The 70,730-nt window shown below is 51.5% G+C and overlaps 2 protein-coding genes, 1 non-coding gene and 2 pseudogenes across 3 annotated transcripts in view; 2 read left to right on the forward strand and 3 right to left on the reverse strand.

The window, feature by feature from the left end:
• The first annotated feature begins 3,617 nt into the window (after positions 1-3,617).
• LOC138993447 (THO complex subunit 1-like) lies at positions 3,618-6,723 on the forward strand. The gene is given in 6 exon segments (XM_070392705.1): positions 3,618-3,673; positions 3,785-3,988; positions 4,118-4,634; positions 4,809-5,328; positions 5,331-5,377; positions 6,631-6,723. Coding segments are annotated over 6 exon segments (1,437 nt in total).
• Positions 6,724-8,338: 1,615 nt separating this feature from the next.
• Positions 8,339-10,119, reverse strand: LOC138993450 (transcription initiation factor IIE subunit beta pseudogene; annotated as a pseudogene).
• An 18,064-nt stretch (positions 10,120-28,183) lies between these two features.
• Positions 28,184-28,336, reverse strand: LOC138993614 (5.8S ribosomal RNA). Its single transcript, XR_011468325.1, has one exon. It is a non-coding gene; the product is annotated as a 5.8S ribosomal RNA (ribosomal RNA).
• Positions 28,337-37,868: 9,532 nt separating this feature from the next.
• On the reverse strand, positions 37,869-42,659 carry LOC138993451 (E3 ubiquitin-protein ligase RBBP6 pseudogene; annotated as a pseudogene).
• A 24,533-nt stretch (positions 42,660-67,192) lies between these two features.
• The window catches only part of LOC138993452 (F-box only protein 31-like), a 3,570-nt gene continuing 32 nt past the window's right edge, over positions 67,193-70,730 (forward strand). Inside the window, exons 1-3 of the mRNA XM_070392706.1 lie at positions 67,193-68,073; positions 68,157-68,373; positions 70,670-70,730. The exon at positions 70,670-70,730 is cut by the window's right edge and continues 32 nt beyond it. Coding sequence (XP_070248807.1) covers positions 67,193-68,073; positions 68,157-68,373; positions 70,670-70,730 — 1,159 coding nt within the window. The remainder of the gene's footprint in view (positions 68,074-68,156; positions 68,374-70,669) is intronic.

Consider the following 70,730-nt stretch of genomic DNA (forward strand, 5'->3'; position numbering starts at 1 on the left):
TCCCCCTTCCGCGAGGGGGACAGACATGCCTTCCCCTTATCCAGCCAGGCTCCCCCGGGACTCCCCTCCAGAGCACCCCCGACAGCAGCAGCCTGGCTGTGCACTCCCGGGGAGCGGGAAAGGACACCACCAGCTCAGCCTCGGGCACCTGCAGGACATCCAGGAGAGCTCCAGGGGCACCCACCAAGGGCCAAGGCGAAACAGCGACAACACGCCCAATGGGGAGGCGCGTGCGAAGCGATGATGGATGGCCCCTTCCCGCCGTGGGCCAGGAAAGGCGAGCGGAGGGTGTCCACTGCGTAAGAGAGACCACCAGCGTGACACCAAGGTCGGGCAGGTTCCTTACCCCTTCCCTTCCACGCACCGCCGACTATCAGGGAGGAGAGGAGAGGGGCCAGCGGGGTAGAACGAGAAGAGTGGTCCCATTCACCAAGGAATGTCTGTCTCTCAGCTGGCGCAGCTTAGGCCCACCCGGGAGAGTGCGACGTCACCACATCAATCGATCTGCTACAAAAACGGGGCAGGGAGCTAGACAGACCCCCAGCGAGCAGAAGGGAAATGGGGCGGGGAAAACCATCCAGAACACGAGACTGCACTTCAGCCTCGCCATGTAAAGCCCTTCATTCTCTTATCGCGAGGAGGGGGAGAGCACAGTCCTCGGGGACGGGGTCTGAGACGTACAGCAGCAGCCAGCGCTTGCAGGCCCTATGCTTACGGCTTTTGCTCGTGCAGCAGGGACGGGGTAGTCATGCTTCTGGTCGCTGCTGAGAAGCTCCCGGGCATACCCCTTGTTGTCCAATCACCCGAGGACAGCGTGTCCACAGTCATCTCGTGGTACAAAATGCCAACTTTAGGCAAAACATGGATGGTGCCAGTGATGGGGACCATGTGTGCGCTCGGACCAACCTGCCTCGTCCTCCGCCATCCTCCACACACCGCCCATGCCGGCCCCCACCTACGGAGCTCTGCGACTCAGATAACGGCCACAAAGTAGAGCCCGGTGACCGAGGCTCACTCGGCACTCACCTGCCCGGTGCAGCACGGTCGACCACTTAATGATGCGCACGCTCCGGCCTCCAAAACGGGATTTTGAAAAATTTCGTGGAGGGCGCCTCTGATGGACAGAGGGACGAACTCACAGGAGCGACGTGGACACATGGCCAGGCCGGCCTGCACCTCGCGCAGGCATGTGCCTGTGTCAAAATCAATAGAAGCCGGAGGTGGGGGGGGGGGGCGCCTCGGGCAGAACGGCCTCCCGGTGCAAGCCAACCTCTCCAGCTACCCCCGCAGCGCCATAGTCAGTCCCATGGAGGGGCGAGAGCGAGTGCCGAGCCACCCTATCCCGCAGGCGTCATGCACTCACTCCTTCAATGGCCCCGCCGCAGGTCCAATCTCCAGATAACTGAACAGGCACCAACAGAGCGGCGCAAGCCAACCTCTGCGGCTAAGCCCGAGGAGGCCAAGGCGGCTGCAGCGGCCCTGGTCAGTCCCCACGGAGGGGTAAGAGAGTGCTGGTCAACCTGTCCTAGTGGTCCACCACCGCATCGGCGGCAGCAGCTCACGCCTTCAGCATTGCTGCAGGTCCAATCTCTGGAGAATGGGCCGGGCACCTATGGACCTGCACTGCTGGGACGATCCCGACAGCGCCACTGGCACCATGGAAGTAGGCCTCGGGCATTGCAGCCGCTTCCCCACCCTAGATGCTCCTCAAGGAAGAAACGATATAAAAGTGGCCGCCAGGTGGCTCCCGACAAGGAGCGCAAACCTCAGCGGAACAGATCTGGAGCTCAGGACAGCAAGGGCATTCTGCCGCCCGCCCCCAGGGCCGATCAGGTCCCGGGCCCCCAACACCAACCCCGTCCAGGACAGCACGGCATCACCGAACGCGGGGGTGGGGGGGTGGTGCCTAGGATAATCTTTTTCAGAGGATGGCCGGAACAAACACGGGGGTGGGCCAGGCCATTCAAAAGTGAAAGACTTCCTCGAAGTCACACACCACCACCACCACCACCCACCCACCCCTCCCACACACACCCCGCAGGCCCAAGACGTCCCGGCGCCTGCCTCCCTCTCCCTCTCTCCCTTCCCGGAAGACATAACAAAAACTTTTTATTAAATATTTTATTGATGTTTTACAGAGAGGAAGGGAGAGGGATAGAGAGAAATATCCACGAGAGAAACATTGATCTGCTAGCTGCCTCCTACACACCTCCTACTGGGGATGTGCCCGAAACCAAGGTACATGCCCTTGACCGGAATCAAATCTGGGACACTCACACACACACACACACACACACACCCTCCCCCGCTCTTCCCCCACCCCCCCCGGAATCCGCAGGCCAACGCTCCATCAACTGAGCCAAGCCAGTTAGGGCACAAAAACATTTTTGCTGCCTGGGAGCTGAAAAATAAATGAGGCAGTACTCACGGATCGGATCATCTCATCCTCTCTCTCTCTCTCTCTCTCTCTCTCGTTGAAATTATTGGGGAGACACCGGTTCATAAAACCATATGGGTTTTAAAATAAAATAAAAAATGAATAAATCAGATATGAATAAATAGGAATCTTTGTATGGAACTAAACAAAAAACAGCAACAACAAAAACATTCAGGTTATTCAAGTGGACAACTCAAGAAAATATCATCTGAATACATACATACATACATACATACATTCATACCACATCCAGTATTCAAGCGGCAAGCGTCATCGGAGCGCATTCCGCCCATGGAGCCCAGTGCATCAAGTCCCTCTGTCCTCGTAGATTTTTTTCTCCGTCCGCCCGCCCTCCTCTTTTCTTTCTTCTCTTTTGCGGCCCACAACTTCCACACACCACCCAACATCCATGGATTTCAGCACAGGTAGGAGTGAAAGGGTGAGGGCTATGCCTTCCATCTTAAACCATATCCTCCATGTTAGGGCAGTAGCCATGTGCTCAGACCTCCTTCTTCCCGGAAGCCCAGGCCTCTGCTGGCAATGCTCGGGATATCTTTAAACTAACCAATGTCAGTCAAGGGATGTGGGGGCCATAAAAATTACCGCATCCTATGTAACAAGACCCAGCTTGTGCCTGCCCAATCGGCAGGGCTCATAGTCCCCTCACTCCACCCCCTTTTAAAACCCTGTTTTTTCTCATGGAGGCCTCTTCCCCTTCTTGCCATTGCATAGGAAGAAGCTTGGAGCCACACCAAGGTCTGTAATAATAATAATAAAGGACTCTCTGCTTTTGCATCGGAATTGGCTGGATCCGTGTTTGTCTGTTGGGGATCTTGAAATCTGGGCATAATATTTGGGGGTTCGCCAGGATCCGAAACACCATTGAGGGACCCCCAGTCCGGATGGCCTGACTGACCACGGTAGGTGTCTCTGACCTTGTGTGTTTTGTATCTGTCCTGTGTGAGCTCACTTCTGAAATCTGTAATCACCTCCAATGATCTAAATGGACGCACAGGGGGACCAAGGGCAAGAGGAGTCAGGGGACTCGACACACACACACACACACACACACACACACACACTGTCTCCATGTCATTTCTTCTTCGCCGACTCCGTACGCACGTTTGGGAACCCCTGCACCTACTGGGCTTTGGCCCCCACAACATGCGCTGCTGCGAAGATGTCTCCTACACAGCCATGCTTCAGTGTAGCTGAAGCGCAGACGCGGTTTACCAAGTCTACCAGAGAAGCCCTGAACAACAAAAATATCAAGCCATTGTTGAATACCTTCAGCCAGTTACCTGGAACTGAAGACGAAAAGAAATGTACCCTTGACCAAGCTTTCAGAGGTGTCCTGCAAGAAGAAATGATCAATCACTCGTCGTGTGAAAATGTTTTAGCTATTATTTCTCTTGCTATTGGGGGAGTCACTGAAGGGATTTGCACTGCGGCGACACCTGCTGTCTTGTTGGCAGATGCTTTGGAATGTCTGCCTTTGGATCAGTGTGACACAATATTCTCGTTTGTGAGAAAAAATGTTGCTACTTGGAAGTCTGCTGGGAAAACTTATTTACTATGTATGTGCAATGACCTCTTAAGGAGATTATCCAAAGCCCCGCACACACTTTTCCATGCACGGATTCAACTCTTTTTGGCCAGGCTTTTCCCTTTACCTGAGAGATCCGGTCGTAACTTGCAGGGTCAGTTTAATCTGGAAAATGTCACTGTTTTCAATACCAATGAGCAGGAAAGCACCTTGGGTCAGAAGCACGCTGAAGACGGAGAAGAAGGAATGGACCTAGACGAAGGTGACATGGGTGATGATGAAGCTCCAACAACTTGCTCCATCCCAATGGATTACAGCCTGTACCGCAAATTCTGGTCCCTTCAGGATTACTTCAGGAACCCTGGGCAATGCTGTGAGAAGATGACATGGAAAACTTTCCGCAGGTACTCAGAAGAAGTCCTGGCTGTTTTCAAGAATTACAAGTTAGATGATACTCAGGACTCAAGAAAAAAGATGGGAGAATTAAGGGCAGGAGGAGAGCATGTATATGCTGCAAAATTTTTAACAAGTGAAAAGTTGCTGCTGGGTTTACAGCTGAGTGACAGTAACTTTCGCCGACAGATTCTCCTGCAGTATCTCATTTTATTCCAATATCTCAAGGGACAGGTGAAATCCAAAAGTTCAAACCATGTTTTAACTGATGAGCAGTCACTCTGGATTGAAGGCACCACAAAATCAGTTTATCAACTGCTCTCTGAAAACCCACCCGATGGAGAGAGGTTTTCAAAAATGGTAGAGCATATATTATCCACGGAAGAAAACTGGAACAAGTGGAAAAACGAAGGCTGCCCAAGTTTTGTGAAGGAAAGAACATCAGATACTAAGCCGACGAGAGCAGTACGAAAGAGAACCGCACCAGAGGACTTCCTGGACTTCCTGTGGAAAGGGCCCAGCACAAAGATTCTGAAGAGAAACGAGGCGATAACAAGCCTTTGGGATCTCTGCCTGGATAATATGGAAGCTTGTAAATCAGCCCCCAGAGGCTATATGCCAACTTTGGAGGAATTCTTTGCAGAAGCCATTGAACAGGCAGACCCGGAAAGCATGATTGAAAACGAATATAAGGTGGTGAACCATCCAAATTATGGTTGGAGAGCCCTGAGACTGTTAGCAGGGAGAAGCCCTCACTTCTTCCAGTCAAACAAACAACAGTTCAAAAGTTTGCCAGAATATCTTGAACACATGGTACGAAAGCTAGCAAAGGAATCACCACCTCCTTCTGAAGACAGAAAAACGGGTGAGGGTGAAGATGACGAAGATCATGATGCTGTACCAAAGGGAAATGAAGGCCCTGATGCTTGCTGAGACAAACCTGTGACAGGGCAAAAATAGAGATGTTTGCCAACAAATTGGGTGAACAATGGAACATTCTGGCTCCTTCCACATCATCCCATATATAAAAGTAGAAGAAAAAACAAACAAACCAAAAAATTGACAAAAACAAAAAAGTGTACCAAAACAAAAAACCCTCCTAAAAAGAAGAAATCCCCCCCAAAAAACAAAATAATAATAATAATAATAAACCAATAAAAAAAACCAAACAAACAAACGAACAGAAAAACCCCACAGGAAAACCTCCTTAGAAATGACATTGATCCAGCCTTTCAAGGGGCGGAGGCTTCTGCAGGCCCATGTGGCCTGGTGCGGACTTGGTCTCTGAGCCAGGCCTAACCATCCATCCTGAGAGGGAGTGGGGTAAGGCTGGGATGGGGGCGGGGGGCGGGTGATTGGAAGTCAACCAGCTGGCCCAGCCCAGGCGGGGCCAGAGAGCCAGCCCTGCCCTCTGCTGGTCGAGAAGCGCCAATGCAAGCCCCCTTCCTGCAGCCTCCTCTAGGGAGGGCAGAGCCAGGTGACTGGACTTCCCCAATTCTGGCTGGACAAGAGGGGGGGAAGGACAAGCAGGGGACGCTGTCTGGGACAAGGTAGGGGCTGAAGGGTGCTCATGGATGCTGAAGGACCATTCAGATCAAGAAGTGTCTATGTGTGACTGCGGATTTACACACACAGACGCGCAGGCGCCACCGGGCACGCGCGCGCGCGCACACACACACACGCACCCCCAAAACAACACAAAGGTATTAATCCACTTTGTGTAGTAAAAAGTATACTTGTACAATGTTTTGGACTTGCATTTTGTGCTATCCAAACGGGGAAGTAAACATGCCGGATTTGGGGCGGCGGGGAGAGGATAAAAGAGAGGGATTGACATTTGCCGTTTCAAAATGGCGGCTGCCGCCCTAACTGGTTTGGCTCAGTGGACAGAGCATCGGCCTGCGGACTAAAGGGTCCCAGGTTCGATTCCGGTCAAGGGCATATACCTTGGTTGTGGGCACATCCCCAGTAGGAGGTGTGCGGGAGGCAGCTGATTGAGGTTTCTCTATCTTTGAGGTTTCTAAATCTCTATCCCTCTCCATTCCACTCTGTTAAAAAATCAATGAAATATATTTAAAAAACAAAGTGGCGGCTGCCAAGTGACTGGAGCCCAAAGAGCTGGAAGTATGCCACGGTCACCCACATCACGGGACAGTGCATGAACTCTAAGGTAGAGATCCACCTCATGCGCCGCATCCACCTGCCAGATGGCGAGATCTTCCGCAACTTCAAAGAGCTCTCCCGTGTTGTCCAGGAGATTGACAAGCAGGTGATCCGGGAGCAGCAAGAGCAGCAAGAACGTGGGACCGAGGAAAGCCAGGGCCACCCCTGGCAGAAGTCTGGTTGACTGGGGCAGGGAGCGGCCTAGGTCCCAGCCTCGGTCCCTGCCCCCGCCTCTGCCCCCGCCACGGCCTCGGCCGCCACCTTGGCCGTCTCGCTCGCTCCGGTCCAGCCTAATGATATCGTCCAGTGACATGTGGATTTTGTCGGCCATGGCGGGCCCTGAATCAGCCTCGGATCGAGCCCGTATGGAGGCAGGCTGGCCCTTCAATCCCCGCGCGGCGCCGGGGCTGTCCCAGATGTTGGGGTCCAGGCCCAGGGGTTACCAAGGGTGTGGACGAGTCGGTGAAGAAGAAATGACACCGAGACAGCGTTCAGTGGGTCAGCAGCCCAGCCAGGCTCTAGCCAGGTGCTCTAGCGGCTTCTAAAGCACCCTTGAAGAACGAGGACGACGATCATGACCAAGACAAGCCAGGGCTGAGAAGCTCTGCAAAGAAGGCCCTGCGTTCTTTTATAGCCCCAGAGCTGGTGGGAGGAGCCAAATCAGCTGCCTGCTTGACCAATCAGCCGCCCCCAGGACCAAAGTCACTGGTTGGGCCTCAAGTTGAGGGGAGGAGGCTTGCATTGGCGCTCCAGAACCAGGAGAGGGCGCCACTGGACCGCCCAAGCGATTCACGGGGCTTGGGAGAGGACTTGGGAGACATGGCAAGTGCCCAAGGAGGCCTGCAGGGCTCGGTCTCCACGTCTTGCAGGACGGCATAGCTGTTGTTTCTCTGTGGAAGAAGGGACAATACATACATAGACAGGCTCTGGTGGGCCCAGGAATGGCCATTGGAAACAAAGCCACGGAAAATCTCCTAGGCGTGCCTTACTAGGCAGATATCTTGTGCTCCCGTGTGTGTGTGTGTGTGTGTGTGTGTGTGTGCCAGGGGGACGCAGGGGGCAGGAGGGTTAGAGGCGGGAGGGATAGGTGTGTGGGTGTGGGTGTGGGAGTTTGTGTGTGTGCGCAAGTATGTGTGTCTGTGCGTGTATATCCGCAGTCACGCACGGACACTCCTTGCTTTGAATGGTACTTCGCCATCCATGAACACCCTTCAGCCCCTGCCTTCTCAATGACAACGCCCCTTGCATGTCCTTCCCACCTCGGGTCTAGCCAGAAATGGGGAAGTCTAGTCACCTGTCTGTGCTTTCCCCACAGGAGGTTGCAGGAGGGGGGCTTGCATTGACGCTTCTCGATCAGCAGAGGGCTGGACGGGATCTTTGGCGCAGGCCAAGGCCCCAGTCAACCCAATCTCTGTAATCCACAGCCAAAGACTATATCTGGCTCAGGCAATCTTGTGGGCCATCCCCACCCCTCACCCCCACCCTGCTCACTCTCTGGATGGATGGATGGTCAGGCCCCCGCCCACAGACCAAGTCCGGGCCTGACCATCTGGGCTTGCCGAAGCCTGAGAAAGTTGAAAGGCCCGATCAAGAGTTTTTCATGGAGGTTTTTTTTATTTTTATTTTTTTAAGGAGTGTTTTTTTGTTTTTTTTTTTCATCTGGCATGACATGGAAGGTGTCATTCCTGGCCCCCAAATCCAAGAATGTGGGGGAGGAAGCTGACCTGAATCCAGTTCCTCAAGCTGGTTTGCCTCCTCTGTTGGTGTGTGGTGACCTCTTCACACTACAAAACTGTTCACTATTTACTAGGAGCAATGTCAGAGTCATCCTTCAGCACTCCAGCCATGTGTTCGCTATGAGTCTTAAATCGTTGCTTTTTGTATAGTGGGCAGGCTTTTTCCTTCTCTGGATAGGGGCCACTTTCTTTGGTCTGGATTCCTGCATGGAAGAAATACCCTGTCGCTTCAGATATTCTTCTGAATATCTCCGCTGCCTTCTCCAGTTTTCTCCTCACCCATTGAATCCAAAGTGACACTCCTCCACAGTTTCTGAAACCCTTCGTCCACAGAAAATTGACAGCTTTTATCATTGAAGAAAAGAATTTTCTTCTTTTCTGGACGATTTACAAAGAATATCTGGTCCCCTGAAGCCTTGACAGCTTTCTGGGAATTGGGCAGTACTTCCTCTATGTCTTCTAGAAGAATTCCTCCTAAGCCTCACTGGTTATGCTTATCTATGAGCAGAAGCAGAGCCTTCTTATCTTGTACTCAATGGAATACTACCTTGCGGTGAAAAATAAAAAGAAGAAGAAGAAGGAATTCTTGCCATTTTACAACAGCATGGGTGGAACTGGAGAGCATTATGCAAAGTGAAATCAGCCAGTCAGAGAAAAATGAATACCATGTGATCTCACTCATTTGTGGAATATAGAGAACAACATGGACTGATGAACAGGGACAGGTCCATAGACATCTGTACCACCACTCTGTGCTGGGGCCTCGGCAGCATGGCCACCACCAGGCAGTTCAGGGCTATCCCAGTATCTTTATATTTCTATCTACCTATCTACCTATCTGTCTATCTATCTATCTATCTATCTATCCCAAATCATGTTCATGTTCAATTTGTAACAAGGAAATTGGGGCTTCGCGCAACATGAGGAGCTGTATTAAAGGGTCGCAGCATTAGGACAGTTGAGACCCCTGGTCTAAGGTTTACTTCTACCTCAATTTCTGGCCTCTACCCAGCCTGGCCCTGGTTTGGGCTTGGGCAGGGGGCAAACTACTGATGTGTTTCTCTCACATGGATTATGTCTCTTTTCCCCTCTCTCCCCCACTCTCTCTAAACATCAAGGGGAATATTTCCTCAGGTGAGGTTTAAAAAAAAAATCAAACAAAAGTCGGTCACGAGGTCAGAAGGTCCAGTATTCAAAGTGCATGCAAGCTGCTCCTCCTGGGGTGTCCGGGCTGAATGTTTCAGAGCATCTCCAGGAAGGCCTGCGGGTATGGTGCCTCCACATGCTGGAAGATGTTCTGTACTCTGCCTAACAGGATGAAGTATTTCATCTCCAGCCAGATGAACCGGAAGTGGTTCTCACCGAACAGGATGAAGACTCCCCAGTTCCCGTCCTCCCCTAAGCCGCATTGGTGAATCCCGTCGGAGGTCTCTCTGGATCCACCGGATGCTGAACCTGTCCTTCTGAATCTGCATGTGGCAGCTGTGGGAAAAGCTGTACAAGTCGTCCATGTAGTCCACCGTGGCTGATTTCCTCTGCGTCAGGTGAATTCGAAACGAAGGCTCGAATTGCATTGGGCTGTCCACATGTGTGTTAAGGCGAGGCCCGTACATCCAACCAGTAATGCATAAGCCATCATCCACCACTACATTCAGCAGTCTTCTATAGCCATAATCTAGCTGTCACAAACCCAAAAGGTTTCTGTATGGGAACATCTTGGCGTAGACTTCTCTATAAGACATACCACTGATCTTCTCCGGTTTCTGCAAGTTTCCAGGAATGCCAAGGTCCTGATGACAGCGCTGTCTCCAGATGCTGTCGGTGTGCAGGATGTCCCGGAACATCTTGGCATAGACTTCTCTATAAGACATACCACCTGATTCATCTGGATGTGGTAATTCTCTACCAAACTTCTATTTGGGAAGGCATGAATGGGAAATAACCCAGAATCCTAGATGTTTAAGACTGGAAGGAACTCATCTAGGCTAACTCCCTCCCTTTATAGATAGAGAAACCAAGGCTCAGGGAGAGGAGAGGACATGATGAAACCCAGATTGCACAGCTTGTCTCTGAGGTAGGATAGAAGCCGAGTCACCTGCCTCCCATGCAAGGCCCATTCCTCCCCCCAGAGCTGCCAGGAGCCAGGTGTGCACCTGTAGGCAACCCTGCAGCACACCCTGGGGTGCCCCCACAGGGACACCGCCTATCTGGCTTCTCCCCTTGCTTCCTCCTTGCATGTCTCTGCTGTGCTTAAAGTAAAACACACAGACCTCTGGAGCTCTGAGACCTCTGTGAAAATGGGCAAGCCTGCTATTATTCTGTGAAATGGGATTATTTTCTGTCTTTTCTACTGAAGATCAATGAGCTGCTAGCCATCAAGGGATTCTTTTGTTTTTGAAGAAAACTTGGAGTAGGGTTCTGAGAGAGTAGTTGCATCACAATTAATTACTACCAATGTTAAACCCAAGAATTAGATCCCAGAATTTTATAAAGAGTGGCAATGCTTTTGCTCTTTCTACTTCTAAACATTTTTTTAAAAAAATAGCATACACACTTGCATGCAATGCAAATAACCATACACTTGACACTTGGTCTTCATAGTGACTCTGGTAGGAGACAGTAGAGTAGGGGTCATTATCCCCAACTTACAGAAGAGGAGCTTGGTTCAGGGAAGCTACCTGTCTGCTTAAAGTCAAACAGGTAATAAAATGCAATGCCAAAACAATGACCTTGTCTAAGGCTTTCTTCTTTCTTACTGTGAAATTTGGCTTTAGAATTTTCTGCTCAAATTTTTCACATCAACACCAAAGAGCAACCTTTTCTGTTACATTTGAGACATTTCAGACACGTGAGTCCCTTAAAAAGGATAACAGCTTGACCCTTTGACTCAGGCAGCAGCCCCACAGCAGGCACTTCTCTCTGCTGGACACTAAATGACACAGGTGGGTTATGGGGGTGGGGGGTGAACTTTGGGGGTGCAGAAATGAGATTAACCTTTATGATGCTTTCAATTCTTCATAATGCTCTGAATCCTTTCAAAAGCAATCTGAGGTAGTTCTTAGCTTTGACAATAATTCAATCAAAAGTAAGACATTCATTTGTTCATTTCAAAAAATATTTACTCACTCACTGGTGCAGAGAAAAAGACTCGAAAGGCTATATCATGAGTCTAGGTGTAATGATTATTAGCATTTTATGAATGCTAAAGTATCTTATCTTTTGTACAATGAATATATATAGCATTGGAAATGAGAAAACAAACAACAATGATCGCACTTACATGTAGAATTTATAAAGAGCTGAATTCATGAAAACATGGAGCAGAATGGTGGTTGCCAGAAATTGGGCCTGGAGGAAATGGGGGCAATGCTGGTCAAGAGGTACAAACTTCCAGTTACAAGATGAGTAAGGTCTGAGGTTTTAACGTACAGCATGGTGGCCACAGTTAACAATATTAAATTGTATACCTGAAAGTTGCTAAGACAGTGTATCTTAAGTGCTCCCACTACAACAAGAAAAAAAGTAGCTATACATGTATCGACACATCATGTGCACACATTAGACTTACACAACAGTTGCATGTCCATTACTAATATATATCTCAATAAAGTTGGCAGGTGGAGAGAGAGAAAAAAACAAACAATTATGATTATTTGATTTTTAAAACATTTTCTTCATTCTGAAAAAGTGGGGGAAGGGGTTACCTCTACAGGGGATTGAGAGCTCTATCACTGTGAACCAAGTAAATAGAAAATGCAAACAATACTCTAAGCCTCAGACCGGAAACTTTGCTTTGCTTCGCTACCTGACTACTCTCAGCCCCCAAGGATTTAAAACAATATGCCAGGACATCAATGTTGTACAAATATTTTCGAGGAAGAATATATATCTATATATCTATATATCTATATATCTATATATCTATATATCTATATATCTATATATCTATATATCTATATATCTATATATCATCTATATATCTATATATCTATATATCTATATAACTATATCTCTATCTATATCTCTATCTATATCTATATCTATACCTATACCTATATCTATATATATCAGATTCAACATATAAAATCAAATGAAAAATTGCATAAATCCTTAAATCATTTTCAAGCTCATTGGTATCAATCTGATACCCTTACCCTCACCCTCATCCCCACCGCCTGGGGCAATTGTCAGTCTTCCTTGCTCTCAGAGACTCTTTTATTCAAAACTTTGGGAAGCCCTAAGGCAAAGAGCACCATCTGATCCCCACCCAGGAGCCCCCTCGCCGCTTTGAAAGAGCAACAACCTCATTAATAATATCACTTTTATGTTAGCTTTTTTTTAAGTCAAATTTTTCTTCATCTACTCTATCTTCTAAAATTCTTTACAAAACAGGTGGCAGCAAACATGTTGCCAGGGAAACCCAAAAGCCACAGGAGCATCCTTGGCTCTGCTTTCCTTGCTGGTGGGGCAGGGGAAGGGAGGGGGGCAGGGGGCCTGTGGAGAGAGAAGTGTCTGGCCTGGCGCCCTGGGCTCTGAGGGCTACCTCTGGGCTGCCTCACATTTCTGCAGGACAGCATATTGCTCTGCACAAGGTGCTAATTCAGCCATTCCATAGGTATTTACTGAGTGAAGCCTGAGAAAGGCCTCTTAGGGGACAGTGTGATCATTCACAAGCCAATGAGCAGGGCTAATGGATCAGATGTGGACAATCCATCTTTCATTAGACCTCATACCACCTCTAGGATACAGCAGCCAGGCCCCTGCGGCACCCACTCAGAGCAGCTGGGCCCGATCAGGCAGGGGCTGTGGAACAGGGGTGCTGTCTGGGAGAGGCTAAGGCAGTCCCGGATCCACACCAGAATCTCTGAAACCCTTGCACCTGACTTTGAGCTAACACCTCTAAATGCTTCCAACGGTGTCTGGTGTTATGCCCAGAGTTCGGGGTCCCCAAGAATCAACCACCAGGGAGCCTCCTACGATGCAAAAGTAGAGAGTCTTTATTCAAACTAGTTTGCCGCCCCACCCCGTCAGCCACATTTGCGGATGCAGCGGCAAGCGGCCGAGAGAGCCCCGATTCCCAGGAGAACAAAGGTTATATAGGGCTGGTCATTTGGGTGGGCTTAGGTAAGTGACGTGGGTTGCAGAGACTGGTCACTTTGGTCAGGGTCTTTCAGCAGGGTCTTACAGCACAGTGGTCAGGAAGTGACCAACACATTCTAAGGTTTGAGCCATCCCTCACTACGTCCTGATTGGTCAACAGCAATGAATAGGGAACAATTTATGGTATAGCCTTGTTAGGACCTTGGCTGCATTCCTTAGCTTCATTGGTCCACTCAGGCAGTGGTTGGGGGAGTTAGGACATTTCTGGCATTCCTGTGGTCACTCCCTGGGGGGGGGGGGGAGGTGTCAGGCTGAAGATCCAGCTCTACAAGTATGGGGATAGTCAGTTCTGCTTTGTTCTTTCACTGGCACCTACTGAGACCTCAATCGTCAGTTTTGCTGGTACTATTCCAGCTTGCCCTTCCTCAAGGAGCATGAAAACAGTGGAAAGAACACAGGTGTTAGATTCAGAAAGACCAGATTTGAGTCCCAGCTATGCCACTTACTACCCATGTGACTAAGGGATGTGATCATTCCAAGCCTCAGTTTCACATTTGTAAAATGGAGTCAAGGGCAGTATCCCATCCTCACGCGAGGCTTTGAGAGAATTAAGGACACATTTTATGCAAAGAGAAGTGTCTGGCCCATAAGTGCTCCATAACAGATAGTCAGTACTGCTACTGGTTTGCTTCACCCCTTCCCCACCCCTCTTGAAGGGTCCTGGAATCTGAATTCACATGGAAGTCACAGTAGAGCAGAAAAACTACAGGGGTGAGGGAATGAGGGGGGTGTGGGGGAGGGGGAGGGGAGATAGGAAAGGGAAGGCTGAAGAACTTCCAGCAAAGTCCCTAGTTCCTTTCAGCCACCTTCCTCTGGCTGCACCATCCAACTGACAGCTGGGGCCACTATTCCCTAGTTAGGGAGGCTGCCAAGACAGGGACAGGAAGCTGGACAGCGGTTTGAATCCATCCAATCTTTCTGTGTTTGTCTGTCTGTCTGAACCCCACTGGGCTTCCTCTGCACATCCCTGCCAGGCTGAGGGGGTCAGGAGGCTGACAGTATGACTCACAGCTGTTCTTATCTGGGCTTCCATCCTCACCCAGAGCCCAAAGGCCTGGAGGGAGGCCGTTGGTCACCACCCAATATTCAATGAAAATGAGGACTTTTGACTAACCAGGGGATTTATAAAGGGAAGAGGGAGAAAAGGGAAGAGGGGGTTGGCAGGTTGGGTGCAGAGAGAGGCCCACTTCCTACACGCTGGAGGAGCCCATGACTTAGTGCTGGAGCAGTTGGCTTTCCACTTTAGAGAATGACAGCTAGCACTCCTGTCATTTATAACTCACCGTGGGACAGGTCTGCGTGTAGAAAGAGAATTCCAAAAACAAATCCGCTTATTTTCCAAGTACAAATTATCAGCCGCAAATCCCCTTCCCAACACCCCACCAGTGTGGCCAGTGGTCCTAGCGCGCTGCCTAAGTCACCTGAGCAATCTGGGGCCGTCCCTCTGTAGCTAGGTCCCGCCAGCAGCCAGCACCAACCCGGGCTCAGGCCGCAAAATCCCCAGGAAACCCCAGCGCCCAGCGGAGCCCCCGCCGACCCAGGCACCTTGGCTTCCTGGAGCCTCCGGCCCCTGGGCAGCGGAGCTGGCCCTTAAGTAGGTGGGGAATTGACCAAGGAAGCTTGCTGGCTGCCAAAATGCAGTTCACGTGTTAGAATTCATAAGACTAAAAAGCACCATTCAACCCCAACGCCTTCATTGAACCGAGAAAGAAACAGACCCCGAGAAGGAGCGAAAGTTGCCCAAGGTAACACAGTGAGTGGGCAAAAAAGTTCAGACTAGCACCCGGGAGGGCTCCGATTGGAGCCGGACAGGGAGTGCGTCCTGCTGCCTTCAGAATCCTCTAACCCGCGGCCGAAGTCAGGTGTGTAACCCTCAACCCCGGTTACCTTCTGCCAACCAGGGAGCTGGAGCCTCCTCTTCCCTGCCGGGCGCTGGCGGCTCTTCCTGGCTCGCCAGGCCAGAGGGGCTTCCAGGTGTAGCCCTACAACTGACAGCACAGGGCTGAGTGCTGGCCCCTCCCACGGGCGCTGGCACTGGCAGGGGTGGCGGGCGGTGCTGGGGCTCCCAGGAACACCGGCCAATGGAGCAGATCCTGCTCCCTCCGCCCTCGCCTCCCAAGGGCCCCAGCTCCCTTCCTGCCATTTGCCCACCTTTTCCAGCCTCTTATCAGTTTGCTGCTCCTTCTGAGCCCTCAGGGTCCTCCTGCCCGGCCTTCTCCAGGGCACATGAACCCCGACAAAGCTTTTTTTTTTCTGCGCAGAGTGCAGCGCTGTTATGTTGTGACCACTGTGCGTTAAGGGACTTGGAGCAGGAGAGCGGGGAGCACTCCACTCATTTGGGGTCAGCCACCCAGCAGGGACAACTGCGCTGAGTGGTGTGGAGCCTGGTGACCCCAACAAGATGCTTCACCTGCTCTGGGCACCAGTTTGCTCACGAGTAAATAGGTAACAAATAACTCCCAGGTTGTTGAGAGGATTCAATGAGGTGATGCTTTACGTTTCTAATAAACACCGGGATCAATGGTGAGTGCAGTTGTAGGGCCTGAGCCCCCCCAAGGGGTCGGCAGTGAGGACTGGCAGGATGCTGGAAGGTGCTGGCTGGTGTGAGGCATACCTATAAATGCAATGTGATATTACAACCAACTTAAAAAAATTACTGATGATGTGGCAGACCAGGCAAACTTCTGAAATTGGTGAACGTTAAGGCCTTCTCCCATCTTCCCAGTTGGTGCTTTCCATCCAACTAAAGGTGGCCCAGGTCAGCGTTGGATTCTTCCAAAGATCTTCCTTCTCCCAGACTTACAAATGCAGCATCCCAAGGGCCTCTTTCAGTGCTGGGGGCAGGACTGCTAACCTGCTTAGGAATCCATGCACTGTGTTAACATGGGTACTCTAGCTTTCACCCAAACTTGTGGAGTCTGCTGTGTCCCTGTGCAGGGTGAGCACTTCAGCATGCAGAAGGGGATCAAGCCGCTTGTCTTGCCTTTGGTGAGACAAATTTGCAAATAATTTCTACTTAGGGTAATGAGTACTTTGAAACTACAAAGTGTTTAATAGTCACACTGGACGAATAGGACAAGAAAAGTTTAATTAAGGTGTGGCAAGGTAAGTCTTGCGGGGGGGGCTATAACTTAGGTGGGATGGAAGCAGGAGAGAGCAGTGGGTGCAGGCAGGCAGGGAAGGCATGGAAAGATGCCTGTCATATATAGTGGCTGTGTGACAGGCAGGCAGAGATGAAGCTAAGGTGATCCATACAGACGGGGTGGCATGCCTGTGGGAAGCAGCTGTATCCTGTTGGTGATGGCTGTTGGTGAGAGATTTTAAGCAGAGGGGTAGCATGGCCTCATTTGCTTTGGTATCTCACTTTCAGTGTTGATAGCACCTTCCTTTGTTATCTCCTGTGCTATACCAGCACAGCCAAGGGTGATCCCGAGTGGGGGGTGGTGGTGCAAGAATTGAGAAAAGACAGATAAGAGAATGATAGCTGGGTCTCGGTGGGATGCTGCCTCCCTGGTGAGGAGACAACGACCATGCCCACAAGCCCGGTCTTTATTTTATAGCAGATGCCACGAGGTAAAGTAGGGGTGTGATCAAGCTGTTTACAGCATTCTCCTGAGTTTCAACCATACTCAACTATATGCACATGAACTCTAGCACAAGGCACATGGAGCCACGTGTTCGCACTATAGGTTCAATCTGACAACCACAGCTGTTGGCTATGATTTTGCTGGGAGGGCCCTGCCCTCCAGCTGGGACTTGCACGTGGCAATGAGAGGACCCTGTCCTTTCATTAGTCTGAGGCTTGAACATGGCCAAAACACTGTAGCCGCGCCCCACATAGCCCCCTTTACTTTTGTTTTTAAACACACCCATTTACACTATCCAAAAAACTCTAACCAAATTATTCAGCATCATCAAAACATCAAAACAAACCCCTGGCTGTTAACAAAACCATAAACAGCAATGTTAACAAGAGAACAAAATTCTGGCTACTAACAAAGCAATCCCAATGAAAATCAAACTACAAACATGTTAACGTTTTCAGGATATCTTACTCAAAGTCCTTAGATTTAGCTCCACAAGATTTTACGGAAAACTAACAGTTCAACAATGCTAGCATAGCTTCCACTTGCTTTTCTAACATCTGCTTGGCCTCAGTTGCCATCTTGTTCAGCTGACTCCATGCTGATATCTCTGTCACTAGCGTAGTAAGATGACGCTGATGCAAAGATGTCCTTGATGCAAAACCAGTCCCCTGGTCAGGCTGTTTGGACGGTTGACCTGGACACTGAGTCTGCACCAGTCCCAGTGAAATCATCCCTGTCCACGCAGGTGGAAGTCTGGTCCCTTCTCAGCCTCTTTTTTTATCCGCAGCTGCATGGAAAGGAGCAACCCTCAGTCCTGCAGAGCTGGAGACTTCCCACTCTGAGTCTGGCGTCTCACACAGACTCAAAGTCCCAGGGAGCTATCAGTTCACACATGCAAAGATAACCAAAGCCTAGAAACAATGCAGCTGCTGCAAGAGCTTGCAATCTAAGTCTAAAACAAAATTACTTCCTTAAACAGCATCAACCACAGCCATCTTCTGCTTTACAGTAGCTTAAACAAAACCTAGGAGATTGCCACTTTATTTTGTATTTCCTAATTATTTTCTTAGCGCTTATTTTCTACCACTTATTTCTCTATTTCTACTTTCTTTCTATTGTTACTTTATTTCTACCACTTTTTTTTTTTACTTATTTCTCTACCTCTAACTATGAGCTACAGTGGGGCCTTGACTTACCAGTGTCCTGACTAAGGAGTTTTTTGAGATACCAGATGTCTCTCGCAGGTTTTTTTGCTTTGAGTTGACAGAGTAATTTGAGTTAACGAGCTCCTTAATGAGCATGGTCTCCGAAAGAATTAAACTTGTCAGTCAAGGCCCCACTTATAGGTCGGCTTGGCTGCCCCTGCCTAAACCTTCCTGGGTTGCAACCCTCCGCTGGTTTCTATATTCCTACAACTTATTTCCTACTCTCTATTTCTATGGCTTATTTTCAACTGCTTACTTTTCTGTTGATCTCATCATTTCTACAACTTATTTTTTAAACCAATAAATATAGCAAAACCAAACTTAGTCCTCGGTTTTGGCTGCACAAGATTTTATAGAAGACTGGCAGCTAACCAATGCTAACATAGCCATAAACATGGCTGAAGGAGTAGCTTCCACTCCTTGTTTTTCTGCTATTTGCTGGGCTTCAGATTTAGCTTCTTCAACTGACCCCATGTTGGCACCTCAGCCCCTAGTGTAGCCTTTGTTTTCTTTTTCTTCCTCTTTGCTGTCATCGGGGCAACTCTCAGTCCCTTGAACGGAGGGACAAGGAGCTTCTCTGAGTCCATGGTGGTGTCGCATGTACCGTTCTGGCACCCAAATTGGCTGCACTGCTCCTTCTGGAAAGACACAAACACAACCTCTTCCCCACATCATTACTGGATCTGATCCGAACCATCGTCCAGTTTGTAAGTCTTTCCACCGGGCTAACCCAGAGGAGGCTATTGTGCTGGAGGCCTGATTCCTTTCAGCTGCTGTACGACCCTCTGCATCACAATTCAAAAAGTTTAAGACATATATAGCATGACTGAGTTTATTTTGAGGTGACACGTAACATCCGTCTCCTCCCCCCTTTATTTTTAGTAATTGCATCTTAAAAGTAGGATTGGCTCTTTCCACTACTGCTTGCCCTTGAGGGTCATAAGTAATACCAGTTTTATGACAAATTTGATACTGTTGACAAAACTGCTGAATAGTGGAACTAGCGTATGTGGGTCCATTGTCTGTTTTCAGCTCTAAGGGAGAACCTAGCACCGCAAAGGCGGCTAAGCAATGATTGATTACATGCTTGGCGCTTTCTCCTGTTTGGGGAGTCGCAAAAATAAAGCGAGATCAGGTACCTATGGAAACATGTGCCCATCTCTGCGTACCAAATTCTGGAGCATGGGTGACATCCATTTGCCAGATTTGATTAGGTTAAGACTCCTAGGATTAACCCCTAATGATTGTACAGGGCAATGAATTATACACTGATCACACTGCTTAACAATTTGATGAGCTTGCTCCCGAGAAATATGGAATTGTTTACACAGGGCAGCATTTTGATGATGCAAAGCATGGGAGGGCTGTGCAAGAGAAAATGGTGTCTTCTCCTGCACCACAGCAAGGAAGCGATCAATAGCCTCATAGCCATAGCTAACGGACCAGGGAGACCTGAATGAGACCAAATATGGCCAATAAAGCAGGGAAATTGTCGTTCTCTAGTGACTTTTTGAAGGCTAAAAAATAAATTAAAAAGTCCCTCTGAATTAGTATGCCCTATAATAGCTGTCTCTATAATTTTGGCCATACTTACCACGTAGGCACTATCACTATACCAGTTGATAGGCTCTGTAGCAAAATCTATCAAAGCATAGACAAGGGCTTGTATTTCTACCCATTGTGCTGAAGTAGAAGGGGTTTGACAGACCTTGGCACCTCTGTTGCAGTAATATCCAGTTTTTCCAGAACTAGATCCATCTGTAAAAATGGTTAATGCTTGAGGTATAGGTTGTTATTTTATTATCATTGGGAAGATGAAGATAGTAACTGAAAGAAATTGTAAAATTTTATTTGCTGGATAGTGGCTATCAATCTGTCCACAGTAATTAGCAACTGAAACTTGCCAACTTGTTGACCGTTGCCAGAGCCACTCTTGCTGTATGGTTCAGGGTCTCAGCCCACCAGCTGGCCCAATCCAAGACGGCCTCGAGCAATCAACTGAGGCACTGAATCATGAAAGGGAGTGAATACCTTAGTTGGAGAATGAGCCAGGTGTAGCCATTCAATGACTCTAGCATCTTGCCAAATAACCCCAGTGGGTGTATGTATAGTGGGAAAAATTAAAACTTGTAAAGGAAGGGAGTAATCAATTCTAGTAAGCTGTGCCAAATTTAGGGCACCCTCGACTTTATGTAGGGCTGTCCTGGCTTTCTCTGTCAAACAGCGTGGGGCTGTTGGAGATGGATCGCCCCAGAGTACATGAAATAAAGAGCTTATGTCGGCTGTAGTTGGTTTTAAAACAGGTCGAACCCAATTAATGTCTCCTAATAATTTTTGGAAGTCATTTAAGTAAAGTGTCAGTCTGAATTTGAATTTTCTGAGGTCTTATTTTTTGTCCTTCAATAATGCTACCAAGGTAAGAAAAAGGAAATGTTCTTTCAACCTTTTCAGGTGTTATGCATAATCCAGCATAGCACAAGGAATCCTGCAAATCTATATAAATGGTATTTAAGAGCATCTCATGTTTATGAGCTAAGAGAATATCATCCATATAATGAATAATATAAGCCTCAGGATATTTTTCCCTTATAGGATGTATGGCAGCAGCTACAAAATCCTGACATAAGGTAGGTCTATTAGCATGCCTTGAGGCAATATTTTCCACTGATACCTTTTCATGGGTCCAGTGAAATTTATTGTAGGGACATTAAATGCAAATCTTTTGCTATCCTCAGGGTGGAGAGGAATAGTAAAAAAACCCCAAAAAACAGTCTTTTAGATCTAATGCCAATAAATGATATTGCAATGGGATACCTGTGGGGGATATTAACCCTGACTGAAGGGATCCCATCATCTCCATGGTCTTATTAACTGCCCTCAGGTGTTGCAATAGTCTCCATTCACCAGACTTCTTCTTTATCACAAATATGGGTGTGTTCCATGGACTGTGAGTGGGTTCAATATGCCCTGCCTCAAGTTGTACTTGAACCAATTCTTGTGCAGCTTTTAATTTTTCTCCTAATAGGGGCCATTGATCAAACCAGATAGGGGTATCTGTAAGCCAGGTAATTTTAGCTGCTCTACACTGGATCAGAGAAATGAGCAAGGCCCCTGTTGAAAATCCTGGTAACCCAATTCATGCCTCTCCCTTTTAACAGACATTGGGATAGACAAAAGCCTTTCTTGCTGCTTCTTTCCCTGCCTCTTTTGGGGGTGAAATTCTTGACCAGAAGTAGAAATAGAACTAGGACTTGTTTTTAAAACTTCCATTTGTTGTAACATCTCTCGACCCCATATATTGACAGGTAAATATTGCAATACATAAGGTTTAAAATAACCTGTATTTCCATCTGGATCTTCCCATCGAAGGAGTTGAGCACTCTGTAGAGGTTGAATAATATGCCCTACTCCGTGCAATTCAGAAGCTGCGGGATTTAAGGGCCAAGCCTGAGGCCAGTGTCTAAAGGCAATGACTGATACATCAGCTCCGGTGTCTATAATCCCTTTAAAAGGCTTCCTATTAATTTTTAGTTCTAATTCAGGCCGATCTTGCTTAACTATTCTTGCCCAGTATACAGCGTCATTGGATCCAAACCCCACTGCACCACGGGGTCGACCGGTTAAAGGCCGCCCTTCTACATAATTCGGCAGAAGGAAAATTTGTGCCATTTTTGTTTCTGGTAATACCTGAATTACAGTATTGATTGTTTGTGCTATTACTTTAATTTCTTCAGTATAGTCCTGGCCTGTTACCCCAGGGAGAACTTGAAATCCTTTTAATGTTAAACTGCTTCTTCCTAAAATTAGTCCCATCTTGCCTGCAAGAAGGGGACCATGCACTCCCGTAGTAATGGCCTGAGGCCCCATTTCAGGTGTTAGTACACATCTGGAGGTAGGATAGAGGTCCATTCCTGCGCTTCCCAGGGTGGTAAGGTAAAGGTCTCCGATGGTTGGCTTTGGGACCAATCCGCCTGGAAAGGCTGAAGTGGTGTCAAAGATATGACCCCTACTGTTGGGTGGGGCTGGGGCTGGCCCCTCTTGAAATTTCCCTGCCTATAGGGTATTGAATTATCATTAACTTCAGTCCATGAGTAACATTCATTTACCCAATGCTTTCCTCTCCTGCATCTTGGACATAGTCCAGGCTGCCTATTTCCACTCTCCATAGCCTTCCGACCTCCATTTCTGACATTGCATTAATTTTTTTTTGTTTGTTTGTTCTTTACTGCATTTCTGTGAAATGTGTCCCCCACCGCCCTCCCATAGCCATATCCCTGGAGGCATCTCCCTGCAGAAAGAAGATTAGTGACTGCCTGGGGCTAGGGCTGGAGGACAGGGAGGGGGCACTGGAAAAGGGAGGCAGCAGTTAATGGGTATGAGTTTAAAGTCCTACAATTAACTCCTTTCTGAGGGGGCGTGGCTGGAATCTAGGAGGACCTAGCCAGCTTAAAACCCTGCTGAGGCTTAGTGGCCCAGGCTATGATGGCTGTTAAGCCTGGAGACATGGAGGAATGCGCTTGCCTCTGCAGCTTGGGCTCTTCCCGGGGATTTCCCTGTGATCAGGAGTGCCAGGGCCCAGCCTAGATTCAGAGGCCAAGGGCAAGCACTGTCTTCAGGAGTGCCAGGTGGAGGACTTTCTGCTGAGACTGCAGCGGCAAAGGGCAAGTGCTTTCAGCAGGAGTGCCGGGGCCCAGCGGAGATGGCAGTGGCCAAAGGGAAGCAGTGTCTTCAGGAGTGCCAGGACCCAGCTGAGAAGGCAGAGGCCGATGGCAAGCCGGCCCCAGCAGAGAAGCACCTTGAGGTGGCCGCGGCCGCCCCCTTCTGTGTAGGGAGTGGAGGAATGGCGAGCCCCATGCCGCACCCGCAGTGCTTGCTGCAGGACCTGCCTGTGGAGATGCTGGTGGACATCTTCGCCTCGCTCCCCGGCACCGACCTGGCCAGCCTGGCCCAGGCCTGCACCAAATTCCACCACATCCTGTGCACCGACAGCATCTGGAGACAGTGCTGCCGGGAGGAGTATGGCGTTCGTGAAAACTCGCAGAACCCGGCGATGATTGGTATGTCTTATTGAGAGGTCTACGCCAAGATCTTCCCATACAGACACATGTTGGGATTGTGGCAGCTAGATCATTGCTATAGAACACTGCTGAGTGTAGTGGTGGATGGCTTATGCATTGCTGCTTGGACTTGCAGGCCTTCCTTTAACACCCATGTGGATGACCCAGTGCAGTTCAAACCCTGCTTTAGAATTCGCCCGACGGAGAGGAAATCAGCCTCGGTGGAGTCCTACATGGACAACCCCTACAGCTTTTTCCACAAACGCCACCTGCAGATTCAAAAGGACAGGTTCAGCATCCAGTGTGTCAAGAGAGACCACCAAAAGGATTCACCATCGCGGCTTAGGGAAGAACGGGGGCGAGTGCTGTTGGTGGAGGACTTTCTGCTTTATAACCGCCTGACCTACTTCTGAGTCTACCTCCCGCTGAGCCATGCGGAAGACCTCATTAGGCCAGGCCTCTTCCAATGCATATACTATCACGAAAGCCTAAAGATTGTCATGCTCAGCTTCCATGGGAAGTATGCCAGGGTCACCCACATCACGGGACAGGCCATGAACACTAAGTCAGAGATCCACCTCATGCGCCGCATCCACCAGCCAGATGGCGAGATCTTCCGCAACTTCAACGAGCTCTCCCGCGTGGTCCAGGAGATTGACGAGCAGGTGATCCGGGAGCAGCAGCAGGAGCAGCAAGAAGACGGGATAAAGGAAAGCCAGGGCCATGGCTGGCAGAGCCCTGCCCAGCCCAGCATCTGGGAGTCCAGGGCTGCAGCTTCGGAGGAGCAGCCTGTTTCGTTTGTTCTGCCTGAGGGCATGGGCTCAAGAGACCAGAATTACCCCCGAACCTGCAGGATGTGTTTCTATGGCGTGGAAGCTACTAATGTTACCTCACCTACGTTCGTCTGCGCCACATGCCGCCCTGGAGTCTTCATCTTGTTCGATGAGAACCACTTCGGGTTCATCTGGCTGGAGGCAAAATACTTCATCCTGTTCGGCAGTGTCCAGAACAACTTCCAGAATGTGGAGGCACCATCCCAGCGAATCTTCCTGGAGATGCTGTTGCACATGAAGTCCGGGCCCCCTGAGAGGAACAGCTTGCATGCAATTTGAAGATTTGACCTTCTGACCTCGTTAAAAAAAACAAAAACCCTCCTTTTAAAATAAAATAAAAACTCCTAAAAAATAAAAATAGCTCATTTAATTAAAAACTTCGTTTCAAAAATAAACTCATTTAAAAAAATTCAAAAACTCCTTAAAAAAAACCCTCCTTAAAAACAAACAAACAAACAAACAAAAAATCACCTCCTTACAAATGACATTGATTCAGCCTTTCAAGGTGCAGATGATTCGCAAGCCCATGTGACCCGGCCGGGACTCGGTCTCTGGGCAGGGGCCTGACCATCCATCCAGAGAGGGAGGTGGGTGGGGGTTCGACCACAGGGCCCAGCCTAAGACGGGCCGAAGAGCCCGTCCCGCCCTTTGCTGGTCAAGAAGCGCCACTGCAAGGCACTCTCCTGCAGCCACCTCTGGGGAAGGCAGAGCCGGGTGCCAGCACTTGACCTGACCAGAGAAGGACAAGCAGGGTCCGCGCTGTCTATGAGAAGGCAGGGGCTGAAGAGTGCTCATGGATGCCCACGGGCCATTCAAATCAAGAAGTTTCCGCGCATGACTGAGGATGTACACACACAGACACGCACACCGAAAACCACACCCACACCCACATCCACACCTACTCACCAAACCCCCTTCCCCCACCTCCAAAACACACACACACACACACACACACACACAGGGGAGCACAAGTTCCTCTATCAAGATTTGTAATGAGTGACCCTCGTCTAGAAGATTTACTGTGGCTTTTTTCCTTGTGGCTTGTCCCGGGCCCACCCGAGCCTGTCTAAATATGTATGGTTGCCTCTTCAACCCAGAAAACAGCGATGCCGCCCCGGGAGGCGTGGAGATGGAGCCCTGCAGGCCTCCTTGGGCACCTGCCCCATCTGCCAAGTCCTCCCCAAGCTCAGGAATCACTTCGGCGGACCAGCGGCACCCTCTACTGGTCCTGGAGCGCCAATGCAAGCCTCCTCCCCACCCCACACCCGCACCCCCTTGGGTAACCTCTTCTGGGGAAGGCAGAGCCTGGTGTCCGGACCGAAGAGCCGGTCCCGCCCTGTGCTGGTCGAGAAGCGCCAATGCAAGCCACCCTCCTGTAGCCAGAGCCAGGTGCCTGGACTTGACCTGAGCGGGGAAGGACAAGCAAGGGGCTCACTAATATACAAAACCATACACATTTTATATACATCAACTTGAGGCCCTGCCTCCCATGACCTCCAAGGCCAGCTTCATTCGGTATGTCTGCGTCTCTGGTGTACCCCCGTCCGCCACCCACCCACACACACACTCCACCCGCTCCTGGCCCATTCCCTTCGAGGAATGAATGCCAGGCACAGCCACGTTCAGCAGAACCTTTCCTTTTGGTCCTTTCGGTGAATGCCACCTGAAGGGGCGTGCCCTGCGGGGCCTAGCTTGGTGCATGTGCGCCCCCACCTGAAACTTGACGCCCAACCGCTGATGCTTTCAGTCCTGGGGGCGACTGATTGGTGGAGCAGGCAGGGGGCTGATTTGGCTCCTCCCACCACGCTCCGGGGCTATAAAGAAAAGCAGGGTCTACTCTGCCGAGCTTCTCAGTCCTAGGCTTTTTGTCTCGGTCGTCGACCGTGTTCACCAAGGAAGCTTTCAGGGGAGAGATCTCGCCAAGACCCGGTCCAGAATATCTTGAACACATGGTACTAAAATTAGCAAAGGAATCACCACCTCCTTCTGAAGACATAAAAACGGGTGAAGGTGAAGATGAGGAAGATCATGATGCTGTACCGAAAGGAAATGAAGGCCCTGGTGCTCGCCGAGACAAACCTGTGACAGGGGAAATATAGAGATATTTGCCAACAAATTGGGTGAACAATGGAACATTCTGGCTCCTTCCACCTCATCCCATATATAAAAGCAGAAGAAAAAACAAAAACAAACAAGAAAACCCCACAGAAACAAAAAAAACGTACAAAAACAAAAAACCCTCCTAAAAAAAATCCCCCCAAAAAACCAAAATAATAATAATAATAACAATAATAAACCAATAAAACAAACAAACAAACAAACAGAAAAACCCCACAGGAAATCCTCCTTAGAAATGACATTCATCCAGCCTTTCAATGGGCAGAGGCTTCTGCAAGCCCATGTGGCCTAGTGCGGACATGGTCTCTGAGCTGGGCCTGACCATCCATCCTGAGAGGGAGTGGGGGTATGACTGGTGGGGGGGGGGGGCGGGGGGGCGGTTTGGAAGTCCAACAGATGGCCCAGCCCAGGCGGGGCCTGAGAGCCCGTCCCGCCCTCTGCTGGTTGAGAAGCGTCAATGCAAGCGCCCCCTCCTGCAGCCTCCTCTGGAGAAGGTAGAGCCAGGTGACTGGACTTCCCCAGTTCTGGTTAGACCCGAGGCGGGAAGGACATGCAGGGGGCTCTGCCTTTGAGAAGGCAGGGGATGAAGGGTGCTCATGGATGCCGACGGACCATTCAATGCCAGAAGTGTCCGTGCGTGACTGCAGATGTACACGCACAGACACACGCCCGCACGCCCACGCGCACACACACACACTCCCAAACGCACACCCACACCCACACACCTAGTCCTCCCCCCCCCCCCCCACACACACGGGAGTACAAGGTCCGCTAACAAGATATCTGCTGAGTGACGCATGCCTAGGAGATTTACTGTGGCTTTATTCCTTGTGGCTTGTCCCGGGCCCACCGGAGCCTGTCTAAATAGGTATTGTCCCCTCTTCAACCCATAAAATGGCGATGCCTCTCCGCAAGGCCTGGAGATGGAGCTCTGTGGCCTTCTTGGGCACCTGCCCCATCTTCCAAGCCCTTCCCAAGCCCCAGAATCGCTTCAGTGGGCCAGTGGCGCCCTCTACTGGTCCTGGAGCGCCAATGAAAGCCTCCTCCCCACCCCACCCCAGCCCCACCTCCTTCCTCAGCCTCCTCTGGAGAAGACAGAGCCAGGTGTCTGGACCTCCCAGGTGTGCATAGACCCCAGGGGTGGGGGAAGATCCAGCCGGGGGTGCTGTCTGCAAGAAGGCAGGTGTGTGGGTGTGTCTGTGGCAGGAGGGAGGACGGGGCTGGGGGAGAAGAGGGGTTCTCTCAGATGCCATCCCACAATGGAAATCCAACAGTTTGCCTGAGTGGCCGTGGATATACACACATGGAGCACAATGTCGTGCACCGTGATTTCTGCCGAGTAACCCGCTTCTAGGAGATTCACTGTGGCTTTTTGCCGGGTGGCTCGGGCCTGTGGCTGAGATTTGATGCTCAGCTGAGATTCTGATCACACCTACAGTACAACTGACTTCCTTGGCTTCAATGGTTTTGAAAAACCGACGTCATAGGGCACATCTGAAGGAAGGCATCCTATTCATTTCCTAGAGTCACCATATCCCTTTGCCACTAAATAGGTGGGTTATAAGAACAGAGAGGAATCCCCTAAGAGTTCAGATGCCAGGAGTCACAAATCAAGTTCCCCGTGGGACCCCAGGGAGCGACCCCACGCATGACTCGGCCTTGGCTCGAGCCACAACCCAGGCAGGGCCGGAGCGGGGAAGGGGACACCGTCACCACAATGGGACCCACGACCACCTTCCTCTTTTCCTGTTGGCAGCATGGGGCGAGAGGAAGCTCCTGAGAGGGAAAACCGTGGCCTCGGGGCCTCGCCCGTCTCTCACGGGGGGCACAGACACCGTCGTCTACATTTAGGGGGACAGAGGGCCCAGGAACGGGCCCTGCAAGGAAACCCCCAGCCGCGCACACAGCCGGGGGCGCACGACACCCCGGGGGACGATTGATCGGCAAGAGATACTCATTCAGGCGTAGCCCGGGGAGGAACCCTGGCCCGAAAGTGCGTTCGAACTGTCGATGATCAATGTGTCCTGCAATTCACATGAATCCTCGCAGCTAGCTGCATTCTTCATCGAAATACTAGCAAAGTGATCCATCACTAAGAGTTGTAACGTTTTGGTTTTTGGTTTTCGCTCCCTGGCATGGCAACTTTTTCTTCTCCCCCTCCATCCCCACATCCCACTGGTTGTGGGCGGGGGCGCCTCAGGCAGCCGTCTAAGCGCGAGACAAACAAGACCAGACTCTGCAGGTCTGGAAGGTATGACCTTGGGGTGGTCCGAAGCAATGGCCCCAAAGGGGCGTGCTCGGACGCCCCACAGACACCCGGGGGTAGGGAAGGGAAAGGGGTGGAAAAGGGCGCGGGGACCTTCCCGCCTGGCCCTACCTACGGGCCGGAAATCCCCAACCCAAGGAGGATCTGCGACCCCCAAGGGTCTTTAAACCTGCGCCGGGAAGCGATAGGTACCTGGAAAGGGGGAAGCGAAACGTCAGAGCGGAAGGGGTGGGAACCGCGTTCCAACGGGCGCCTCCACCCCCGAGGCCTGGACCCCTCAACCTAATGGTTCCCACAACCTGCACAGGCGTAGGGCACAGAGCCCCCCAGGAGCTGCCTGCCCATGACCAGGCCTCCCGCTGACCCGGCAACGGGCACCCCCCCCCCCCCACGCCCCTTCAGCGCCGACCAACCACCTTCATTTCCACCACCTGGCAGACTGCAAGCCGGGAAACCTCGCGCAACACACCTCAACAGGCGTCCTGGGGCCGTTCCCCCCTTCTCTCCCTCCACCACCGCGTCCCGTCCCCCGCACCGGTGGCCCAGGCTCCTCACCACGTTGGGGCTAGGGGCTGCGACGGGAAGCAGGGTGCCGGCTGGGGCACGGGGCGAGGCCTGTGGGGAGGGGGGAGGCAGGACACCCGGAACGTGCTGGGCGGCAGACGGCGGAGGAGAGGCACGAGGCAGATGGTTGTGCTCCTGACTGGAAGGACAGGATGACCCGTGTCCATGGCAGGCGTGGGAAGTGGCCACCGCGGCTCCGTTCCCGAGACGCAAGGTTTGGGGTGGGGGTGGGGGCGCCCACAACGCGTGCCCTTGTCTTCTTGCGGCCGGGGGTGAGGGCAACAATGAACCACAAGATGGCAGGCGTGGGCAACGGGGACACCCCGAGGCCCCCTCCGAGTCCCCGCTTGCTCCTTCTCTCGCGAACGGTGGGGGCAAGGCCGCAGCAGTTGCCGCCCCAACCCGGACCACACCGCAAAAACCATGGGGGTTAAGCCAGAGGAAACCGACCCGACCAACCGAATGCAGAAGGACTTGGGCTCAATTGCCCCTTTCCCGTTAATGATCCTTCCACAGGTTCACCTATGGAAACCTTGTTAGAATTTTACTTCCTCTAGATAGTTAAGTTCGACTGCCTTCTCAGCAATCCACCAGGGCCTTGGGCCCACCCCAGCGGGGCCCATCCGAGGGCCTCACTAAACCATCCAATCGGTAGTAGCGACGGGTGGTGTGTACAAAGGGCAGGGACTTAATCAACCCAAGCTTATGACCCGCACTTACTGGGAATTCCTCATTCATGCGGAATAATTGCAATCCCCGATTCCCATCACGAATGGGGTTCAACAGGTTACCCGCACCTGCCGGCATAGGGTAGGCACACACTGAGCCAGTCAGTGTAGCGCCATGCAGCCCTGGACATCTAAGGGCATCACAGACCTGTAATTGCTCAATCTCGGATGGCTGAATGCCACTTGTCCCTCTAAGTTGGGGGACTCATCTAAGTTGGGGTTGAGTAACTAGTTAGCTAGCATGCCAGAGTCTCTTTTGTTATCGGAAACAACCAGACAAATCACTCCACCAAGTAAGAACAGCCATGCACCACCACCCACAGAATCAAGAAAGAACTCTCAATCTGTCAATCCTGTCTGTGTCAGGGCCGGGTGAGGTTTCCCCAGGTTGAGTCAAATTAAGCCGCAGGCTACACTCCTTGTGGTGCCCTTCTGTCAATTCCTTTAAGTTTAAGCTTTGCAACCATACTCCCCCCAGAACCCAAAGACTTTGGTTTCCCAGAAGCTGCCGGGCGGGTCGCGGGAATAACCCAGTCGGCATCGTTTATGGTTGGAACTACGACGGTATCGTCTTCGCACCTCCATCTTTCTTTCTTGATTAATGAAAACATTCTTGGCAAATGCTTTCGCTCTGGTCCGACTTACACCAGTCCAAGAATTTCACCTCCAGCGGCGCAATACAAATGCCCCTGGCCGTCCCTCTTAATCATGGCCTCACTTCTGAAAACCAACAAAATAGAACCGCGGTCCTATTCCATTATTCCTAGCTGCGGTATCAAGGCAGCTCGGGACTGCTTTGAACACTCTTTTTTAAAGTAAACGCTTCGGGCCCTGCGGGACACTCAGCTAAGAGCATCGAGGGGTGCCGAGAGGCAAAGGGGGGGGACGGACGGGTGGTGTCTCGCCTGGCCATTCGAAAGTGAAAGACTTCCTCTAAGTCACACACCACCACCACCACCCACCCATCCCACACTCACACACCCCGCAGGCCCAAGACGTCCCAGCTTCTGCCTCACTCTCTCCTCTATCCCTTCCCGGAAGACATAACAAAAACATTTTATTAAATATTTTATCGATGTTTTACAGAGAGGAAAGGAGAGGGATAGAGAGAAACATCCGCGAGAGAAACATCGATCAGCTAGCTGCCTCCTGCACACCTCCTACTGGAGATGTGCCCGAAATCAAGGTACATGCCCTTGACGGGAATCAAACCTGGGACACACACACACAGCCGCCCCTGCCCCTCCGCCGCCCCCCCCCCCCCCCCCAGTCCGAAGGCCAACGCTCCATCAACTGAGCCAAACCAGTTAGGGCACAAAAAATTTTTGCTGCCTGGGAGCTGAAACCTAAATGAGGCAATACTCAAGGATCGGATCCTCGCATTTTCTCTCTCTCTCTCTCTCTCTCTCTCTCTCCTCTCTCTCTCTCTCTTTCTCTCTCTCTTGTTGAAATTATTGGGGAGACACCGGTTCATAAAACCATACGGGTTTTAAAATAAAATGAAAAATGAATAAATCAAATGTGAATAAACAGGAATTTTTGTATGGAACTAAACAAAAAATAACAACAACAAAAACATTCAGGTTATTCGAGTGGACAACTCAAGAAAATGTCATCTGAATACATACAGACAGACATACATACCACATCCAGCGTGCAAGCGGGAAGCATCATTGGAGAGCATTTGGCCCATGGAGCCCAGTGCATCAAGTACCTCCTTCCTCATGGATTTTTTTCTCCACATGCCCGCCCTCCTCTTTTATTTCTTCTCTTTTGCGGCCCACAACCTCCACACCCCACCCAGCATCCATGACTTTCAGCACAGGTAGGAGTGAAAGGGTGAGGGCTATGCCCTCCATCTTACCCCATATCCTCCATGTTGGGGCAGTAACCATGTGCTCAGACCCCTTCTTTCCGGAACCCCAGGCCTCTGCTGGCCACGCCAGGGATTTATTTAAACTCACCAATGACAATTGAGGGATGTGCGGGCCATAAAAATTACCACATCCTATGTAACTAGACCCAGCTTGCACCTGGCCAATCTGCAGGGCCCACAGTCCCCTCACTCCACCCCCTATTAAAACCCTGTTGTTGTTTTTTTTTCTCACGGAGGCTCTCCCCCTTCTTGTTGTTGCGTGGGAAGAAGCTGGGAGCCAGACCCGGGTCTGTAATAATAATAAAGGACTCTCTGCTTTTGCATCAGAGCCGCTTGACAGTAATATTGAAAAATACTGAATATTTAACTTGCCCGCTAAAAGTGTAAGGTTGGTCTATTGGGGATCTTGAAATCTGGGCATAACATTTGGGGGCTCGTTGCGATCCCCAACACCATCAAGGGACCCCCAGTCCAGAGGGCCTGACTGACAGCGGTAGGTGTCTATGTCATTGTGTGTTTTGTATCTGTCCTGTGTGAGCTCACTTCTGAAATCTGCAATCGCCTGCAATAATCTAAGTAGACACACAGGGGAATCAAGGGCGGTAGGATTTGGGGGACGCCTGGACCCTCCATCTGGAGGGGTGTAGTTTTGCTTCTGTGGAGTCGGGAAGGTCTGTAGGAACTCCCTCAATCTGAGACAGGCTGGTCGCTCCCGCTGGTTGGTGTGCAGCCACTGGTTGGCGTGCAGACATCGTTTTAGGTTTTTGCTTCCATGGAGTTGGAATATTGTTTTGGTTTCACTTCCATGGAGTTGGAAGGCTGTATTTTCGGGCCCTGTTAGTTTTCTGTGTTTGTATGTTTGTTTGTTTTTTCCTGTGGGCTTACTGGACGGATGTTATGGGATGGAATTAGACTGCTCCTTTGGGTATTGTGATTGATCATTTCAAGGAGATTGGGGGAGGCTGTAGAGCTCCCTCAGGAGTTGGGAAGTTGTTATTGTTTAAACTCTGAATGAATGTCTGGTGAAAGTATGTGAGTGTGGAGGGAGGGGGCCTGCCTTCTCCCCTCCTTTGTGTGGCTCCAGGATTTAGGTAAGGTGGGCATCTGAGTAATGATCTGTGAAAACAGGTCACCCCCTTCCCAAGTAAATGCTTCTGGGATTTCTGTGCACATGTAAGGAGAAAAGCTGGCTTAAACCTAACGTGCGCACCAATTGATTTTGGATAAAGTTTTGAGCTGGAATCTCCTTGCAGATGTGGAGGATACATCACAATACTAATCATTTACCCTTGGAAAAAATATATGCTACCTAGATTCTAGCAGCAGGATTTGCATTTCCATAATAAAGAACAGTTTTTACAAGGGAAAAAATGGTCCTTTGTTAATTAAGAAAACTTTTCTTAATGGAGGAAGGAGATAGTCCCTCCTGCCTGTAGCATCTGTAAAAACCAGGTAGGCCAGAACCTGCTTTGCAAGGCTCAAATTTGGTTTTCCTAAGCCGCTTGACAGTAATATTGAAAAATACTGAATATTTAACTTGCCCGCTAAAAGTGTAAGGTTCGGATTGAATCGGGAAAATTTGTGTAATTGTGGTAACTAAATGCCTTTGCTTATTGGTACAGCCACGATCTTGGTCTGCATGACTTGGCATCTGCCAGGTCAGCCACATGAATTGCCGCTCTGCTGGGGGCCACTATCTTGAAACAGCAAAGGCCCCTCTCTCTGATTTAGTCAGGGCTGGAGCCTTAAGGCAGAGTTTTTCTGCAGAAATGTGGATGACGCAGGAAGTGTGCTTGCCTCGCAGATTTGTTTTTAAGATAATCTCTTAAATCTAGAACACCCTGCTTTCCTTAAACTAAAGACAATTAAAGGTTATGTCAAAGACTTTAAAGGGGACTGATAGCAGCAATCCAATCTCTAAAGTCAGATAGAAACTGTGGTTTCAAACTGATCTTAAGGGCATATTTTTCCTTTGCCTGGGAGGGACAGTGCAACTGTCCCAGGGACGGGAGGGCTCCAGCTAACTTGCAACTAGGTGTTCAGGAGACCCTGGATATGCCTAAATTTAACCTAGGTTCTAGATTATGTGTTTACCCACAGCTGTGGTTTGGATTGCATGCTATCTCTGCTTCTGTAAATTGATCTGTCCTTATTTCTTAAATATGTATCTTTGTTTTTTAAAATTGTTTAGTGATATTTCTGTGTCTCTTAAAATAAACACTTTGAATGTATTGTTAATCTGAGGAATGTTAATTACTTACATGTCACCTAGAAATTAAGGCTAAAAGTTCTAACTAACTGGAAAGCATGGCTTTGGTGTGATGGAAGGAAAAAGAAATGTTGAATAAATAATAGGCCAGTAAGTTGGAACTGGTCACTGGTGTTGGATTGTGAGAAGACCTGGACACTGCCTAACTTCTCCTTCCTTGGTACCACTGAAACATCAGAGGGTACTTCTGGCCTTGATTTTCTTGGTTTTTGGTTTTGGATTTGTTTGTTTGTTTGTGATGAAAACCGTTTCTATCTGAATGAGACATAGGTCAAGAATCCTGTCCTGTGATGTGGGAAAGAAAGGCCTCCACATCTGTTCCTGTCAGGCCCCCATCAGGGGACCTGGGGGCAGTGTACCTTTTATCTGTTCAAGAGCCCAAGACTGTAAAGATACTTGTTAACTGAAAAGGTGTAAGTATAAATGTATATTTGATGTTTGTAAACATCTCTGTCTGTTTGTTTGCTGGGAACTTTGATTTGCTATGTGATATTCTGTGCTGGGTTGGGATTTTGGAATTCTGGGGTAAATTTAAAAGGTATTAGTGGCTTTTCTAGTCTGATTGGGACATCTTAGGGTGGGGCTCACAGTTCCTCAAGGCAAAGATTTAATGGGCCCTTCCCCCTGCCTGTGCTGAATTAGATAATACGGGCCAGTGTCATTTGGCTTGCTGATAAAAGGAACACAATGGACCCTGGAATCTGTAAAGATGTGTGGGAATGAAGCTGGTCAAATGTACTGAAAGGGTTTGGTACCTGTTGCTGCTAGCAAAGGAGGGGCTGATATCTCCTTCTAGCGATCTCCCTTGAAAGAGGCCTGGTTGCTCCTCTGCCAAAAAGGGCCCAAGTAACGCAGGTAGTAACCAGGGCTATTGGGGCAAATTGGAAATTACATCGTGCTTATAGACCCCAGAGTTCAGGGCAGGTAGAAAGGAAGCATGGAAACTGGCCGGGACTTGGTGGCTATCCTATCATATTTAGCAGGCCACCCCCTATCATTCCTAACCTTAAAGCTGACTTTCTTGCTGCAGGAACTACCTCATTCCTTGAGAGGGCTCCAGAAGGCGCACGAGGACACTCCTAAGTCCAGGTTGTACAACAGCAGCTTCCCCCAGGTCATCATGCCAGCGCCCATGCAGAAGGCTCTGCAGAAGTCGTCGTGTTGCCACTCCTCGGGAAGCGGACATGGCCTGCTGTAGGGCACCGGTTCCTGCCTCGGCAGAGGGCGTCCCTGGGAGCCAGCCCGGCCTCGGTCCCAGCCTCGGTCCCAGCCTCGGTCCCTGCCCCTGCCACTGCCCCCGCCATGGCTGCGGCACTGGCCATGGCCGCTCCGCTGGCTCTGCTCCAGCCTAATGATGTCGTCCAGTGACTTGTGGATTTTGTCGGCCATGGTGGCCCCGAATCAGCCTCAGATCACGCCTGTGCGGAGGTACGCCGGTCCTCCACATCCCGTGGGGCGCCGGAGCTGTTCCTGTACGGGCACCAGATGTTGGGGTCCAGGCCCAGGGGTTCCCAAGGGTGTGGACGAGTCGGTGAAGAAGAAATGACACCGAGACAGCGTTCAGTGGATCAGCAGCCCAGCCAGGCTCTAGCCAGGTGCTCTAGCGGCTTCTATATCCCGGGACCGGGTCTTGGCGAGATCGCTCCCCTGAAAGCTCCCTAGGAAAACGAGGACGATGACCACGACAACAAGTCTAGGGCTGAGAAGCTCTGCAAAGCAGGCCCTGCTTTCTTTTACAGCCACAGACCTGGTGGGAGGAGCCAAATCAGCAGCCCGCTCGACCAATCAGCCGCCCCCAGGACTGAAGTCACCTGTTGGACATCAAGTTTAGGGGAGGAGGCTTGCATTGGCGCTCCAGGACCAGTAGAGGGCGCGACTGGCCCTCCCAAGCGATCCACGGGGCTTGGGGAGGACTTGGGAGACAGGGCAGGTGCCCAAGGAGGCCCGCAGTGCTCCGTCTCCATGCCTTGCGGGAAGGCATCGCCGTTTTTTCTCGGTTGAAGATGGGACAATACATACTTAGACGAGCTCCGGTGGGCCCAGGACAGGCTAAAAGGAAACAAAGCCAAGGAAAATCTTCTAGGCTTGCCTCACTCAGCAGATATCTTGTTAGCGGACCTTGTGCTCCCATGTGTGTGGCTGGGGGAAGCGGGGATAAGGCGGGTTTGGGGGATAGGTGTGTGGGTGTGGGTGTGGGAGTGTGTGTGCGCGAGCGCCTGCTTCTGTGCATGTACATCGGAAGTCACGCACGGACACTCCGTGCTTTGAACGGTCCTTCGGCTTCCATGAATACCCTTCAGCGCCTGCCTTCTCAAAGACAACACCACCTGCATGTCCTTCAGGCCTCAGGTCTCGCCAGAAATGGGGAAGTCCAGTCAACTGTCTGTGCTTTCCCAACAGGAGGTTGCAGGAGGGGGGCTTGCATTGACACTTCTCGACCAGAAGAGGGCGGGACGGGCTCTTTGTCCCAGACCCCTGCCCCAGTCCACCCAAATTCTGTAATCCACAGCCAAAGATTACGCCCACACCCCCCAACACACACCCCCATCCCACACACATCCGGCTCACTCTGTGGATGGATGTTCAGGCCCCTGCCCAGAGACCAAGTCCAGGCCTGGTCATCTGGGCTTGCCAAAGCCTCAGAAATTTGAAAGGCTGGATCAACCTTTTTTCTGAGGAGGGTTTTTTGTTGTTGTTGTTTTATCAGAGGGAACGAGGTTTTTTGTTTGTTTGTTTGTTTTTCCTACACCCGTTTCTGTAGATTATAGCCAAGGTGAAAAGAGCAACTAGTAAAATGAATCCCAAAAATGACTCGGTACAAAACAGGTCTTTTTCAGAATTATTTCATCAAATAAAAGTTAACGAAAACTCTTTACAAGAGTTTTAAATCCTATTTCAAAACTGAAGAAACAACTCCATCATTGGCCATAGGCCCCTGGCAATCCTCGCACACACTGACTTGCTGGTACTTTAGCTGGTGTCCATCATCGCATCGTAATCGTCCAGCAGGGGATCCATCTCCTCGTTGTCCCTCATGGAGCTGCAAGCGTTCTTCTGGACATCCAGCTCCTCGGTTTCCCTCATCGAATTGTAAGCACCCTTCTGGGATCCAACTGCTTGGTGCCCCTCATTGGGTGTAAGAGTCCTACTTGGCGTGCAACTACTTGGTGCCCCTCATGGAGTTGTAAGCATCCAGCCCGGGGTCATCCTGCCCCTAACCCCCTTCCCCCGCCCCATTCTCCCTCTCTGGATGGATGGGATGGTCATGCCCCAGCCCAAAAGCTGGACCGATGTCATTTCGAAGGAGATTGTTTGTTTGTTTGTTTGTTTTTAAGATTTTTTTTGAAGGAGGATTTTTTTAAGGAGATTTATTTTCTTTATTTTTTTATTTTTCAATTTTAAAATTAGTGTTTTTGGCTTTGGTTTTGGTTTTGGGTTTTTTTTAAACCAGGTCAGAATGTCAATTCTTCAAAGTGCATGCAAGCTGCTCCTCCTAAGTGGCCCAGACTGAATATTCGAGAGCATCTCCAGGAACGCCTGCAGGGACGGTGCCTCCACATTCTGGAAGGATTTCTGGACTCTGCCAAACAGGGTGAGGTTTTTCATCTCCAGCCAGATGAACCCGAGTGGTTCTCATCGACCAGGATAAAGACTCCAGGGCAGCGCCTGGCGAAGACGAACGTAGGGAAGTTAGCATTAATGGTTTCTACTATGGCTATAGAAACACATCCTGTGGATTTGGAGGTAATTCTTGTCTTCTGAGGCCACACCCACAGGCAGAACAAACGGAACCGGCTGTTCCTCCAAAACTGCAGCTCTGGACTCCCGGAGGCTAGGCTGGGCAGGGTCCTGCCAGCCATGGCCCTGGCTTTCCTCAGTCCCGTGTTCTTGCTGCTGCTGCTGCTGCTCCTAGATCACCTGCTTGCCAATCTACTGGACCACGCTGGAGAGCTCGTTGAAGTTTCGGAAGATTTCAACATCTGGCTGGTGGATGCGGCGCATGAGGTGGATCTCTACCTTAGTGTTGATGCACTGTCCAGTGATGTGGGTGACCCTGGCATACTTCCCACCATGTTGGCCCCAGGAACTTGGGAGATGCCATTTGTTTTTTAAATATATTTTATTGATTTTTGTTCAAAGTGGAAAAAAGAGGTGTAGAGAATTAGAAACCTCAAAGGTAGAGAAATCTCAATCAGCTGCCTCGGGCACATCTCCTACTGGGGATGTGCCCACAACCAAGGTATATGCCCTTGACCAGAATCGAACCTGTGAACCTTTAGTCCGCAGGATGGTGCTCGGTCCACTGAGCCAAAACAGTTAGGGCGGCACCCGCCATTTTGAAACAGCAAAGGTCAATCCCTCTCTTTAACCCTCTCTCTTCCTCCCCACATCCCAGGTTTTAACTTCCCCGTTAGGATAGAACAAAATGCAAGTGCAAAACATTGTAGAAGTATACGTTTTACTACACGGAGATGGATTAATATCTTTGTGTCCTTCGTGTGTGTGTGTGTGTGTGTGTGTGTATCTGTGTCTGTGTGTCTGTGTGTGTTTTAAAATATATATTTATTGATTTGGGAGAGGAAGGGAGAGGGAGAGAGTGATAGTACATCCACGATGAGAGAGGATCACCGGTCAGCTGCCTCCTGCACACCCCACACTGGGGATCTAGCCTGCAACCCAGGCATGTGTCCTTGACCAGAATCGAATCCGGGAGGCTTCGTGGTCCACAGGCTTACACTCTATCCACTGAGCCAAACCGGCAAGGGCCCTTTTGCTTTTGTTGTTTAAAAAGACATTGGAAGGGAGAGGGAGAGAAAGAGGGAGAAGCAGAGGGAGAGGGAGAGAGAGAGGTAAAGGGAGAGGGTGAGGAAATTGATTTTCCACTTGTTTATTCATGTGTCCCTTGCTTTTTAAAAATAATACAACAAGGGAATTTGTGGTTTCTACCCTGAGACCCTGGGCTGTGCCCTGAGGGGACAGGAAAAAAGGAAACTGACTTGTTACCATGGCATTCACAAGTCCAAAAACATGTGATCCTAGAGGCATAGAAAGACAATAGACACAGATACCAGTAAGGTCAAAGATGATCTCTCTCAGGGAAGATACCCGGCCTAGGACGTGACTACACACACACTATACACTGCTTTCTACTTTTAAAAGTCTTTAATTTCAGAACATCCTGGGTGATCACTTTAGGGGTCTGAGTTTGCAAGCCCAGGCCAGGCCTCCTGCGAGTGGGTCAGGTCAGCTTGTGGCCCCTTTTCATCCAGAATGCAAAGATTCTTATGTATTTACACCTTCCATTTTATCCTATGACATTCCATTTCATTTTATTAACAGATGTCTCCCACAATACATTCAATTCCAAAAAAAAAAAAAAAACAGCAACAACAACAGCAACAACAAAGAGAAAATGAATCCTCCATTGTTGTCCCTGGAGTACTCACCTCCTTTAGGCTTTCAGAGTTCCCGGGTTTCAAGGGTCAATGTCCACAAATAGTGTTCTGGGTACATCCACTCGGTCCTCAGTCACACCCATTCACCCCCCCCCCCCCAGTCCCCTCCCTAACCCACAAACACACATAAAAAAATCTCCAGTCCCTCTTTCACTGCCAGGCCGCCCATGGGCCTTCCGGGGAAAAACCCAGGTGATGGAAGCCAGGGCATAGAGGATAGGGGATAGGGCATAGTGGGTCATGCCTAGGGTCAGATCTAGGGTCAGGGTCAGGGTAAACATAAGTGTCAGTGTCAGGTCAAGTTTAGGGTCAGGGTAAGGGTCAGGGTTATTGTTAGGTTTATTTTCAGGGTCAGATTAGGGTCACTGTCAGGGTTAGATTTAGGGTCAGGGTTAGGGTTAGGTTTAGGGTCAGTGTCAGTGTTATTGTGGGGATCAGGATGAGGGTCAAGGTCAGGGTCAGCATCAGGGTCAGGGTTAGATTCAGGGTCATCATAAGTGCCAGGGTAAGGGTCAGCATAGGGGTCATTTTCAGCATTAGTGTTAGTGTTATTGTCAAGGTCAGGTCATGGTCAGGTTTGGGTGAGGGTGAGGGAGAGGGTTTATAGGGTTAGGGATGGGGTTGTTAAGTTTAGGTTTAAGGGTTCTGCACGGAGCCCTGCAGAAGACAAGGCTGGGCTTGCTCCAGCAGTCAACACCCAGTGGTGGGATAGGCCCAGCATCCCCGGAGTTGCAGCCCTGGAGTTGGGGAAGGGGTGCAGCTGGAATGCCACTCCCACCCAAACCAGAGGCCCTGGGAGGCATCTCATCACTGGACTTGTAGGTTCTCTTGATTTTCTAGAAGGTTCCAACAACTCTGGGTTTAGAAAGCCTTCACTTTCTTCCACCTTCGAAGTTCCGTATGTTTACTTCCTGGACCCTCTCCTGCAGCACTGTCCCTCTCCTTCTCTTTTGACTTTGTACTGTCCTTCCGATCATGGCTGTCTCTTGTTGAAAGCTTTTCTGGATGTTTGCTACCACCTATGCTTCTATTTCTACGACTTTTCCCACCCGAATCATCTTCTCTGCGGCCCCTTGTAAGGGGAGAATTGGTGACATGAAGTGGTAGAAAGCTCTCTGGAGAAAAGTTCTCTCCATTTGCTGACGGTCGAGGCTGTGCTCCAGCAGCATAACCTTTGTAGCATTTTTCGTACCACTCCCTGTATTTCCTCTCCCATTCTCGGTAATGCTCTTTTACAAATGGGTCTCTAAAGTCAACACTCCTCTCATCATAAGCTTTTCAGTCATAGGATGGTGGAACCTCTCTGTATCTCTTAAAATATTCACGTTCTGTTTCCCCTTGTAGTACAATGCGTTTATTTGGAGACTGTCCCCTAAATGCTTGAGGGGACCTTGATTGCGAAGGATGTCGCCTATATAGTGGTGACCTTGACCTAGATCGACCACGATATCCATGAGATCTAGACCTAGACCTTGGCCGTTAATTTCGACTCTTGCCTCTGCCTCTTCTGGGGCATGGCAGTGATTCGAATAGGAAGGAGAGTGGCTAGGTGATTGAGAAGGAGAACATGAGCGCCCTGAACCACGTGTTGATTTAGCGTAAACAGAAGGACTTCTGAAGTATGAGGAACCACTGTGGGAATATTTAGACTTAGACTCTTCTTGTAGCCGTCGCTGCTCTCTATAGAATTCTTCCCTGGACAGAAGTGGTGCTTGTGTTGTTGAATTGGTATCTGAGTGAGCAGTCTGCCCTCCTGATGATACCCAAAGTGTGGATAAGTTGGCTGGCGCTGCAGGGAATCTGGGGGGAGGGAAGCTATACCCAGCAGGTGGTGACTGTCCAAGCAAAGATGGATTTCTGAGCACAGGCACCTGGTAACCTTTCTCCTCCACAAGGGCAGTTATTGCTATTGAAGAGGTTCCCTTTGAATGTTCGAAGGTGAGGGCTGTGGCCGGCAATATTTTATGATCCGAATCCCGGAAAGGCCCATCTGGTTTTTCCGAGTGGACTGATATGGAGACCGATGCAGTTACATCGGGTACAGGCACTGGGATAGATGAATTTCCAGGTGCAGCAGGGGCTAAAGAAGACTGATTAGAAGTGAAAGAAGGTATAGAGGGAGCAGGGTGGCCTGATTTGGACGCCACTGGAATCATCGGAGGATCTTGCTGTCTTGATATTGGAGATCTCATCAGAGGCTGTAGATTCCGCTGAAGGAGTCATCTCCAAGGCGGTATCGGCGGTGGTGGTGGGGGTAACGGTTTCCGTAGTCCTGTTTTATAACCACCAGTTCCATTTTTGAAGTTATTAACAGCCTGTCACAAGGCTTTATTGGCAACTAAAGCAACAGGAGAGACATCATGTTGATGACACGTTGGGCATGTATGGTCCTCTGATTCCAAGAGCGCTGTTCTTATACACTCATCACAGTAGCTGTTCGCACAGCAGGGAATGATAGCGGCATCAGTTATGATGTCTCTGCAGATGAGACAGAGCAACTCGTCTGGGATAGGGTCGTCCTTTTCAGAGGACGAAGAGGGCTCCTCTGGGAAGAAAGGTGGCTTTTCTTTCTTCCCAATTGCATATGTCTCTGCCTCTATAGTCGGTATTGTGTATGTCCCAGTGCTGGTGAGCTTTGCACCTTTCATGGTGGGATCTGTCACTTCCATCATGAAATTTCGGGGGATTCCCGTGCTCTTTTTAATCCTAGGAAGAGATTCAAAGTTTTTGTCCCCATTGGTTGGGCAATTCTTAATATAATGGCCAGGTCTACCACAGCAGAAACAGGTGTAAGATGGAGGTGGTGGACCTAGAGGCTTCTTCATGTAATTGATGGAGTCGTATGTATGGCCAGACCGCCACATCATGGCTTTAATTTTATCTTCTTCAGAAGCATTGGCTTCAGCCAGATTGGCAGTCTTTCTAAGTTGGGCCAGAGACATAGGTGCAGAAGAGTCGTCAGTGATTTTTGAAGTTCCCATCACTGGATCAGTTCGACCTATAACGTCTGTCTGGCTTATAGATTTCACACCTCCAATAGGAATTCTTCTAACAATGAAAGACGGATTCTTAGGAATCAGAGCATTATCATCAGTGTACTCTTCCTCGGTCTGCGCTTGCTGATCTGCAGGTCGCACTTGGCAGCTTTCAGCTTCTCTCTCCCCATAATCTGCGTCTTTAGGTTGTGGAGGGAGATGTGCCGCCCATCAAAGGTGACGATGGCATAGCTGAGTGTGGAAGCGAATTTATAATGAACACAAGACATGATGCCAAAGAATCCTCAGGTTGGACGAGGACACGTGGACACGCTCAGTATACCTATACTTATGAACTGAAGAGCAGAATATGGGCATACACAGAACACTCGCAAGACACCGAAGGACCGAAGGCCTTGGGTTGAACACCCCCTCCCCACAGCAGGGGCGTGAGAACCGCAATCCAGTCCCCAAACCCAGAATCACTTAATGTGCAGGAAGGCGGGCCAGGGCGGGAGGGCCCGGGGCTCCGCCAACGGGCAGGGCGTCACCCAGGCCCGATTCCCCTCGCTCAGACTCAGGGCCAGCAGGCGGTGCAGTCAGCGGTGGCGAGTCCACACATCACAAGTCCGAGTGACCCATCAGGGTCAGGGGTCTGTAGTGCTTCCGCACCTCCCTGGGGCCCTCTCCGTGGTTTGGGGTGACCCAGGTACTGCGAGAAGACCTGAGTCGGTGAAGAAGAAATGACACACAGACCGCGGTCGGTGATCAGTAGCCTAGCTAGGTTCTAGTCAGGTGTCCTAGCGGCTTCTATGTCTCGGGACCAGGTCTTGGCGAGACATCTCTCCTGAAAGAACCCTTAGAGAACGAGGACGACGACCACACCACAAGCCTAGGGCTCAGAAGCTCTGCAAAGAAGTCCCTGCTTTCTTTTATAGCCCAGAGCCAGTGGGAGGAGCCAAATCAGCCGCCCGCTCGACCAATCAGCCGCCCCTAGGACTGATGTCACAGGTTGGGCCTCAAGTTGAGGGGAGGAGGCTTGCATTGTCTCTGCAGGACCAGGAAGGGCGCCACAGGCCAGCCCAAGCGATTCACGGGGCTTGGGGGAGGACTTGGGAGACAGGGCAGGTGCCCAAGGAGGCCCGCAGGGCTCCGTTTCCATGACTTGCAGGATGGAATCGCCGTTTTTTCTCGGTGGAAGAGGGGACAATACATACTTAGACAGGCTCCGGTGGGCCCAGGGCAGGCCAAAAGGAAACAAAGCCACGGAAAATCTCCTAGGCCTGCCTCACTCGGTAGATATCTTGGTAGCGGGACCTTATGCTCCCGTGTGTGTGTGTGTGTGTGTGTGTGTGTGTGTGTGGCAGGGGGACGCGGGGGGCGGGGAATGGGGGGGTTGGAGGAGGGAGGGATAGGTGTGTGGGTGTGGGTGTGGGAGTTTGTGTGTGCGAGCGAGCATGTGCGTCTGTGCGTGTATATCCCCAGTCACGCACAGACACTCCTTGCTTTGAATGGTCCGTCGCCATCCATGAACACCCTTCAGCCCCTGCCTTCTCAAAGACAATGCCCCCTGCACGTCCTTCCCGCCTAGGGTCTAGCCAGAAATGGGGAAGTCCAGTCACCTGTCTGTGCTTTCCCCACAGGAGGTTGCAGGAGCGGGGCTTGCATTGACGCTTCTCGACCAGCAGAGGGCGGGACGTGCTCTTAGGCCCCTGCCCCAGTCCACCCAAATTCTGTAATCCACAGCCAAAGATGACGTCCTGGCCTGTTCATTTGATCGACACCCCGCCCACGCCCACCCCCCACCTCCCACCCCCCCACCTGTAACCCTCCCCCCACTCCGCTAACTCTGTGGATGGATGGTCAGGCCCCCGCCCAGACACCAAGTCCAGGCCTGGCCACCTGGGCTTGCCAAAGCCTCAAAAATTGGAAAGGCGGGGTCAACTTTTTTTTCTGAGGAGGGTATTTTGTTGTTGTTCTTTATCAGAGGGAACGAGTTATTTTGTTTGTTTGTTTATTTGTTTGTTTGTTTTTCCCACACCTTTTCGGGTGATTATGGCCAAGGTGAAAACAGCAAACGGTAAAATGAATCCCGAAAATGACTCGGTACAAAACAGGTCTTTTTCAGAGTTATTGAATAAAATAAAAGTTCACGAAAAATCTTTCTAGGAGTTTTAAATCCTATTTCCAAACAGAAGAAACAACTCCATCATTGGCCCCAGGTCCCTGGCCATCCTCGCGCACACTGACTTGCTGGTGCTTTAGCTGGTGTCCATCATCGCATCGTCATCGGCCAGCAGGGCGTCCATCTCCTCGGCGTCCTTCTGGCCGTCCAAGTCCTCGGTGTCCTTCATTGCGCTGTCAGCGTCCAGCTGGGAGTCCAACTCCTCGGTGTCCCTCATGGAGCTGTAAGTGTCCTTCTGGGCGTCCACCTTTTTGGTGTCCCTCATGGCATGGTAAGCGCCCAGGTGGGCGTTCATCCTTTTGGTGTCCCTCATCGAGTTGTAAGCGTCCTTTTAGGCGTCCAGCTGCTGGGTGACCCTCATCCCGCTGTAAGCGTCCTGCTTGACGTCCAACCGCTGGGGGCCCGTCATCGAGTTGTAAGAGTCCACCTGGGCATCCAACTCCTCCGCCCAGATGAGTCGCTTTGAATGGCGGCCCGTGCGCCTGCCTGGACGCCGGTTGCCTCCGCGGGCGTGGGCCTGAGTGCCACCGCTACCGCCTCTGCCGCCGAAGCCTCCAGATCCTCAGTTTGTAGTCACCCAGCCTCTGTTGACACTCGGTACCGGCCTGGGATGCGTGTCTATCTGCACACGTGACCTCGCTGCCCGTTCCCAGCGCTGGGAGCGCAGTAGCCGCTGCTGGTGCGGGACCCACTGGAGAGCTGCGCCCACAACTGCCCAAGGACCCAGCTCAGCCTCCACGCTCCTCCTGGCAGCGTGCTCTGGCGGCAGCAGGACTGGGCGAACTTTCGGAGCGTGCACATCCGAGACTCTCGGCTTCCTGGTGCTTTTGCCATGGCATTCCCTGGACTCGGAGGATTCACCCGCTTCTCGCGGCAGCATCAATGCACACCGGGAAGACGCATCTCGTCTTGTTGGGGAGTGGGGGGCATTTTAATTATTTTATTTCATTTCATTTTATTTTATGTATTATGCTGTATGAAATGATTTATTAAATGCTGCTGCATATACTTTTTATCCCATACTAATAAAATTCTGCACAATATGTCGTGCTTGTGATTGGGTTTCATTTCTGACCATGTCAGATCATGTTTGGAATCATGGTTGTGCCACAAAGCTCAGGTCCCTGACAGGAGAGTGGAGTCTGATGTTCCTTGAAATGACTGTAGTTTGGGCTCCACCTCTAGGTCCATGCCTAATCCCCCTCTCACGATCAAGGTCATCCCCACCCTAAGGGGCACTAAAAGCCCTTAGGGATTCACCCTCCAAAGGTGCCCCGCCCTTGTGGTCCTTCGGCAGCCTCAGTGCCCCTCTCAGAATCCCTCAGTCCCTCCCCACCCCACCCCCATCCGAGGAGCCCTCCTTGACCTGGACGACTTCAGAACATGTCCAGGACCCTAACCCTGCCCCCACCATGCCCTGAGAATGAGAGCTCTCCGCAGCTTCAAGAGGAAGGCTGCCAAGGGCTGACAGGAGTGATGAATTTACTCATAGATCAGCCGTGTCTCCACATTCCTCACTTCATGTAAGAGAGACACCAGATGTCAGCCAGCAGTGCGGAAAGTCACCTGGACTAGAGGAGTGCCTTAGTAGACACAATGACATGCACACCACAGTGTGACTGTGGGATTCCCTTCAGGAATGCTTTCAACCTCAGAGGGCTGAACATGATGCGCCCTAGAGAGAAACCATGTGAATGTCACCTACGAGGGAAAGGCTTTCTACAACGTTCTGAGCTTAGAAACCACAATGAAATGCACAAGGGAGAGAAGCCTTATGAGTGCGGTGAGTGTGGGCAAGCCTACCGTCAGAGTTCTTTCCTTAGACAACATGAGGCCATCCACACTGGAGAGTAACCACATGAATGGCCCCTATGTGACAGACCTCTCAATCAAAGATCTTACCACAGAAAAGCAGGATTGAGTCCATCCGGGCAAGCAATGCTATGAATGTCACTAGTCAAAGCTCTGGCCTGAACCAGCACCGGAGAATGCATACCGGGAAGAAAACACATGTATGTCCCATGTGTGGGAAGGCTTTCCGTCAAAAGTCTGAGCTGACGGACACGTTCCCACATAACACACACCAGAGACAGCCCATGTGAATGCGGTCAGTGTGGGAACGCATTCCGTCAACATGCGAATCTCGTCAGACACCAGAGTCCCTACAGGGGAGAAGAGCCCTAGGCATGTCAGCTATATGGAAAATCCTCCAGTCAGGGTCCTTCCCCGAGAAAACATGACCGAGCTCAACAAAGGAGAGGGAATTGTGAAATACCAACACTGTTTACACATTATTCACTCGAGTGAAATGATGCAGGGTAAAATCAGGTGAAACCTTTTATTCATCAAACAACACTGGTCATGTACCTGACCATTCCCAGAGTACAAACCACTGTGTCTGAAAGGCGAGGCATTCGCTGATCACTTACTTCTTACTCAACCTAAAATATCCCACACCAAGGATACAGCAATCCCAAATGGAAACACACCTACTTAGTTGTTTTTATATTAGAAAATATGAGGGCATGTTTGCTGGGGGAGTGTGTGTGTGTGTGTGTGTGTGTGTATGTGTGTGTGTGTGTATTTGTGTGTGTGTTTGCATCTGCCTGTGTGAACACTTGTAAAGAGCCCTAGAACACACAGCTGAGAAAGTAATGAAATGTCTGTGGGAATGAAAGTTGTTTATAGAACTGTGACATCCATTGCGGCAAGCTAGGGTAATCTGGAACTTTGAATGTAGAATTTTGTAAGAAATTCATCGTTCAGTTCAGCAATGCTTGCCCATCTTTGAACAATATAATCTGTTGCGAAAGAAACAAAGTGTTGGTGTGTGTTTTCCTTTTGCACTTTTGAACACATACATTCAGGTTCACACAGCACTTTCCCCAATGGCTGCTTGAAAACATGGCAGCTCCCTCCGTCTATGTTTTCTTCAACATGATCTGCTAAAGACACACCCAAGCTCTTCTGCCTCAGGTGTTAGTTGCCTCTGCATGACACGACCCTGCTCAGGAAAGTTCATTCGGGCATATCAAGGGCTCTCACGGAAAAATCTTGGAGGGACATCATTCTCTGTCTCTGCTAAGTGGGGCCAGGAGACAGAGTTCTAAACACTTCTTTTTTTTAATTATTTTTTTTTTATCTTTACACACCCTGTTTTTCTCTTAGACATCATGGAGTAGGGGGCCTCTAGTTCCTATTTACAAACCAAGGATTCGGTTGGGTTATCCATTGTGGATGTCACGGCAGTCAACTGTCGTGGAGACCAATGTGCTCCAAGGAAGACGACATCATGTCCAGTTAGGGGAGAAGCCACCCTGACTCGGGAAGAGGCAGCTCAAATGGCGAGCTGTATCTAGCAAGGAGATATCACAGTGTGTTCCTTTGGCATTCAATCACACAGGTCATCGTCTCTCACATGGATTCTCATAAAAGTCACCTGGGGAACAGCACACTAACGAGTCCTCTTGAGGGCAGGGCCACGGCTGTCTGGCCACCTATGTCTGCCAGGCCCTAGGACAGGAGCGGACAGCTGCTGGGTCAAAGGACTAATCAATGATGGCTCCTCCCTGAGGGCCCCCCCGCCCCCCCCCGCAACCCACCCTACCCCTACGCACCAGCGCTCGAAGAAGGACACAGGCACACAGACACACACGCCCGCAGACACACACACCTGCACAAGGGGCAGGGCCTGAGGGCAGCGCTGCCTCGAGCCCCATTGGTTGGGAACGCTAGGTGACAACTGCCTACCAGCTATTTAAGGTGGCACTCGCAGGGCTGTTGGCCAGAGCTTCAAGCGCAGAGGGCCCAGGAGCATCAAAGATGCAAGACCCCGGGTTTCCCACTGGCTCCCGGTTGTCCCCAAGCCCCCCGAGGAAGAGGACGCGGCTGTGGCGCCCGTGGAGGCATCGCACGGTGTTCAGCGCACAACAGCTGTGGGTCCTGGAGGAATTCTTTGAGGGGAAACCCTACGGGACCTATGAGGAACGCGAGACCCTGGTGGCCAGGCTGAACCTGCAGGAGGCCCAAGTAAGGGTGTGGCTCAAGAACCGCGGGGCCAAAGTGCAAAGGTTGCACCGACTGCGCAATCAGCAAGGCCAGGGAGCCAAGGCTGCGCCCCAGCAACTGGCAGCCTGCTCCCCTCAGCCCGCCACCGTGCCCTCGCCTGCAGGCCCTGCGTCCCAGGAGGGCCCTTTGCTCCCTGCCAGGCCTGTGTTGCCCGCCATTCCTGTGCACCCTGAGGAGCCAGTGTCCCCTGCTGGCCCTGTGTTCCCAGCCGGTTCAGTGCTGCCCGCAGGCCCCCGGCTCCCCGCTGGCCCTGTGTTCCCGGCCGGTCCTGTGCTCCCGCCGGGTCCTATGCTCCCGGCCGGCTTTGTGCTCCTCGCTGGCCCTGTACTCCCCACCAGCCCTGTGCTCCCTGCCGCCCCTGTACACCACAGGGCCTTGGTTTCGGCATACTCCCTCCGCACAGACCTTTGCAAGTCTTCGCAACAGAAGATCCCAGCGCCTCCAGCTACAGCCAGGCCTGCTGCGACCCTGCTCAAGGAGTCCAGGGCATGGTCACCTCTGCCACTGCTCCAGCTCCAGCCCCAACCCCAGCCCCAGCTCCAGCTCCAGCTCCAGCTCCAGCCCCAGCCCCAGATCCAGCTCCATATCCAGCTCCAGCTCCAGATCCAGCTCCACATCTAGATCCAGCTTCTTCTTCAGCTGCAGCTCCAATTCCAGCTCTAGATCCAGCTCCAACTCCCAGTCCAACTCTAACTGGAGCTCCATCCGAGGCCACACACTCGCCGCAGGGCCTCGACAACGCCGGGAATTTCTCTTCAGTCCCTGATTTCACAGACCTGCTCTCAGCCTATTGCTTCTTGGAGGAGCCCTTATCCTCCCCTAGGCCCTGGTACGACTTTGTGGGTGACAGCGACGTGGACCTCTTCCAGTTCCTGGATCTCCTAGGGAGTGTGTCCCCGCCGAGTCCTGCAGATGCCACGGGACCAGAGGGGACGAGGGTGTGCGGCCACGCGGGTGCGAGGAGCGCAGGTCAGTGCGTCTCCTCCGCCAGTTGCTTGTCTGCAGAGTCAGCGAGCCTCTAAACCTCCAACCTGGGGAGGAGACCTCGGCTCTGCACCTTGGCCCCCTCTCGCCAGTGCCCTTTGGTGGCCAGTGAGCATGCGCGTGGCGGCGGGCCTGGGCCGCTGCTTGGGCAGGCGAGACTGAGCCCATTAGGACGCAAGTGACCTCGCTGCGGGTTCCCAGCACTGGGAGCGCAGTAGCCTGTGCTGGTGCGGGACCCACTGGAGAGCTGCTGCCCACAACCTGCCCAAGGACCTGGCCCAGCCTCCACGCTCCTCCTGGCAGCGTGCTCTGGCGCCCGCAGGACTGGGAGAACTTTCGGAGCCTGCACAACCGAGACTCTCGGCATCCTGGTGCATTTGCCATCGCATTCCGTGGACTCGGAGGATTCACCCCCTTCTCGGGGCGGCATCATTGAATACCAGGAATACGCATCACATCTTGTTGAGGGGTGGGGGGTATTTTAATTATTTTATTTTATTTCATTGTATTTTATGTATTATGCTGGATGAAATGATTTATTAAATTCCGCTGCATATACTTTTTGTCCCATACTAATAAAATTCTGCACAATATGTCGTGCTTGTGATTGGGTGTCATTTCTGATCATGTCAGATCATGTTTGGCATCATGGTTGTGTCACAAAACTCAGGTCCCTGCCAGGAGAGTGGAGTCTGATGTTCCTTGAAATGACTGTAGATTGGGCTCCACCTGTAGGTCCCTGCCTAATCCCTCTCTCACAGGCGAGGTCATCCCCACCCTAAGGGGCACTAAAAGCCCTTAGGAATTCACCCTCCAAAGGTGCCCCTCCCTTGTGGTCCTTCGGCAGCCTCAGTGACCCCCTCAGAATCCCTCAGTCCATGCACACCCCAACCCCAACCGAGGAGCCCTCCCTAACCTGAACGAATTCAAAACATGTCCAGAATCCTACCTCTGCCCCCACCGTGCCATGAAAATGCAAGCTCTCCACAGCTTCTAGAAGAAGGGTGCCAAGGGCTGATAGGAGTGATGAATTTACTCATAGATCAGCCCTGTCTCCACATTCCTCAGTTTTCGTAAGAAAGAAACCAGATGTCAGCCAACAGTGCGAAAGTCACCTGGACTAGAGGATGCCTTAGTAGACACAATGACATGCACACCACAGCGTGACCGTGGGATACCCTTCAGGAATGTTTTCAACGTCAGAGGGCAGAACATGACACACCCTAGAGAGAAACCATGTGAATGTCTTCTACATGGGAAAGGCTTTCTACAACGATCTGGGCGTAGAAACCACAATGCAAAGCACAACAGAGAGAAGCCTTATGAGTGAGGTGAGTGTGGGAAAGCCTTCAGTCAGAGTTCTTTCCTTAGACAGCATGAGGCCATCCACACTGGAGAGTAACCACATGAATGTCCCTTATGTGACAGACCTCTCAATCAAAGATCTTACCACAGAAAAGCAGGATTGAGTCCATCCGGGCAAGCAATGCTATGAATGTCACTAGTCAAAGCTCTGGCCTGAACCAGCACCGGAGAATGCATACCGGGAAGAAAACACATGTATGTCTCATGTGTCGGAAGGCTTTCCGCCAAAAGTCTGAGCTGACGGACACGTTCCCACATAACACACACCAGGGAGAATCCATGTGAATGCGGTCAGTGTGGGAAAGCCTTCAGTCAAAATGCGAATCTCATCAGACACCAGAATTCCTACACGGGAGAGGAGCCCTAGGCATGTCAGCTTTGTGGAAAATCCTCCAGTCATGGTCCTTCCCTTAGAAAACATGATGGAACTCAACAAAGGAGAGGGAATCATGAAAGAACAACACTGCTTTACACATTATTCACTCGAGTGAAATGATGCAGGGTAAAATCAGGTGAAACCTTTTATTCATCAAACAACACTGGTCCTGTACGTGACCATTCACAGTGTACAAACCACTGTGTCTGAAAGGCGAGGCATTCGTTGATCACTTATTTCTTACTCAACCTATAATATCCTACACCAAGGAAACAGCAATCCCAAATGGAAACACACATACTTAGTTGTTTTTATATTAGAAAAATATGAGGGCATGTGTGCTGAGAGTGTGTGTTGGGGTGTGTGTGTGTGTGTGCATCTGCCTGTGTGAATACTTGTAAAGAGCGCTTAAACACACAGCTCAGCAAGTAATGAAATATCTGTGGGAATGAAAGTTGTTTATAGAACTGTGACATCCATTGCGGGAAGCTACGGGGATCTGGCAACTTTGAATGTAGAATTTTGTAAGAAATTCATCATTCAGGACAGCAATGATTGCCCATATTTGAACAATAAAATGTGTTGTGAAAGAAGCAAAGTGTTGGTGTCTTAGTTATCCTTATGCAGTTTTGAACACATACATTCAGGTTCACACAGCCCTTTCTCCAATGGCTGCTTGGAAACATGGCAGCTCCCTCCGTCTATGTTTTCTTCCACATGATCTGCTAAACACACAGCCAAGATCTTGTGCCTCAGGTGCTAGATGCCTCTGCATGACATGACCCTGCTCAGGCAAGTTCTTTCGGGCATATCAAGGGCTCTCACGGAAAAATCTTGGTGGCACATCTTTCTATGTCTCTGCTAAGTGGGGCCAGTAGGGAGAGTTCTAGACACTTTTTTTTTTGGTTCGTTACACACCCTGTTTTACTTTTAGACATCATGGAGCAGGGGGCCTCCAGCCCCAATTTACAAACGAAGAAACTCTTTGGGTTATCCGTTGTGGACGTCAGGGTCATCAACTGTCGTTGAGACCAACGTGCTCCCAGGAAGCAGAAATCATGTCCAGTTAGGGGAGAAGCCACCCTGACACGGGAAGAGGCAGTTCAGATGGCGAGCTGAATCTAGCAAGGAGATCTCACAGTGGGTTTTCTTTGGCATTCCATCATGCAGGTCATCGTCTCTCACATGGATTCTAATAAAAGCCCCCTCGGGAACAGCACACTACCGAGTCCTCTTGAGGGCAGGGCCACGGCTGTCTGGCAACCTACGTCTGCCAGGCCCTAGGACAGGCACTTGGTGCGGGCAGCTGCTTGCTCAAAGGACTAATCAATGATTGCGCCTCCCTGATGGCCCTGCCCGCCCCACCCCCACCCCACCCCACCCCACCCCACCCGGTTCCTACGCACCTGCACAGGAAAAAGCAGGCATGCACGCACGCACGCACGCATGCAAGCACGCCCGTACGCCCGCACACACCTGCACAAAAGGCGGGGCCTGAGGGCAGAGCTGCCTCGAGCCCCATTGGTTGGGAACGCTGGGTGGTGAGTGCCTCCCAGGTATTTAAGGCGGCACTCGCAGGGCTGTTGGCCAGAGCTTCAAGCACAGAGGGCCCAGGAGCATCAAAGATGCAAGACCCCGGGTTTCCCACCGGCTCCCCATTGTCCCCAAGCCCCCTGAGGAAGAGGACGCGGATGTGGCGCCAGTGGAGGCATCGCACGGTGTTCAGCGCACAGCAGCTGCGGGTCCTGGAGGAATTCTTTGAGGGGAAACCCTACGGGACCTATGAGGAACGCGAGACCCTGGCGGCCAGGCTGAACCTGCCTGAGGCCCAAGTGAGGGTGTGGCTCAAGAACCGCAGGGCCAAAGAGCAAAGGTTGCACCGACTGCGCAATCAGCAAGGCCCGGGAGCCCAGGCTGCGCCCCAGCAACTGGCAGTCTGCGCCTCTCAGCCCGCGCCCGTGCCCTCTCCTGCAGGCCCTGCGTCCCAGGAGGGCCCTTTGCTCCCTGCCAGGCCTGTGCTGCCCGCCATTCCTGTGTGCCCTGAGGAGCCAGTGTTCCCCGATGGCCCTGTGTTCCCAGCCGGCTCAGTGCTCCCCTCAGGCCTTGGGCTCCCGCTGCCCCTGTGTTCCTGGCTGGTCCTGTTCTCCCAGCGGGTCCTGTGTTCCCAGCCGGCCCTGTGCTCCCGGCGTGTCCTGTGTTCCCTGACGGCTCTGTCCACCCCGCAGGCCCTGGGCTCCCCGCTGGCCCTGTTTTCCCGGCTGGTCCTGTGCTCCGGGCGGGTCCTGTGCTCCCTGCCGGCTTTGTGCTCCTCACTGACCCTGTGCTCCCCACCAGCCCTATGCTCCCTGCCGCCCCCGTACACCATGGGGGCCTTGGTTTCCGCAGCCTCCCTCTGCACAGGCCCTTGCAAGTCTTCCCAGTAGCAGATCCCAAGGCCTTCAGCTACAGCCAGGCCTGCTCCGAACATGTGCAAGACGTCCAGGGCACGGTCACCGCTGCACCTGCTCCAGCTCCAGATCCAGCTCCAGCTCCAGATGCAGCTCCAGATGCAGCTCCAGATCTAGATCCAACTTCTTCTTCAACTCCATCTCCAACTTCAGCTCTAGATCCAGCCCCAACTCCAGCTCCAAGTTCAACTCCAAGTCCAACTCGAGCTCCATCAGAGGCCACACTCTCGCCTCAGGGACCCGACAACGCCGGGAATTTCTCTTCAGTCCCTGATTTCACAGACCTGCTCTCAGCCTATTGCTTCTTGGAGGAGCCCTTCTCCTCCCCCAGTCCCTGGTACGACTTTGTGGGTGACAGCGACGTGGACCTCTTCCAGTCACTGGATCTGCTAGGGAGTGTGTATCCGCCAAGTCCTGCAGATGCGGGACCAGAGGGGACCAGGGTGTGCGCCCACGCGGATGTGAGGAGCGCCGGTCAGTGCGTTCCGCCGCCAGTTGATCACCTGCAGAGTCAGTGAACCTCTAAGCACCCACTCTGGGGAGGTGGCCTGGGTTCTTTACCCTGACCCCCTCCGGCCAACACCCTTCGGTGGCCTCTGTGCATGCGCGTGGCTGAGGGCTTGGGCTGCTGCATCTCTGGTCCAGGCCTAGCCCATTAGGACGCACTTGACCTCGCTGCGGGTTCCCAGCGCTGGGAGCGCAATAGCTGCTGCTGGTGCGGGACACACTGGAGAGCTGCTGCCCACAACCTTCCCAAGGACCTGGCCCAGCCTCCACGCTCCTCCAGGCAGCGTGCTCTGGCGCCCGCAGGACTGGGCGAACTTTCGGAAAGTGCACATCTGCGACTTGCAGCTTCCTGGTGCTTTTCCCAGCGCATTCCCTGGACTCAGAGGATTCACCCCATTCTCGCAGCATGATTGAAAACCGGGAAGACGCATCACTTCTTGTTGGGGGGGGGGTTATTTTACTTATTTTATTTTATGTATTATGCCATATGAAATGATTTATTAAATTCCGCTGCATATACTTTTTATCCCATACTAATAAAATTCTGCACAATATGTCATGCTTGTGATTGGGTGTCATTTCTGATCATGTCAGATCATGTTTGGCATCATGGTTGTGCCACAAAACTCAGGTCCCTGACAGGAGAGTGGAGTCTGATGTTCCTTGAAATGACTGTAGTTTGGGCTCCACCTGTAGGTCCCTGCCTAATCCCTCTCTCACAGGCGAGGTCATCCCCACCCTAAGGGGCACTAAAAGCCCTTAGGAATTCACCCTCCAAAGGTGCCCCTCCCTTGTGGTCCTTCAGCAGCCTCAGTGCCCCTCTCAGAATCCCTCAGTCCATGCACACCCCAACCCCATCTGAGCAGCCCTCCCTGACCTGGACGACTTCAGAATATGTCCAGAATCCTACCTCTGCCCCCACCGTGCCTTGAAAATTCGACCTCTCCACAGCTTCTAGAAGAAGGGTGCCAAGGGCTGATCGGAGTGATGAATTTACTCATAGATTAGCCATGTCTCCAAATTCCTCAGTTCTCGTAAGAAAGAAACCAGATGTCAGCCAACAGTGCGGAAAGTCACCTGGACTAGAGGAATGCCTTAGTAGACACAATGACATGCACACCACAGCGTGACCATGGGATACCCTTCATTAATGTTTTCAACGTCAGAGGGCAGAACATGACACACCCTAGAGAGAAACCATGTGAATGTCTTCTACGTGGGAAAGGCTTTCTACAACGATCTGGGCTTAGAAACCACAATGCAAAGCACAACGGAGAGAAGCCTTATGAGTGAGGTGAGTGTGGGAAAGCCTTCAGTCAGAGTTCTTTCCTTAGACAGCATGAGGCCATCCACACAGGAGAGTAACCACATGAATGTCCCTTATGTGACAGACCTCTCAATCAAAGATCTTACCACAGAAAAGCAGGATTGAGTCCATCCAGGCAAGCAATGCTATGAATGTCACTAGTCAAAGCTCTGGCCTGAACCAGCACCGGAGAATGCATACCGGGAAGAAAACACATGTATGTCCAATGTGTGGGAAGGCTTTCCGTCAACAGTCTGAGCTGACGGACACGTTCCCACATAACACATACCAGGGAGAATCCATGTGAATGAGGGCAGTGTGGGAACGCCTTCAGTCAACATGCGAATCTCATCAGACACCAGAATTCATACACGGGAGAAGAGCCCTAGGCATGTCAGCTATGTGGAAAATCCTCCAGTCATGGTCCTTCCCTTAGAAAACATGATGGAACTCAACAAAGGAGAGGGAATCATGAGAGAACAACACTGCTTTACACATTATTCACTCGAGTGAAAAGATGCAGGGTAAAATCAGGTGAAACCTTTTATTCATCAAACAACACTGGTCCTGTACGTGACCATTCACAGTGTACAAACCACTGTGTCTGAAAGGCGAGGCATTCGCTGATCACTTATTTCTTACTCAACCTATAATATCCCACACCAAGGAAACGGCAATCCCAAATGGAAACACACATACTTAGTTGTTTTTATATTAGAAAAATATGAGGGCATGTGTGCTGAGAGTGTGTGTTGGGGGGGGGGGGTGTGTGTGTGCATCTGCCTATGTGAATACTTGTAAAGAGCGCTTAAACACACAGCTCAGCAAGTAATGAAATGTCTGTGGGAATGAAAGTTGTTTATAGAACTGTGACATCCATTGCGGGAAGCTACGGGGATCTGGCAACTTTGAATGTAGAATTTTGTAAGAAATTCATCATTCAGGACAGCAATGATTGCCCATATTTGAACAATAAAATGTGTTGTGAAAGAAGCAAAGTGTTGGTGTCTTAGTTATCCTTATGCAGTTTTGAACACATACATTCAGGTTCACACAGCCCTTTCTCCAATGGCTGCTTGGAAACATGGCATCTCCCTCCGTCTATGTTTTCTTCCACATGATCTGCTAAACACACAGCCAAGATCTTGTGCCTCAGGTGCTAGATGCCTCTGCATGACATGACCCTGCTCAGGCAAGTTCTTTCTGGCATATCAAGGGCTCTCACGGAAAAATCTTGGTGGCACATTTTTCTATGTCTCTGCTAAGTGGGGCCAGTAGGCAGAGTTCTAGACACTTTTTTTTTTTGGTTCGTTACACACCCTGTTTTACTTTTAGACATCATGGAGCAGATGGCCTCCAGTCCCAATTAACAAACGAAGGAAGAGGTTGGCTTATCCGTTGTGGACATCAGGTTCGTCAACTGCCGTGGAGACCAACGTGCTCCCAGGAAGCAGAAATCATGTCCAGTTAGGGGAGAAGCCACCCTGACATGGGAGAAAGCACTTCAGATGGTGAGCTGAATCGAGCAAGGAGATGTCACAGTGTGTTTTCCTTTGGCATTCCATCATGCAGGTCATCGTCTCTCACATGGATTCTAATAAAAGCCCCCTCGGGAACAGCACACTACCGAGTCCTCTTGAGGGCAGGGCCAAGGCTGTCTGGCAACCTACGTCTGCCAGGCCCTAGGACAGGCACTTGGTGCGGGCAGCTGCTTGCTCAAAGGACTAATCAATGATTGCGCCTCCCTGATGGCCCTGCCCACCCCACCCCCAGCCCACCCCACCCCACCCGGTCCCTAAGCACCTGCGCGCAAAAAACAGGCACGCACGCACGCACGCACGCATGCACACACCTGCACAAGGGGCCGGGCCTGAGGGCAGAGCTGCCTCGAGCCCCATTGGTTGGGAACGCTGGGTGGTGAGTGCCTCCCAGGTATTTAAGGCGGCACTTGCAGGGCTGTTTGCCAGAGCTTCAAGCACAGAGGGTCCAGGAGATCCAGGATGCAAGACCCCGGGTTTCCCACCGGCTTCCCGTTGTCCCCAAGCCCCCTGAGGAAGAGGACGCCGCTGTGGCGCCAGCGGCGGCCCCGCATGGTGTTCAGCGCACAACAGCTGCGGGTCCTGGAGGAATTCTTTGAGGGGAAACCCTACGGGACTTATGAGGAACGCGTGACCCTGGCGGCCAGGTTGAACCTGCCTGTGGCCCAAGTGAGGGTGTGGCTCAAGAACCGCAGGGCCAAAGAGCAAAGGTTGCAGCGACTGCGCAATCAGCAAGGCCCGGGAGCCCAGCCTGCGCCCCAGCAACTGGCAGTCTGTGCCTCTCAGCCCTCACCTGTGCCCTCTCCTGCAGGCCCTGCGTCCCAGGAGGGCCCTTTGCTCCCTGACAGGCCTGTGCTGCCCGCCATTCCTGTGCGCCCTGAGGAGCCAGTGCTCCCCGGAGGCCTTGGGCTTCCCAGTGGCCCTGTGTTCCCGGGCGGTCCTGTGCTACTGGCGGGTCCTGAGTTCCCAGCAGGCTCTGTGCACCCTGAACGCCCTGGGTTCCCCGCTGGCCCTGTTTTCCCAGCTGGTCCTGTGCTACCGGCAGGTCCTGTGCTCCAGGCTGGCATTGTGCTCCTCGCTGGCCCTGTGCTCCCCACCAGCCCTGTGCTCCCTTCCCCCCTTGCAAATCTTCCCAGTAGCAGATCCCAGGGCCTCCAGCTACAGCCAGGCCTGCTCCGACCCTGTACAAGGCGTCCAGGGCATGGTCAACGCTCCACCTGCTCCAGCTCCAGCTCCAGCTCTAGCTCCAGCTCCAGCTGCAGCCCCAGATCCAGATCCAGCTCCAACTCCAGATGCAGCTCCAGATCTAGATCCAACTTCTTCTTCAGCTCCAGCTCCAACACCAGCTCCAACTCCAGCTCAAGTCCAACTCCAAGTCCAATTCGAGCTCCATCCGAGGCCACATTCTCGCCTAAGGGCCCCGACAACGCCGGGAATTTCTCTTCAGTCCCTGATTTCACAGACCTGCTCTCAGCCTATTGCTTCTTGGAGGAGCCCTTCTCCTCCCCCAGGCCCTGATACGACTTTGTGGGTGACAGTGACGTGGACTTCTTCCAGTCACTGGATCTGCCAGGGAGTGTGTCTCCGCCAAGTCCTGCAGATGCCGCGGGACCAGAGGGGACCTGGGTGTGGGCCCATGCTGGTGCAAGGAGCCCCTGTCAGTGTGTTTCCACCGCCAGTTGCTCGCCTGCAGTCAGCGAACCTCTAAGCATCCACCCTGAGGAGGTGGCCGGGGCTCTGCACCCCGCCCCGCTCCCGGCAGCACCCTTCGGTGACCACTGCGCATGCGTGTGGCTGAGGGCCTGGGCTGCTGCATCCCTGGTCCAGGCATAGCCCTAAGGACGCACGTGACCTCGCTGCGGGTTCCCAGCCATGGGAGCGCAGTGGCCGCTGCTGGATCAGGACCCACTGGAGAGCTGCTGCCCACAACCAGCCCAAGGACCCAGCCCAGCCTCCACGCTCCTCCTGGCAGCGTGCTCTGGCACCCGCAGGACTGGGCGAACTTTCGGAAAGTGCACATCTGCGACTTGCGGCTTCCTGGTGCTTTTGCCATCGCATTCCCTGGACTCGGAGGATTCACCCCCTTCTCGGGGCATCATTGAACACCGGGAAGACACATCACGTTTTGTTGGAGGGGGGGTGGATGGGTTATTTTACTTATTTTATTTTATGTATTATGCTGTATGAAATGATTTATTAAATTCTGCTGCATATACTTTTTATACCATACTAATAAAATTCTGCACAATATGTCATGCTTGTGATTGGGTGTCATTTCTGATCATGTCAGATCATGTTTGGCATCATGGTTGTGCCACAAAGCTCATGTCCCTGAGAGGAGAGTGGAGTCTGATGTTCCTTGAAATGACTGTAGATTGGGCTCCACCTGTAGGTCCCTGCTTAATCCCTCTCTCACAGGCGAGGTCATCCCCACCATAAGGGGCACTAAAAGCCCTTAGGAATTCACCTTCCAAAGGTGCCCCTCCCTTGTGGTCCTTCGGAAGCCTCAGTGACCCTCTCAGAATCCCTCAGTCAATGCCCACCCCAACCCCATCCGAGGAGCTCTGCCTGACCTGGACGACTTCAGAACATGTCCAGAATCCTACCTCTGCCCCCACCGTGCCTTGAAAATTCGACCTCTCCACAGCTTCTAGAAGAAGGGTGCCAAGGGCTGATAGGAGTGATGAATTTACTCATAGATCAGCCATGTCTCCACATTCCTCAGTTCTCGTAAGAAAGAAACCAGATGTCAGCCAACAGTGCGGAAAGTCACCTGGACTAGAGGAATGCCTTAGTAGACACAATGACATGCACACCACAGCGTAACCTTGGGATAACCTTCAGGAATGTTTTCAACGTCAGAGGCCAGAACATGACACACCCTAGAGAGAAACCTTGTGAATGTCTTCTACGTGGGAAAGGCTTTCTGCAATGATCTGGGCTTAGAAACCACAATGCAAAGCACAACGGAGAGAAGCCTTATGAGTGCGGTGAGTGTGGGAAAGCTTTCAGTCAGAGTTCTTTCCTTAGACAGCATGAGGCCATCCACACTGGAGAGTAACCACATGAATGTCCCTTATGTGACAGACCTCTCAATCAAAGATCTTACCACAGAAAAGCAGGATTGAGTCCATCCGGGCAAGCAATGCTATGAATGTCACTAGTCAAAGCTCTGGCCTGAACCAGCACTGAAGAATGCATACGGGGAAGAAACCACATGTATGTCCCATGTGTCGGAAGGCTTTCCGCCAAAAGTCTGAGCTGACGGACACGTTCCCACATAACACACACCAGGGAGAATCCATGTGAATGCGGTCAGTGTGGGAAAGCCTTCAGTCAAAATGCGAATCTCATCAGACACCAGAATTCCTACACGGGAGAGGAGCCCTAGGCATGTCAGCTATGTGGAAAATCCTCCAGTCATGGTCCTTCCCTTAGAAAACATGATGGAACTCAACAAAGGAGAGGGAATCATGAAAGACCAACACTGCTTTACACATTATTCACTCGAGTGAAATGATGCAGGGTAAAATCAGGTGAAACCTTTTATTCATCAAACAACACTGGTCTTGTACGTGACCATTCACAGTGTACAAACCACTGTGTCTGAAAGGCGAGGCATTCGCTGATCACTTATTTCTTAACGTATAATATCCCACACCAAGGATACAGCAATCCCAAATGGAAACACACATACTTAGTTGTTTTTATATTAGAAAAATATGAGGGCATGTGTGGTTTGTGTGTGTGTGTGGGGGGGGGGGGTGTGGGTGTGCATCTGCCTGTGTGAACACTTGTAAAGAGCCCTTAAACACACAGCTCAGCAAGTAATGAAATGTCTGTGGGAATGAAAGTTGTTTATAGAACTGTGACATCCATTGCGGGAAGCTACGGTGATCGGGCAACTTTGAACGTAGTAAGAATTTTGTAAGAAATTCATAATTTAGGACAGCAATGCTTGACCATATTTGAACAATAAAATGTGTTGTGAAAGAAGCAAAGTGTTGGTGTGTTAGTTTTCCTTATGCAGTTTTGAACACATACATTCAGGTTCACACAGCCCTTTCTCCAATGGCTGCTTGGAAACATGGCAGCTCCCTCCGTCTATGATTTCTTCCACATGATCTGCTAAAGACACAGCCAAAATTTTGTGCCTCAGGTGCTAGATGCCTCTGCATGACACGACCCTGCTCAGGCAAGTTCTTTCGGGCATATCAAGGGCTCTCACGGAAAAATCTTGGTGGCACATCTTTCTATGTCTCTGCTAAGTGGGGCCAGGAGGCAAAGTTCTAGACACTTTTTTTGTTTTTGGTTCGTAACACACCCTGTTTTACTTTTAGACATCATGGAGCAGGGGGCCTCCAGTCCCAATTTACAAACCAAGGAATCGGTTGGGTTATCCCTTTTGGACGTCAGGGTCATTAACTGCCGTGGAGACCACCCTGCTCCCAGGAAGCAGAAATCATGTCCAGTTAGGGGAGAAGCCACCCTGACACGGGAAGAGGCAGTTCAGACGGCGAGCGGAATCCTGCAAGGAGATCTCACAGTGTGTTTTCCTTTGGCATTCCATCACGCAGGTCATCGTCTCTGACATGGATTCTAATAAAAGCCCCCTCGGGAACAGCACACTACCGAGTCCTCTTGAGGGCAGGGCCAAGGCTGTCTGACCACCTACGTCTGCCAGGCCCTAGGACCAGCACGTGGTGCGGGCAGCTGCTTGCTCAAAGGACTAATCAATGATTGCGCCTCCCTGATGGCCCTGCCCACCCCACCCCCAGCCCACCCCACCCTACCTGGTCCCTAAGCACCTGCGCTCGAAAAAACAGGCATGCACGCACGCACGCACGCACGCACGCATGCACACACCTGCACAAGGGGCCGGGCCTGAGGGCAGAGCTGCCTCGAGCCCCATTGGTTGGGACCACTGGGTGGCGAGTGCCTCCCAGGTATTTAAGGCAGCACTCGCAGGGCTGTTTGCCAGAGCTTCAAGCACAGAGGGCCCAGGAGCATCAAAGATGCAAGATCCCAGGTTTCCCACCGGCTCCCGGTTGTCCCCAAGCCCCCCGAGGAAGAGGACGCCGCTGTGGCGCCAGCGGCGGCCCCGCATGGTGTTCAGCGCACAACAGCTGCGGGTCCTGGAGGAATTCTTTGAGGGGAAACCCTACGGGACCTATGAGGAACACGAGACCCTGGCGGCCAGGTTGAACCTGCCTGAGGCCCAAGTGAGGGTGTGGCTCAAGAACCGCAGGGCCAAAGAGCAAAGGTTGCAGCGACTGCGCAATCAGCAAGGCCAGGGAACCCAGGCTGTGCCCCAGCAACAGGCAGTCTGCACCCCTCAGCCTGCGCCCGTGCGCTCGCCTGCAGGCCCTGCGTCCCAGGAGGGCCCTTTGTTCCCTGCCAGCCCTGTGCTGCCCGCCATTCCTGTGCGCCCTGAGGAGCCAGTGTTCCCCGCTGGTCCTGTGTTCCCAGCCGGCTCAGTGCTCCTGGCAGGCCTTGGGCTCCCCGCTGGCCCTGTGTTCCTGGCTGGTCCTGTGAGCCGGGCCGGCTTTGTGCTCCTCTCTGGCCCTGTGCTCCCCACCAGCCCTGTTCTCCCTGCCACCCCCGTACACCACGGGGACCTTGGTTTCTGCAGCCTCCCTCCGCACAGTCCCTTGCAAGTCTTCCCAGTAGCAGATCCCAGGGCCTCCAGCTACAGCCAGGCCTGCTCCGACCCTGTGCAAGGCGTCCAGGGCACGGTCACTGCTCCACCTGCTCCAGCTCCAGCTCCAGCTTCCAGCTCCAGCTCCAGCTCCAGCTCCAGCCCCAGATACAGATCCAACTCCAACTCCAGATGCAGCTCCAGATCTAGATCCAACTTCTTCTTCAGCACCAGCTCCAACTCCAGCTCTAGATCCAGCTCCAACTCCAGCTCCAAGTCCAAGTCCAACTCGAGCTCCATCCGAGGCCACACACTCGCCTCAGGGCTCCGACAACCCCGGGAATTTCTCTTCAGTCCCTGATTTCACAGACCTGCTCTCAGCCTATTGCTTCTTGGAGGAGCCCTTCTCCTCCCCCAGACCCTGGTACAACTTTGTGGGTGACAGTGACGTGGACTTCTTCCAGTTCCTGGATCTCCCAGGGAGTGTGTCTCCGCCAAGTCCTGCAGATGCCGCGGGACCAGAGGGGACCAGGGTGTGCGGCCACGCGGGTGCGAGGAGCGTAGGTCAGTGCGTCTCCTCCGCCAGTTGCTCGCCTGCAGAGTCAGGGAACCTCAAAGCATCCACCCTGGGGAGCTGGCCTGGGCTCTGCACCCCGCTCACCTCCCGCCAACACCCTTTGGTGGCCACTGCGCATGCGTGTGGCTGTGGGCCTGGGCTGCTGCGTGGGCGGGCCAGGCTGAGCCCATTAGGGCGCACATGACCTCGCTGCGGGTTCCCAGCGATGGGAGCGCACTAGCCGCTGCTGGATCAGGACCCACTGGAGAGCTGCTGCCCACAACCAGCCCAAGGACCCAGCCCAGCCTCCACGCTCCTCCTGGCAGCGTGCTCTGGCGCCCGCAGGACTGGGCGAACTTTCGGAGTGTGCACATCCGCGACTCTCGGCTTCCTGGTGCTTTTGCCATCGCATTCCCTGGACTCGGAGGATTCACCCCTTTCTCGCGGCATCATTGAACACCCGGGCGACGCATCACGTCTTGTTGGTGGGTCGGGGGAATTTTAATTATTTTATTTTATTTCATTTTATTTTATGTATTATGCTGTATGAAATGATTTATTAAATTCTGCTGCATATACTTTTTATCCCATACTAATAAAATTCTGCACAATATTTCGTGCTTGTTATTGGGTTTCATTTCCATACATACATTCAGGTTCACATGTGAGATCATGTTTGGCATCATGGTTGTGCCACAAATCTCAGGTCCCTGACAGGAGAGTGGAGTCTTATGTTCCTTGAAATGACTGTAGTTTGGGCTCAACCTCTAGGTCCATGCCTAATCCCCCCTCTCACAGTCAAGGTCATCCCCACCCTAAGGGGCACTAAAAACCCTTAGGGATTCACCCTCCAAAGGTGCCCCTCCCTTGTGGTCCTTCGGCAGCCTCAGTGCCCCTCTCAGAATCCCTCAGTCCCTGCCCACCCCACTCCCATCCGAGGAGCCCTCCTTGACCTGGACGACTTCAGAACATGTCCAGGACCCTACCCCTGCCCTCACCAGGCTGTGAGAATGAGAGATCTCCGCAGCTTCTAGAGGAAGTGTGCCAAGGGCTGACAGGAGTGATGAATTTACTCATAGATCAGCCGTGTCTCCACATTCCTCACTTCATGTAAGAGAGACACCAGATGTCAGCCAACAGTGCGGAAAGTCACCTGGACTAGAGGAGTGCCTTAGTAGACATAATGACATGCACACCACAGTGTGACCTTGGAATTCCCTTCAGGAATGCTTTCAACCTCAGAGGGCCGGACATGACGCACCCTAGAGAGAAACCATGTGAATGTCACCTACGAGGGAAAGGCTTTCTGCAACGATCTGGGCTTAGAAACCACAATGAAATGCACAACAAAGAGAATCCTTATGAGTGCAGTGAGTGTGGGAAAGCTTTCAGTCAGAGTTCTTTCTTTAGACAGCGTGAGGCCATCCACACAGGAGAGTAACCACATGAATGGCCCCTATGTGACATAGCTCTCAATCAAAGATCTTACCACAGAAAAGCACAATTGAGTCCATCCGGGCAAGCAATGCTATGATCACTATTCAAAGCTCTGGCCTGAACCAGCACCGGAGAATGCACACGGTGAATATACCACATGTATGTTCCATGTGTGGAAAGGCTTTCCGTCAAAAGTCTGAGCTGACGACACGTTCCCACATAACAAACACCAGAGACAGCCCATGTGAATGCGGGTAAGTGTGGGAATGCATTCGGTCAACATGCGAATCTCTCAGACACCAGAGTCCCTACAGGGGAGAAGAGCCCTAGGCATGTCAGCTATGTGGAAAATCCTCCAGTCATGGTCCTTCCCTGAGAAAACATGACCGAGCTCAACAAAGGAGAGGGAATCGTGAAAGACCAACACTGTTTACACATTATTCACTCGAGTGAAATGATGCAGGGTAAAATCAGGTGAAATCTTTCATTCATCAAACAACACTGGTCATGTACGTGACCATTCCCAGAGTACAAACCACTGTGTCTGAAAGGCGAGGCATTCGCTGATCACTTACTTCTTACTCAACCTAAAATATCCCACACCAAGGATACAGCAATACCAAATGGAAACACACCTACTTAGTTGTTTTTATATTAGAAAATATGAGGGCATGTTTGCTGGGGGAGTGTGTGTGTGTGTGTGTGTGTGTGTGTGTGTTTGCATCTGCCTGTGTGAACACTTGTAAAGAGCCCTAGAACACACAGCTGAGAAAGTAATGAAATGTCTGTGGGAATGAAAGTTGTTTATAGAACTGTGACATCCATTGTGGCAAGCTAGGGTTATCTGGCAACTTTGAACGTAGTAAGAATTTTGTAAGAAATTCATCGTTCAGTTCAGCAATGCTTGCCCATCTTTGAACAATATAATCTGTTGCGAAAGAAGCAAAGTGTTGGTGTGTGAATTTTCCTTATGCAGTTTTGAACACATACATTCAGGTTCACACAGCCCTTTCCCCAATGGCTGCTTGGAAACATGGCAGCTCCCTCCGTCTATGTTTTCTTCAACACGATCTGCTAAAGACACAGCCAAGCTCTTCTGCCTCAGGTGCTAGAAGCCTCTGCATGAGGCGACCCTGTTCAGGTAATTTCATTCAGGCATATGAAGGCTCTCACGAAAAAATCTTGGTGCGACATCGTTCTTTGGCTCTGCTAAGTCCAGATGCCATAGTAAAATAGAATAGAATAGAATAGAATAGAATAGAATAGAGTAAATAGAGTAAATGGAGTAAATAAAGAGTAAATAAAGAGTAAATAAAGTAAAATAAAAGAGCGTCAGCTATCCTGAGGGAAAATTCGTAGGGAGCCAGCTACTAGTTGGTTCGAGTATTGTTTCACCCCTATACGCAGGTTAGATGAAGGATTTGCACATCAGGACCCGTACGGACCTCCACCAGAGTTTCCTGTGGCTTCGCCCTGCCCAGGTATCATTTACCATCTTTCGGGTTCTAACACGAACGCTCATGCTCCACCTCCCCGGCAAGGCGGGCATGAAGGGCGGGTGGTGCCCCCTCGGCGGACTGGAGAGGCCTCGGATCCCACCTTGGCCCTGTCGGGCCTTCACGTTCATTGTGCCACTGAAGCTTTCGTGAGAGCCCCAGACTCGCGCACTTGTTAGACTCTTTGGACCGTGTTTCCAGACAGGTGGGATGGGTGGCCGACCTCGCTGCCGATCCCGTGCGCTCGCTTCGCTCTGCAGGGGGCGCCTGGCAAAACCCTGTGGGCCGGACTGCGGGACTTGCCAGGGCGCACTGGGACAGTCCTCCACATCCCTCAGCTCCCCTCCCCTGCCTGGCGCCACCCTGACCCCTCACCCCCGACTCTTTGACCCTGGGACGGGCGACAGGGAAGGAGAGAAAAGCGACTTGAGAGCAGTTTTGCTCCTTCCAGTGAGCGCCTGGAGAAGATTCTTTGGTGCTGGCAGGCGGGGGCGGAGCCACGGAAAGCGACTGCCCCCCGAGAATCCACCAATCACACCATCGCAATGGGCGGGCGGCTCTAGCATGGCTTCTGATTGGGTCAGACCTCCCGCCTTGGTGTATATAAGTCTCCCGCACTGCAACCCAGGGCTTCGTTGGTGAGACATCAGACTCCACAGTGGGAAGGGTGACCGAGACTTTTTTCAATACGATATAGGTGGACTGTGGTGTCTGTTACACGTGGAGGCATGGAGGAGTGCGCTTGCCTCTGTGGCTTGGGCTCTTCTCTGGGATGTCTGTGTCCTCAGGAGTGCCAGGGCCCAGCTGAGACAGCAGCTGCGGCGGAAGGCAAGCGGTGCCCACAGAAACGCTAGAGCCCAGCGGAGGCAGCAGGGGCAGAAGGCAAGTGGTGCCCTCACAGGCGCCAGCGCCCAGCTGAGATGGCAGCAGCAGAAGGCAAGCAGTGTCTTCAGGAGTGCCAGGGTCCAGCTGAGAAGGCAGTGCCAGAGGGCAAGCCGGCCCTGGCAGAAAAGCACCTGGAGGCGGATGCAGCATCGCAGGGCTGTGCGGGGAGTGGAGGTCTCACGAGCCCCATGCTGCCCCCGCACTGTTCGCTGCAGGACATGCCTGTGGAGATGCTGGTGGACATCTTCGCCTCGCTCCCAGGCACCGACCTGGCCAGCTTGGCCAAGGCCTGCACCAAATTCCGGGACATCCTGCACACCCACAGTATCTGGAGACAGCGCTGTCACCAGGAGTTTGGCGTTCCTGGAAACTTGCAGAAACCGGAGACGATCGGTGGTATGTCTTATAGAGAAGTCTACACCAATATGTTCCCATACAGAAACCTTTTGGGTTTGTGGCAGCTAGATTATGGCTATAGAAGACTGCTGAGTGTAGTGGTGGATGATGGCTTATGCATTACTGGTTGGATGTACTGGCCTCGCCTTAACACCCATGTGGCTGGCCCAATGCAATTGGAGCCTTCGATTCGAATTCACCTGATGCAGAGGAAATCAGCCACAGTGGAGTACATGGACGACTTGTACAGCTTTTCCCACAGCCGCCACATGCAGATTCAGAAGGACAGGTTCAGCAACCGGTGGATCCAGAGAGACCCCCGACAGGATTCACCAACTCGGCTTAGGGGAGGACGGGGGCTGGAGATGTCGCAGGAGGACAGGCAGCTGTATGACCGCCTGACCTACCGTCGCCTCTACCTCCCGCCGAGACACTCAGGCGACCTCATCAGGCCAGGACTCTTCCAAGGAAAATCCAATGGCTTTGGCCTAATGATTGCCATGCTCAGCTTCCATGGGAAGTATGCCAGGGTCACGAAGATCACGGGAGACTTAAGCTGGACCTTAGAGGTCCACCTCATGCGCCGCATTTATCTGCCAGAAGGCAAGAACTTCCGCACTTCAACGAGCTCTCCCGCGTGGTCCAGGAGATTGAGGAGCAGGTGATCTGCGAGCAGCAGCAGCAGCAGCAGCAGCAGCAGCAGCAGGGAAACAGAACTGAGGAAAGCGAGGGCCATGTTTGGCAGAGCCCTGTGCAGCCCAGCATCAGGGAGTACTGGGCTGCACCTTCGGAGGAGCAGCCTGTTCCATTTGTACTACCTGTATGTTTGCGCACAGGAGACCAGAACTACCCCAGAACATGCAGGATGTGTTTCTATGGCGTGCACGTTGATACCTTACATGGCTCCAACTACCCCAGGTGCTGCCCTGGAGTCTTCATCCTGTTCGATGAGAACCACTACGGGTTCATCTGGCTGGAGATGAAATACTTCATCCTGTTAGGCAGAGTCCAGAACACCTTCCAGCATGTGGAGGCACCATCCCCGCAGGCCTTCCTGGAGATGCTCTCAAACATTCAGCCCAGACCCCCCATGAGGAGCAACTTGCATGCACTTTGAAGACTGGACTTCTGACCTCATGACCCACCTTTGTTCCATTTTTTTTTAATCCTCACCCGAGGATATATTCCCCTTGATGTTTAGAGAGAGTGGGGGAGAGGGGGGGAAAGAGACATTTTACATGTGAGAGAAACACATCAGTAGTTTGCCTCCTGCCCAAGCCCAAACCAGGGCCAGGCTGGGTAGGGGCCAGAAATTGAGGTAGAAATAAACCTTAGAAGAGCGGTCTCAACCATCCTAATGCTGCTACCCTTTAGTACAGCTCCTCATGTTGTGCGGACCCCCAATTTCCTTGTTACAAATTGAACATGAACATGATTTGGGATAGATAGATAGATAGATAGGTAGAAAGAAATATAAGGATACCGGGATAGCCCTGAACTGCCTGGTGGTGGCCATGCTGCAGAGGCCCCAGCACAGAGTGATGGTACAGATGTCTATGGACCTGTCCGTGTTCATCAGTCCATGTTGTTCTCTATATTTCACAAATGAGTGAGATCACGTGGTATTCATTTTTCTCTGACTGGCTAATTTCACTTCGCATAATGCTCTCCAGCTCCACTCACGCTGTTGCAAATGGCAAGAATTCCTTCTTTTTCTTCTTCTTTTTATTTTTTGCGGCAAGGTAGTATTCCATTGAGTAGAAGATAAGAAGGCTCTGCTTCTGCTCGTAGATAAGCATGACCAGCGAGGCTTAGGAGGAATTCTTCTAGAAAACACAGAGGAAGAACTGCCCAATTCCCAGAATGATGTCAAGGCTTTAGAGTACGATTCTTTGTAAATCGTCCAGAAAAGAAGAAAATTCTTTTCTTCAATGATAAAAGCTGTCAATTTTCTGTGGACAAAGAGTTTCAGAAACTGTAGAGGAGTGTCACTGTGGATTCAGTTGGTGAGGAGAAAACTGGAGAAGGCAGCGGAGATATTCAGAAGAATATCTGAAGCGACAGGGTATTTCTTCCATGCAGGAATCCAGACCAAAGAAAGTGGCCCCTATCCAGAGAAGGAAAAAGCCTGCCCACTACACAAAAAGCGACGATTTAAGACCCATAAGGAACACATGGCTTGAGTGCTGAAGGATGACTCTGACATTGCTCCTAGTAAATAGTGAACAGTTTTGTAGTGTGAAGAGGTCACCACACACCAACAGAGGAGGCAAACCAGCTTGAGGAACTGGATTCAGGTCAGCTTCCTCCCCCCACATTCTTGGATTTGGGGGCCGGGAATGACACCTTCCACGTCAGGCCAGATTGAAAAGAAAAAAAACACTCCTTAAAAAAAATAAAAATAAAAAAACCTCCATCAAAAACTCTTGATCCGGCCTTTCAACTTTCTCAGGCTTCGGCAAACCCAGATGGTCAGGCCGGGACTTGGTCTGTGGGCGGGGGCCTGACCATCCATCCATCCAGAGAGTGATCAAGGTGGGGGGTGAAGGGTGGGGAGGGCCGAAAGATGGCCCCAGCCAGACATAGTCTTTGGCTGTGGATTACAGAGATTGGGTTGATTGGGGCCTTGGCCTGGGCCAAAGATCTCGTCCCGCCCTCTGCTGGTCGAGAAGCGTCAATGCAAGGACCCCCTCCTGCAGCCTCCTCTGGGGAAGGCAGAGCCAGGTGACTGGATTTCCCCAGTTCTGGTTAGACCCGAGGTGGGAAGGACATGCAGGGGGCTCTGTCTTTGAGAAGGCAGGGGCCGAAGGGTGCTCATGGATGCCGACGGACCATTCAAAGCCAGAAGTGTCCGTGCGTGACTGCAGATGTACACTCACAGACGTAGCCCGCGTGCCCGGGCACGCACACACACACACTCCCAAACGCACACCCACACCCACACACCTAGTCCTCCTCCCCCTCCCCCCCACAAACACACGGGAGTACCAGGTCCACTAACAAGATATCTGATGAGTGACGCACGCCTAGGAGATTTACTGTGGCTTTATTCCTTGTGGATTGTCCTGGGCCCACCAGAGCCTGTCTAAATTGGTATTGTCCCCTCTTCAACCCAGAAAATGAAGATGCCTCTCTGCAAGGCCTGGAGATGGAGCTCTGTGGCCTTCTTGGGCACCT

This window comes from Myotis yumanensis, unplaced genomic scaffold (genome assembly GCF_028538775.1).
Source record: "Myotis yumanensis isolate MYYU_CA2020_CCGP unplaced genomic scaffold, mMyoYum1.0.hap1 SCAF_15, whole genome shotgun sequence".
In the NCBI taxonomy this organism is placed as follows: domain Eukaryota; kingdom Metazoa; phylum Chordata; class Mammalia; order Chiroptera; family Vespertilionidae; genus Myotis; species Myotis yumanensis.